This window comes from Puccinia triticina, chromosome 9A (assembly GCF_026914185.1).
Source record: "Puccinia triticina chromosome 9A, complete sequence".
NCBI classification, from domain to species: Eukaryota; Fungi; Basidiomycota; class Pucciniomycetes; order Pucciniales; family Pucciniaceae; genus Puccinia; species Puccinia triticina.
The window spans coordinates 571,317-633,285 of NC_070566.1; the positions used below are offsets into that span (position 1 = coordinate 571,317).

A 61,969-nucleotide genomic window follows, 5' to 3' on the forward strand; every position below is an offset into this window, starting at 1 on the left:
AATCCAATTGATCTCTACTTCAACCCAGCTCTTTGTCACACTTGAAAAATATAAGCTAGTCACTCCAACTCTTTCTCTCCAATACATAAATTGGATCTTTCCAATTTGGTGAGATAACACATCAAATCAAACCCAAATTCTTATCAAGACCAACCACTCATTCATGAACATTTGTCTGTTTTATTTTACAGTGTCTACTATTTATCTCTTTTTGATCTTGTCTTTTTTAGTTTGTCTGTTCTGCTTCCACACAAAATCTCTCCTTGCAGCATGCTATCCCCAACCTGATCCATTTCTCTTGTATTTATTCTAAAATCATCTAATCTGTTTTCTATTTCTTAGTTCTGGTTCCAGTTTCAGCAATAAATCCTGTTTTTCTACATATTTGCATCTTGACAGATTTCAGATAAGGCCCAAGGCTAAATCCACCCCTGGAGCCAACATCCTCCAGTAAGGGTCTACAAGTTGGGTTAGAGAAAAACCAAGTTCATATTTTGAGCAGAGTGCCTTCCCAGTTCCTTACTGTAAAAGCTGCTACCAATGACCATTTGCTGCTTCCCTCTGCCAGTATGGGGGCCAGGGAGGGGAAAACAGAGTGCTGGGTTCTCATCCCTGGCAGAAGTAAATCCAAAAGTTTCCTTTAAAGTTGGTGTTGATTTTTGTGTGCATGTGCTTAAAAAACCTTAAATGTAAGTTTTGCCTCAAGTTTTGTTAGAAGTTTAATTTTAAGTCAAGTGTATAATGAAACCAGAAACTTCACAAAAAATCTAAGCATTCTTCAACAGAGAATATATGGTCAGAGGTATTGGACCCTTGAGCTCTTGGAGATTTTTGTGGAAATACAGGGTAAAACCCCCATTGTTTTGCAAGTTAGAGATGCAGAAACTGAGGAGGGAAAAGCCCCTCCTTATATACTAAAATGTGAGGGAATTTTGCTGGTGGGGAAGTCAGTTGAGGTATTTATGCTGGTGTGACTTCTTCTGTGAGGGATTTTGCTGCACAGAAACTTCTGTTGAGGGATTTTAGCTAGTGGAGTCATGTAATTTGTACTTCTGTATATATGTATTGGGGAAGATCTTTCTGAGGCATTTTTTCTGATAGAAGCTGCTTCTTCTGCTGAGGGAATTTTGCTACCAAGCCATGTGATAAATGTGTGATCCAGAAATGTGACTGATGATGCCATGTGAACATGCAGGGGTACCTGTGTATGCCTGTATAAACTACAACCCAACTGTGTACTTGTACCTCATTCAATACTATGTACCACCAATATAACTCTATAGTATGTAATTATGTTCTATCAAAACACCGCAATCTAATAATGTTTAACTGAGTGGAGCTAGCCTAGTGGTTCAAGTGAGTGACTAGGGGCTAAATGGCCTGTAGATTTGTAGAATCTAGTCACACAATAATACATCTAAGAATGTGCCTGATTCTCATACAGTGAACCATTAATTTATGTAATTTGATACTTGAAACAGATATGGCACACCACAGCAGGCTCTTTTACAGGGCTTTGGCTTGGCAGTCCCATGCAGGACTCCACCTACCTCCCATCAAGTTAGTGGGTCAGCTACACTAAGGGTGTTCAAAGTTGAAATCATATTTTTTTCAAATCATAAAATCATAAAATCATAACACTTTTGAGTGATCATTTCTTATGTACCATTTTAGAATTGTTGCTCTTTTTTGAGTGATTGGGTGTTACACATTTTTTTCAGATTAAAATTTTATGAATTTATGGTGTTATAATTTTATGCAGTCAACTTTGAACACCCCTACTAACTTTAGTGTGATTTGAGTCATAAAATTAACTCCTCAGGCAATTTTGTCCAAGCAGTCATCATACAGATTTGTTAGTGTAGTACAGCAGAAAACCACTCAAAACCAGCTGTAAGTGGTTTTCTGCCAACACTAAAGGATTGTGCAGCAACAGTCATTATGCTGTGCAACACCCCCCACTCCCAGTGGTTTTTTTGGCTAGAAGCCCCGTAGCGCAGCATAGCAGTGTTAAAAGTTTACCAATGCTGAAGCATTAGTATTCCTACCTTGGGGCCACTACGCTTTGACTTCTTGTCCACTTAATGTAAGTCAGTGTTAGGAGCAGCCAGGCTCTCAAAACATTCAGCCAACCACTTTAGCGCTCAAAGGTCAAAAAGTATTTGAAGGGGAACGGGGTTACAAAGAGTGTTAGGGCATTGTATGCTTATGTTTATAGTACATCTCCCAAACTTTGAACAAACTTTTCGTAATCATCCTTTTCAGCCCCTGTCGATCCTGCAGGTCCTTTGAAAGCGGGAGTATCTGAAACCACACCATCTCGTTTCAGTGCTGCCAACAGACTGGTTGTAACTTGCTTGGGTTCCTTGGAATCAGATTGATCTTCGCTGGCCGGGTCGAGGGAGCTTGGAGCAGCCTGGATACGATTACCATCGCCTAGACCAGCTAGCCCAGCACGTCGATCGAGTTCTTTCCGCTTCTTACGAATCGCCGCTGGTACAAAGCTTGTAGCTTCCCGTTTCAGATCTCGCAGCTGGGGAAGAGCCGTCACAGTCGCACTGGCCTGGATGACTGGTTTAGGTGTAGAAGTTCCAGTGCCAGAGGTTGGCAGCCCTTTGGGACGACCGGTCGCAACCTCTGGCTTTGCTGGAAGATTTGCCGAAGTGGGTGGAAGCGGCAGGGAATGGAAATTAGAAATTGGCGGAGGCGGCAGAGGTAGTCCGTTGGGCCCTAATGGGAACGACCCCATGCTGATCCCAGCTATCATCGGCGGAGGAGGCAAACCCGGAACGAGGGTGATCGGAGGGGGGAAAAACGGTGGAGGCTGCACAAGACCAGAATGAGGATGACGTCCTTGAATCCGAGCATCCTCAGAAGATTTTGTAGGTCTGTTTATCAAATGATCCGAGCGTGGTTTTTGGACTGGTTTGGGTGGGGGTGGTCCGTCCGGTAACGGAATGTCGTCGTCCTCGTCGCCTTCTGACTCGGAAGCAGGAGGGGAACCTTCAGGGAGTGGGATGTCATCCTCATCATTCTCGCTGTCTTCATCACTCTCATCCTCTTCGCTTTCATCCTCGTCATCGCCTTCCTTCTCAGAAACGTCTTCCGCTTCGGCGACTTGAGTCGTTGGTAAATGGATTTGGCTAACTTCATCGATGCCATGATCAGAGGTGATCGGTTGAGGCTCATTCGACGAGGTACCGGTTGGAAGGTTCGAGCTGTCTTTCATGCGCATGGGCATGCCCGGAGGAGGAACGCCAAAGGGATTGAAAACCGGATGGTAGTAAAAGCTCTTTTCAGGTTCGAGTAATTTTCCATCAGGACCGAACCAATTCATTGTACGTGAGTTGGAAGCTGATTTCGTGGTAGGTGTGGATTTATGATCGTTATTTCCTCCATCGTTCCGGTTATCAGGGCGTGAGACTGTAGGTAGCCCGGTTGCGGGGTCGATGATGACTTTTGTGGCGGACCGAGTCTCATCAGTCAAAGTGGTAATTCCTTTCAGTTGTTTCGCTTTTAGGATCAGAGATAGCTCGTCCTTGGCTTCCTTGAGTCGGTTCTGTTCAGAGATGGTTGGATGTGATAGCCGCTCTAGCTGACTGATTTCTCCCTGAAGGGCTGGTCGTGAGATCAAGGGATGCCACGTTCAGAATAAGGAGAGAATTCCGGACAAGATGTGATTGTAACCCATGTGGAAATAGGAATAAAAAATACACAACGCGAATTTCAAGTCAATCGGGATGCTAATCAGATAAATGCTTTTCAAAATAATGTTAGAATGATGATAGTTTAGTAAAAGAATGATTAATGCGAACGTACCCGATGGGTCCTTTTTACTATGAGCATCTTCCCGCGCCTTCTTACGCTCGAGCTTGTTTCTCTTAATTTCTTTCTGCCGCTGAGCTTTCCCTGGATAGTCACAAATAAAATGATCAGTCAACCAATATCTGAAGAGATTCTATCCAGGTGGGAAGAAAAACATGCTCACGAAAGGCGTCGGCAGGGTTTACTGACTTTGCCTTCTTGGCCATCACGAGATACTGTCGATGGTCGGTTTGTCGATATGTTGTGGTACCGGCGAGTCGGATGACTATTGACTAGTGCTAACCCCCGATCCCCCGGGACGGTCCCCGGAATGCATAGCTGAGGATCCTGAAGTGCAGCTTCCAAGAAACCTCACCGTTCAACAACATCAACAAGCAGCCGTGTTTGATGACGCAATCATCATCCCTTCGTCCATTCAGCCTACCCGCCCTCCACGAATACAGATTCGAACTTGATCCAGGGGAGTCGATCACCATCAGATTGGTCTCAGGCACGGCTGAAATATCCGGGTTCGAGTTAACTAGCGGTCAAGAATATACCTTTGGCGACGAGATCCGGTCTGCCATCTTTAGTTGGCATGGCGCTGATCTCGAGATAAGTCGTGTTCTTTAATCCTGAATACTCGCAACTCGTCCTGATTTTGTCTTCTGGTTTTCAATTCTATTTCGTCCCTATCACACGTTATAGGCAAGGCCTCGACGGAATACGTTGCAGAGGAATCGACGGTACCGGCGTACATGGCTCTCCACCTCGCACTTGAACGGGCCAGGCTGGGATCGGTGGCGCCGAAGCATTTCGTTCCTCACGTCGAACCGCCTCCGAGGCTGCAGCATTTATCTGATGGGCAGGAGCCGGATGAGGAAAAACACGGCCCACATGTGATGGTCATCGGCTCACTTGCCAGTGGCAAATCTACGCTTATCAAAAGCCTTGCTAACTGGGCCGTCAAGAGTGGTCGAACAAAAGTCGAAGGTCCTGGTTTGCTTCTGGTTAACCTGAATCCAAACGATGTACGTGCGTACCAGCATTGCTTGCAGTCATGTACAAGCTAAAATTGTGGTTTGGTGCTTTTTCTTTCGTCTTAGGGCGCGTGGACGGTTCCAGGGACATTCTCAGTCGCGCCACTTAATGTATCTATTCCCACGACCACGCCAGTTCTGCCGTTCGGGTCCACGCCGACAACAGGCCCACCAGTGCTCCTACCCCTTCCAGCCCTCGATCCTAACCAGCCCTCGACACCGAACCCGGCACTGTTTGCACCCCCTCTCAACGCGCTTTCTTTTTTCTATGGCCATACACAATTCAGCCGGAATATTGGCCTAGCTGAAGTCCTGATCAAGGAGGTCGGAACCGCTTTGGAAACAAGGATCGAAAAGAGCGGCGAGACTGCTCTTTGGAGAGGTGGGCTCTTGATAGATACCCCTGCTGAATTCAGCGAGAAAGCCAAGGGCGGGCTGGTCAAATCGGTGGTGCGAGCCTTGGGTGGTACGTTCATTTCCGTAAATTCTACAGGCTAGAGGACGTTGGTGAGAAATTATTGTCCGGTTGAAAAAATGACTGATTTTGGACTTAGCTCGCACCTAAAATAGTGAATATACTGGTTGTCATAGGGAACGAGAAACTGCATCTGGAAATCAGCAAGCTGATGTCAACCAATAAAACAGTTCAGGTAGTCCGAGTACCCAAGAATGGAGGAGTAGGTCTTTTGCTTCTTGTTTAAACACTGCTCGGCCCAACTACTAAACAGATACAACGAACTCTTCCCTGACTAATTGGCTAACCCCAGGCGACTGATCTAGACATTACTTATCGAAGGCGTCTAGAGTCTAACCAAATCCGGTCTTATTTCTATGGTGGTCCGGCTTTATCCCAGGGGCAACTTTCCCCATTCACGATTGTTGTCAAATTTGAAGACTTGACGATCTATCGAATTGGTGATGGTCAGTCTACTTGTTGATTCTGAAAATCAGAGATAGTAGCGGAGTATTGAACCTTTATTTTTGTTCTTCCAGAGGCCATCGTTCCCTCATCAGCCCTGCCGATTGGTGCGACCCGCTCGGTCAAACCAACTACGCTAACCAAAGTTGACCCAGAGAATCCTCGGTCGATGTCGAACATCTTGAACCTGGTCCTATCAATCCCTCAAGCCGACTGGGATGGGGCAGATCCGGAGTCGGATGCTGCATTTGAAGCTTGTAGTGGACCCTCACTCGGATTTATTCATCTGTTAGTCTTTGGCTTTACTTGGTTGTTTAAAATGCTGCATTTCTCTCTTCCCTGACTGTTTCTCGCCTCTGCTCGCTCTTCTACCTAGTTCGGCAATTGATGTCAAGAATAAAAAGTATACCATCCTGTCACCTCTACCTGGCCGGTTACCACGCAAGACAGCTATTGGCGGATCACTTGAATGGATGGATTCATGATTTCCCTCTACATTACAGTACCCTAATCCTTGCCTGCCTCGATGTTCATCATTATATATGTGTATGTATATGTTTCCAAAACAAATGGATGATTTGTCATTTTTTCTGGCAAATATTAATTAACATGTAAAAGGGGACTCAAAGAGGGTGAAGCAATTCAAGAAAGAAAGATTGAAAGGAGAATAGATACTGAATGAAAATGGAACAAGTGTGATCAGTAGTACCAACAACCAAAAACAACAAGTGGAAAAAAGACTCAAAGAGCGACGCATCGAACTGGATGGAGACCGAAGAGATCAAGCAGGGTGTTAGGCTGGTCTGTCTGCGATGTTCAAAAGGCTCTTATGATAACTAACGCCGACGCAGTAAACGTCATGCTCTTGCTCATCTGAGCCTGGTTGGTGTACGTGGCGGATGTTGTTGTTTTTGACTGAGCAGGACCCCGTTTGGAAATACACAGAGTATGATGGATCCGGGTAGTCCCATAAGCGCTTCTCTGTTGATTGTGAATGGATGGTTCCTGAGTTCATGGATTCGGGTAGTTCCATAAGCGCTTCTCTGTCGATTGTGAATGGCTGGTTCCTGAGTTCGAGGTGGATGAGGTTGGCAGATGCGTTGGAGTGGTGGGCTTGGATGGAGAGGAGTGGAGAGTGTGTTTAGGGGTCTGGTAGTGAGGTGACGATTTATTCGGGCATGTTTGTTGGTTTATGGTGGGTTTTTTGATGCCGGCGTTCTGCTGGGAGAGGAGATATGTTGTATTTATTTATGTAGTGCTGCCACACAAAAGACGTGGGGGATCTCAGGAAGTGGATTTCAAACAAACAAAGAACCTGGCACCACACCGATTCAACAGGCTTGAGCAACAATACATGTATTTGAGCAAACAGATGCCTTGAGCTATAAATGAGATTCTTGCGTGTGGCCGGTCACTCTGGTTGGAAGAGGAGCAGTTCGGGAGCGGAGTGGGTGGTCAATCGATGGAGTGTCGAGTATCGCCATACCTCCTCTTCAGTTCACGATAGCGACTCAAGAAGATCAGGGCTTCGACCTCTTTCCGGATGAAGATGGCTTTCGCGATTGACTTGGCCATCTCTTCTTCCCGGGCCGGGCCGTCCTGGATCGCCTCCAATCGGCGCGTCGTTGCCCTAAAGCATTCGCGAGTCCGGCCAGCTAGGTCGTAGCTGGGGTCTGGGTACTTATCCGATAAGCTGAGCAGTTGCTTGTAAACCTTGGACGCTTGATGTCTCATGATCCGAGGTGCTGGCATTGTTCTATGTATAGCTGGAGAGCCGGATCGATCAGGACCTTCTAAAGCTGTTCAGGGATTTAGGGATACATACCATGGGCCAAGAATTGGAGAAGGAAAGCTGGAAATGTCCTTGTGCCTTCTGCCTTGAAGTGGAAGCCTGAAGGGAAATGTGCCACTGCCGAACTGGCGGTATGTACACTCTTGCCCGGGCACCCGAAGGAAGACCCTGCGGTGTTTGTTGAGGCTGGCCGAAGTTCGGGGGCAGCCACAGGTGTCTTGGCGGCGGCTTGTGTAGTGAAATACAGTGTACCAGTACCACCACCACACCACCGAGTCAAATACAATATTTGTATGAAAATCGACAGACTTTCGCAGATTCTTGGGAGCTTACATACTTCACCCTCGGATTAATTTAAATAAATAAGTAGCTTGGACTCAATGCAACCGATCACGACGATACTCTGAAACCTGGTATGTATTTAACCACCAAAGAGCACTCGTTAAGATCACTTGTAGCTAACTGTACATCTTGTCAAACTCGCAGGGTATTATCGTCAAAACAGATCGAGGTAAACGCTGGGTCGACAATTTATATCGAGCATGTCCTCGAAACCACCACTCGCGTCGGGAAATGCACATCAAACAAAAATGTCCGGCTCTTTTGGACCATCCAGACGCTCTCTCGCGATCACCTTCACCTTCATGCTCACCTTCGTCACCCTCTTCTATGTCTTCGCCCCCAAGTTGGTGCGTAAATACGCCAGAAAGTTCAAAATCGGTCAGATCGGATTTCTGAGCTTGAAAGACCTTGAATGGACAAGTAGTCCTCACATCCCAGGCTACGACCAGGGCGCATCGCATTCGGAGGAGGATGAAGCTGATCAGGAAGAAGGCGTCAGAATAACCGTCAAATCAATCGGCTTACGTTTCGGTAGCAATGAAGGCTCCAGGCGCCAATGGATTGCCCTAAGAGTAGATTCTCCACACATCAGAATACCCAAGCGACGCACACGGTCAGATTCTTTTGATTCTTCTTCAGATTCATCCGAACCTGAAGTCTCAAGTGCCGAAGCCAGCTATCGATATGGACGGTCACGTAAAATTTCCGGCGCCAGTTCCACATCACAGCTATCAGGTCTAGCAAGATTTGATGCGCCCGGGCTTGGATTCCTCAAAAGCTTATCCCACAAGTCCAAGCAGGCCAGATCCTCCATCCTCCGCCACCTGCCCCCTCAGCTACACCCAACGCTCCGGCTGCTACGCAAGCTCTTGCGTCTCGCTCGCCTCGAAATCGTCCGGCCACTTCTCAATAAGCTCAACCGATTTGGACGCCGACTTTCGTGGATTATCAGCGTCTTTGGCGTCGAAGTGAACAGTATCGAGGTCGATGTCAGTAATATCTGTCGGGCAACGTGTAGCATTAAAACCGGACTGCAGCTTTCTAGAGGCGATAATGGCAAGATTTGCTGCTGGATCGTGGTCAAAAAACTTCAAATCCACAAGCTAACTGCCGTCCCTGAAACCGGCCTTCCGAAAGACGATATACGACCGGATCAAGCCACCACCACAGCCGCCTTCAGCTTTCCAGGTTGCATCGAGATTTCCGCTAGCGCTGGATTGGACCCGGTGATTGGTTTGGCCAGCATATGGGCCGGCACAAAACCGAGGGGATACCAACGAATGCTACCTTCTAATTCCTACCAGAGTTACCCCTCAAGCACAGATGGATCTTGGAAGCGATACATACGGCCCCGCTCAGTCAACGTAACCCTCAAAATATCGGAAGATTTGCACGCAACTCGACGCACGTCCAAGAAAACAAGCTTCCCTCCCAATCTCAAAGCCTCCAGCGCCTTCATCTCAATCGAGAACGCTCTGGCAATCGTACGTGCCATGCCTCATCGTCCCAAAACAGGCAACTCGACTGGCCCTTCCATTTCCATCCTCAATGATGAGCCTCTATTCTCGTCGTCTAACTTTGCTCATTTAGAAGAGTCGCAAGATTCGCCAAGCAAAGTTTTCTCGATTCTTTCAATCATCCGGCAATTCCAAATCTCATTACCCCTCCTGCACTGCTATTACATCCTTGCCGGTCCTGTTCCATCGCCCATCTCGACATCCAACGCTCCGTCTGGCCCAACGCAGAACAAGAAAATGGCAATCGATTTACAAATCACGAGGTTTGTGATGAATTTGGATTTGAGTGCTGAAAAGACTGGAAACGAACCCAGTCGATCCGACCAAAATCTTACCACACACATGGAGTGGTTTGGTCGTGGTACTTCGATCCCCTTAAGACTCAATTCGCAGTGGAAGGATATCAGTATCAATGCCACCCTTCTCCCGGATTCCCCAAGATCTCAAGAGTCCATTCCCAGCGGACCCAGTTGAGTTTAAGCATATTCTAGCGTCTGGCGGACGATCTCGTCCTAATGATCATCCCTTTTTTCCTGACTTTGACAGCCCAACTGCTGCGAATGTCGGAAGTGTCTTTCGTTTTAAGCTCCTCATGGGCCCCACGGACGCTGCGCGAAAGGATTGAATCTGAACATTTTTCTTCGCATGCATCCCATATCAGCCTCAATGGGGATCACAACAGTCATATGATAGTTGCAGAATTTGACATTGGGAAAATTAGAGGACAAATGCCCGTCGATAACTTGCTGATCATGCATATGTTGTCACAAAAGCATCCATCAGGCTCTGCGAAGGTTAAAACTGCCCCGCCTTCGATGTCTCCAACCAACAACAGGTCTCGTGATAACCGACGAAAGGATACACCCAAATTCGTATTTGGATTGTCAATCCAGTCGATCTCATATGACTTCTATGGTCCCACGTGTCCGCCCACTCCGCCCTCGTCGTCGTCGTCTTCAGGCCCTACACTCAATCCTAACAGTAATATTGGTAATTCATCAAGAGCTACCAATATTTTATCCATTGGGTGTTCGTCTTTTCACCTCAATTCGGCTGGAGAATATGTCGATTTAGTTGTCAAGCGATCGGAGGTCGCCAGACGCGTTGCTAGAACCAGGGCTCGAAAGAATGAAGTATACGTGCCCACAGCACTCCGGGCCACTAGGATCAGTGAAGCACACGAGGAATCGATTTCGTCCGAGAAGCGGCCCGTTGACGCAGACTCTGCATCGACCTGCCGCGAGGCCGAGAGTACTTCCCTCAAACCTTCCGAAGAGACATACGACAATCAACGGGACGCCGGGCCGCATCCCCAAGCTTACCCTCTACCCAATCCTTCTCCTTCGTTCACCCCATGGAAGTCGAAAGTCGATATTTTTCGCGAAAAGAGCTCGGTGGATTTTTTCTATCGACTTTCTTTCACCTGGCAAACTCATTCCATCGATATCGTCTTTCAAGACGACAACATCAAATTAGAAAAATCCCGCAATCCCTTTGCGTCTTTTGATCTGCCTTCCCGAATGGCTTCGCCTGGTCCTTATGACTTTTTCAGCTTGAAGACGGTCGAAGTTACCTCCGAGTTCTGTTTGGCTGGGCGAAATATCAATTGGTTAGTTTCTTCCGAGCTTGGATCACTTCTTGTTTTAGACGCTTAATTATTTTACGTTCGCTATGTTACAGCTTTGATAATAAGCCAGTGCCTTCCATCGACCTTAGTCTCCGTGAAGGCACAGTACAGACATTTATAGAAGAGGTTTCTTTCGACCTATGGCGACCTAATGTTTTGGCGAGTCTCGTGGTTTTTACTCAGGCTTTCACCAATTTTCGTCGGCAGTCCCCTCCTCCCGAAGCAAAAAATGAGAGTGATCCAAGTCCTGCACCAGTACCCCGTACGGTTCCGATTCCCCGGGACATCGCCTTCTCATTCGCTGCATCAAAACTGAGCCTGCGTGTCGCCGGGTTTGACCCCAAACGTGACTCGACGATAGCACGCGGTACTCAGCTAGTCGTTTTCAATGCGCTCATCGAGTGTTTCCGTCAGTCAAGCGCCCAACCTGGCCTCTACGCCTCGCCCCATCGATTACGACTTGATCTTCAGGAAGACATCCGGGTCCAAGCCAACGCCCAACTTGTCCATAATCCTGAATTCGAAAGCTGCCTACTGAAATGCGCAATGAAGAAGATCGAATTGTTTGCATTGCCTGATCTGACTGGCTCCTTACACTCAAACCGCTTCTCTAGGATTGATTCGCCAAGCCATCTACGGATGTTTCATTATCGTTCGCCCTCCTTGTGGGACGAGAAAGCTAGGTTTGGCTTTCGAAACCATCGCGATCCTCAATCTCCCATCGATTCTACCCTCAACGAACCGCATGACATCCTTTCTGAAAATCAAGAGGTCTCGATCATCGAAGTGAATCGCTTCGCTTGTCGCACCACTTTGCAAATTTTGAAACAGGCTGATGCGGGGGAAGACGAACTGATCTTAGCAGTCGAAACAGGCCTCATAACTCTCCATATAGATGCTTTTCACATTTACTGCGCCTTGATCAGTATTTCCACGCTACTGAACCTCGCCAAAAAAATCTCAAGTCACAAACCTGAAAATAAGCGCTCTCCTCAAAGTTCAAGTGGACTACCTATCGGTATACGCGCTGAAATATCAAAAATACATTTCCACATGTTTTTGTCTCATCAGGTTCCGATATTCATCGAAATGCGAAGAGTGTCGTTTCAAAGATCCTCTAAACTGGGCTTCGATGCGCGCTGGGACATCTTATTATTAGCGGGTCGCAGCGTGACTTCCCCAGGAAGATGGGATGACCTTCTGAAAGTGAAGACGTGTAAGGTCAAATTAGTACAAATCAATCCATCCAATCCGGCTTCGGACCCGGCATTAGTCAATCGGGGCTGGCATCCATTCGTGGTATTAATTGAAGGCGATGCAGCCCGGCTCAGAATTCCTTTCAAGTTTGTTATTGCTGAAGTGATCGAAAACGTCTCCCTCCTCGTCAAGACCACTAAACAGTTGATCTACGAATTTGCTCGTGGTGGTACCGGATCTGTCTTGCAACCTGAAGTCGAAGCCCCGAAGAAATTGCCGGAAATCAGAATCAAGTTTCGAATAGTGTGCGTGCAAGCCGAAGACGACCCGTTTGAAAACAAGTTGAATGCCATCCGCCGGGCAGGTAAAGAAGAGGTGAAAGATCGCCTTGCACGAGATGAAAGCTTTCAACAAAGAGCTCAAGAGATGAAGGGACCCAAGACGTACCCGCCGAACGACAACAAACCTCGTCAAAGCTGGGAAAGCCATCGTCACTCTGACCGGAGTAGTACAGACTCTCCTCGAAACGATGACAGCTCTTCTTTTGACTCATCATATGTTGGTCGAGCTGAAGCCCAATCTCCTCGTGTTTCCGTGACACAAGCCGCGCAGCGTCTGGATGAATACAATGGGGCGGCCTGGATTAGGCGAATCAGGAATGCACTCGCGGAGCAAGAACGGCAGGAAGATGCAATCCAGAGGCAGTTGTATGGTCACACTGCAACCAAGCTTACTGACGTGATGCCCATTCCTATGCTTCCTGTCACGAAAGCAACGCCCCTGGTTCGTGTCGTGTTCAACTCTATCCGGATTGCTATTTACAAGGCGGATTTCGAAAAGGATGAGAACGGACTGATGGATTACTTGCACCAAGTTGGTAAAGGCCTGCCTAAAGACACCAAGTTCTCCTTGATCGTTCCGATGCACATCAGCTGGCAGATGGAAGGCGCGACGGTCCGGTTACGAGATTTCCCACTTTACCTCTTCTCTCTACCCCGACCTCAAGCCCAAAATGGCCACCAACAGGAGCGCGATCTCTCACAATATACTTGGCAGTTCGAAAGTGATTTTGTACTCGCCGAGGAGATGTGCGGAGTAGAGTCTGTCCGTGCAGTCCAGAGCGTAGTTATCCCGCCCCATCATTCCTGCGACGGCAATATCTACACCCTCGATATTCCAAAGTCCGTGATGCCCGTCAAAAGTTACGCCAACCCATTCATCAAGATCAAATCGACGGCGCCGGTCCAGCTTGGATGGGGAAATTCCATGCAGCCGACTGTACAAGATATGATGAGGGTCTTGGATACTATTTCTAAGCCACCAGTAGATCTGTCCGAACGAGTTGGGTTTTGGGATAAGGTTAGGTTGGTACTACACTGGAGAGTTGACGTCAGTTTCGCGGGTAGCAAGGCCGACGTAGTTTTGCATCTCAAGGGGTCTAGGGATCCATATGAACTGCTTGGTAGCGGAGCAGGTTTTGCCAAAGTTTGGCGGGGTAACGTCAAGATCTTGTTAGGCCATCAGAACGACGAGCAAGAATTTTTGCAGATCAAGAGTGACCAATTCATCCTTGGAATTCCCAACCTGAAAGATCACATCAATAACGCTGCAACGGGTTCAGCTCCACTAGCTACGGCTACACCAGCCGCTAACTACAAGCGGGTCTATCAACGCCTATCTCAAGAATCGGAATCGGATGAGAGTGACCCTGAAACATTGAGTTCAAGAGAAACTGAATTTATCAAGATCGTCGGTAAATTGACAAATGGCGTGAGGTGGGGGATGGGAATCGTTCTAGAAAGGGCGTGCTCGGATAGCTTGGATAAGGCCTGCAATTGTCATGGTCCTGCGTTCCACCGGAAGTGTCGAATCTTCTCCTTCAAGCCTCATTACCAGGTTGTCACTAAAACTCCCCAGTACGGCCGCGCGCCTGATGGTTCCGTAAGTCCTTCTCCCTCCTTAACTCCAGCATTTCGGTAAATTTGATGACTGATTTTGTTTTCATAACATGAACAGCCTACAGATTCTTATGAAGATTTCAGGTCTGATTTCATCCATTTCTCCATCTCCCTTACCTCGCCCACCGAAAGTGGAAATCGACAAAAACGGCCAACTGGTCAAAACTCGTTGTACTTTTCCGCCGAAAGCTTCACACATTTTTGGTGTTGGTGGAAGACTTTCGACAGTGCTCTAGCACTACCGATTCGACAAGGCAACCTTTTCCCCTCGGCCCAGGCTCCCTCGAAGAAATTCGGTCGCCACGTTGCAACGATCAAATACCGATTTGGGATCTCGCCTCTTTTCTTGGCGCACACTTACAGGTATGAAAGCGCTCCAGATTGGGTGCGTGGGAAAAATGTCGTCTTAGGTTTCAAAGCAAAAATCTCAACATTCAATGTTGATCTGCACTCGAGAGCGGTCGAGACCACGATCAGGAAACCCGAAATGAAGGAACCAAAGAAGCTCATCCGAAAAGCTTTCTACCAAGCTGAGATCGAATGTCAAGACGTCGAGATTCGAGCACTTTCAGCGGTCTTTCAAACCCCAAGGAAGTCCACATATGCTAATGACATCGGTCTTACCGCTGACCAGGATGAATCTGAAACGAACTCCATATGGGAAGATACTCTCGAAGACGAGAGCGAATTCTTAGTGAATCCATCCGGAGAAGAAGGATTTTCGATCTACTCCAGCAAATTGGGAAAGAAAGATATGGAATGGATTGATCTCAATGATTTCTCCGATATCTTCTTTTGGCCCAACTCCAGCGGCGCCCAGCAACCGAAAATCAAGATGTTCGATTGCTTGTCATGTCCTCGGATCTCTTTCCTCCGTAGACCTTCCTCAGCCGCAAGTTTCCAGGTCTCGACCGCTAATAACAATGCTTCCGATGGGGAAAGTATAGCCGATGGCCAGCCGATCGAGAGAACTAAATTTGGGAAAGAAGACACACACACTTGTTTTATAGGGAAAGCTGAGGGTACGTCTACTAGATCTCTATGTGTACCCTTTGTCTTATTTCTTGGGTTTTCCGAATTTATGGCGCTCTGCAGATCCTATGAAAGTTCAAGTCGGTTTGATCGATGCGCGTTTAAAGGAACTCAACGATAAAAAGTATCACTGTCTTGTAAATGCAGGGTCCTACCATCCCGTGAGTCGGAGATTCTTCACGTCAAACAATGCTTGTTAGATGTGGGTTTAGTCTCACTTTTATCGCATCCAATGTTCTATCCCTAGCAACGTCCCGAAGACACCATGATGCTGTTGCAAATCGAAGCGCGCATGCAAACCCTCCGCGAGTTAAAAGCGACCATGTTGAGGGATAAAGGGAATTATAACCGGGACAGCCAGACCGAAGATGCCGACAACCAAGCCGAGGGCCTAGACTGCTCTGATTCTTGGGCTGACGGAGAAAGGTTTTTGTACGAAATGGCAAAGCAAATCTCGGATGAAAATAGTGAATGGTCCAACAGGCTTCTGGTCCACAATCCCTCGATATTAATCTCGAACTCCATAAGGGATATACTGCTGAAGTATTATTACAGCTCTTCACAGCGTCGAGCGTTCATGTATCATGTCAGTAGTGTTTCGTTTATTCTATTCGTAGTTTCCACTATCTGATATGTGATTCAAATTAATTCATCTTAGATTTCTGCGAGAGCGGTCAAGTTCATTTTGGATCTAGCCGAGCAAGAATCATCCATTCCAGCGCAAAAACCCAAACAGGAGTTCAACAAAAGAAGGTCCCGCATGCGGAGCTTTGACTATCAAAAATTTGAAAGCCGAATGAATTCTGGGACGGGCTCTAAACCTCAACCGAAGTTTCCCAACGAAGATTGTTCAGCTTCGCCTTTCCGCTCATGTATCGAAGAGCAAGCTGAACAAGATGTCCCCGATGAGTTTATTCTCGATCCGGCGGACCTTGTTCTTTTGCTGCGACCCCAAATCGCCTTTCGGAGTGAAGTTGATGACATATCAACCGTCATTCTAACCGCGTTCCACGCGCAATTCAAGAGTTTCGAGGTCTTGGACCCTTCACACATCGATGATCCTGTTAATGCAACTGTGATGAAAAGAAATTTTGGCACGGTGAAGGGCTTCCAAATGTTCTATCCCTGTAACTCACCTGCCGCATCCTCATTGCACCCGGCTCCAGGTGACCAAAATTCCCAGGTTCCGATCGAAGTCTTGGTTGATCTCAGGCTTGAGCCTTGGGGGTTTGATCGGTTAATTGGACGATGCACCGTCAACATAGCCAATGACGCATTCAACCAGCTTCGTATTAAACGGCGATCGGCGGGCGCGGATGGAAGCTTTTCCTCGGCGACTCAGCCACACTTGCAAACTTCGACAGACTTGCTTCGGGTCGAAATGGCCGATGCGGTTTCAGTACATGCTACCGCGACACACTATCGCGCAATATATAATGTGATCACCGATTTGTGCTTGTATATTGATCCTGCCCAAAAAAAGCGGAATGCGGCATTGGAAACGATGCAATTTGCCTATGACGTCGACGATCTCGAGGGGATGGCCGACCAGATTCAGCAACAGCAAGCCCGAATCCGACTGTATAGAAACAAGCTTGACGAAGGATACGTGGACCTAAACGTTTATGACGAGGTTCGGATGGCAGCTCTCACTCAGTGCGAATATCAACTTTGGATCCATGCTTCAGACCTGAACCTGATGGTGGAAGCCATCCGCAGATCTCAAGCCAGTAGACTGGGTAGATCGAAGGCAGAAAAATTACCAGGTTCCCAGCTGTTAGGCCACGCCAAATCGATCACTTGGCACATGCTTGCCGACAGCGGCGAAGCAATAGCCAAGCTTTCAGTTACGGATACTCGATTCGAAAGCTACACTCTGCCAGATACATCCGTCAGTAATCGGCTATACGTTCAAGACATGCTAGCGTTGAACATCAGCGCGGATAGCGACCGACAGTTCGATGAAATTCTCTCTCGCTATGAGCCTTACAATCCTCTCGGCCCCGCAGTAAATTCGAAGCAGTTCTTAATGGTTCTCTGGAAAACACTGCCACCTATCGCTGGCATTTCTATAATAGAATCATTCCTTCTAGAAATCCACCCAATCAGGTTACAAGTCGAACATGCGATTGGAGTGAAGGTCCATGATTACCTCTTTGCGCACAAGTCGACAACTGCTGAAAGTGAACACGACTCGGATGAGCCAGGGAATGCTATCGAAGCTTTGAACGTGCCGGTAATCGAAGGCGACGTGAAAAAACTTCAAAAGAAGCGATCTATGTTACTGAACCTGCATCAACCCAAGAGTCGCGCGGTCACTCCCGATCTGCCAGATACCAAGCGCAAAACCGGTAACTTTTCGACCCTTCCGTCTCAAGAATCTCTGTATGATTTAGGTTCTGTGAGTGGGCGCTCGCGGCCCACCGAATCCTCAGGATTCTTGAATGCAGACTGGCGCTCATCCTTCGGAGTCAACTCATCCACAGCTGGCGGATCTCTTTCCAATCGAACGTCTCGCGCAGTATCCGTTCGCAGTAATTCCTCTGACGGCCGCCGCCAGGGTGCAAGTATGAGTACGACCCCCACGGTCTTGATGAATTGGAACAAGCAAAAAACTGAGGATGCGACTGAAATGAAGAAGCGAGCTCAGTTGTACAAATCATTCTTATTCATTGACGTTGCACCCACAATACTGTGTGTTTCCTATAGTGTAAGCTTCATTTTCTTTTACCCTGTTGGCTTTTTCATCTTGCTCATTAACCAACTTTCTGTTTCTCTTCAGGGTCCAAAATATCCGGATATCTTCGATCTCGTCGTTAAAGTTCCGCCATTTCACTTTGAATCCAGGACGTGGTCCTACAGCGAATTCTTCGATGAAATCCGCCGGACATGTGTTTCCTCGTTATTCAAGCAATCTCCTTCGATCCTAGGACAGATCATCACGACTGCGAGAAAGAATAAATCGGTACCGAAGCTGATGGGCCAGAAAATGGCCTCCGGTTTCAAATTCAAAAAGAGGAACTTGTTCGAGCGTGTCAACTCTACGCCTACTAACGCTCGTCATGCTTCCACGAGCAGCTTATCATCCACCCTCGCTGGGACGACTATCGATGAGGGAAGCTCTACCACCTCTCAAGATACACACATGCCGCAGAATGCGCGTTCGCCTTACTTGGCGACGGACGCGTCCAGCTCATTCGAAGGCTATCACGCACAGAACATCAAAGAGAGCACCCCTCGACCCGCTTTCTTCAACCAATCACCTCAACTTTCCGGCGCTTTTTCGTCCAATGGGAACAGTCCAACCCTCGGCTCCTTGGATCTCGAAAGCTGTGAAACAATCGTGAGTGGCTGATCATCAGTTCCGAACATGATGATTCAGCTGATCTCATTTTTTTTTTTTCAATTTCTTTGCAGAATGACAATTTCCCTACCTCGGATAACTCACCACCCACACTTGACCATCGGTCTCGATCCTACGAAGGAACAGGTTAGTTTTTTGTTTTTGTTCTTTTACCTTCACCAAAAAAAAGTCAACAAGCGTGTCTAACTCGCCCCTGCTACCCTCTGATCAAACAGATCACTCCTCGCCCTTTACGCCCATAGGCCGACGTCAAACGCATATGAGATTGTCAGCTTCAGATGCCAGCCACTTTCATCCGCACCAACCTGTCCGCCAACGTCGTCAGAGCGAAGGACCTCCCTCATCGTCACATCGTCTTCCCATTACTACTGAACCCATGCCTTTGAATTCCACCTTTTTCACAAATCCATCTTCTCACCCTTAACCCCGCAAAAAGCTGTACATCATTATTGTCGAAGGGGTCCGCTCTGTTCCATATTCTCACTAATGCCCCTTTAGAAGTTTTCATAGAGTTATCAGCATCACCTTTTTATTGGAGGGCAAGGTATTGTAAGAATATTCATTCGTATTTCTTTTCCATTCCTTTGGTTTTTTTGCTCCTGTTTGAGTCCTTCAAGAGTTCATAATTTGTATTTACACAAATTGTACAAAGATAAACTTCATGGGTATTTGTGATAGATACAGAACCAGGATGTGCTTGTCAGACAGATTAGAAGTGCTATATAAACACAAAGATTGGAACATATGTATATTTGGTAAGAAAGTCAATAAGATAATTTTGTGATTACGTGCATAAATTGTGGTGTTCAAAATTGATTTTCAAACCACTTTCTACATAAAATCATAAGATCTACATGTCCAAACTTTTGATGGGGTAAAAGTTGAGGGTTCTCTTCATTTCAAGCGCCTCTATTCAAAAATCAATTTTGAACACCCTAAATACATCTGTTGTACTGCTTAGAGACAAGTCATTCTTCAACTCCGCTGGCAAGAATCTATTTTTGAGGTATGTAACTTCACAAGCTATCACAGAATGAAAAAAACACAGGAAAATCTGGGCCTTGCTTTAAAGTTTGGGGGTTGAGAAATTGATTCCTATAAATTAAACAATCAACTCCCAAATGCAGTTTACGTTGCGCGGACTGGGTTGCAACGTCTCCCCCGGGTCTTCATGACTGAATTTTGACCCGGGGGCGTTTTGGGAGTCGGAATTGTAATTCTGCGATCCAAAACGGGAGTTGGGATTTTAATTTTACCAAAAACCCCAAAAAATGGATAAATATTCAAATCTCCTCACTGGAGAACCCAAACGCTCCCAAATTTTTACAGCCTTCTAGATACAATGTCTAGAAAATATGTTGAGATTTACAGCAGTAGAAACAATCAGGAAGGCCTTGCGGAACAGGGGGTTAATTTGGCGGATTTCCTACTAAGAAAATCCTACAAAACCTTATCTAAGGTGCTCCAAATGGCCCCAAATTCTTTCTGCCATAGGAATAGACTCTTCAAAACATATGTTGAGCTTCACGGAATTAGCGCACCTCAGGGACACCTTGTGTAGCCGGGGGCTGATTTGGCGGATTTCCTAGAAAGGCAATCTGCAGAATCCTTAGCTCCAATGCTCCAAACACCCCCAGATTTTTTCTGCCATATTAATAAAATTTCTAGGAAATATTTTGAGCACCAAGGAGTTATTACCCATCAGGAACGCCTTTTATAAGCGGGGGGCTAATTTGATTTCCTACTAAGGAACTGCACCAAATCCTTATCCACAGTGCTTTATAGAAGGTTTTCCTGATGTGTAATACCTCCTTGGGGCTCAACATATTTTCTAAAGAGTGTGTTAATATTGTAGAAAAAATCTGGGGGTGTTTGGAGCACCGCAGCTAAGGATTTGGCTGATTGCCTTTGTAGGAAATCAGCCAAATCAGCCCCCGGCTACACAAGGTATTACTGAGGTGTTCTAATGCCGTGAAGCTCAAAATATGTTTTAAAGAGTGTATTCCTATTGCAGGAAAGATTTGGGACCATTTGGAGCACCTTAGATAAGGTTTTGCGGGATTTCCTTAGTAGGAAATCCGCCAAGTCAGCCTGTAAGAGCCCTGAATGGGGGGGGGGCTCTTCACTGGTCAGGTCTGGGGGCACTGGGACAGAGTTCTAGAACCAAGGTGGGCTGAATTGCAGAGTGGAGCTAGCTCAGGAGAGATGAAGGGATCAATCTCTCTGTTAGTCTATGTACAATCTGAGAAGGAAAGGAAAGAAGAGAGGAGAGAGGAATATGAGCAGACTTACCTAGCTCAGGAGAGATGAAGGGATCAATCTCTACTGAGCTAGGAGGGGCGGGGAATGGCTGGACTAAGTACGGGTCCGTTTGGGATCCTGTGATCCATCTTGTGACACCCCGGAGGCAGGGGGTTACATTCTCCCCCCCTATAAAAAGGAAGAAGTAAGAGGGAAGAGGAAGAAAAAGGAGGAAGGAGAAATGGTGGCTGAGATAGACTGGGGAGAGAAGGGGCCTGGGCAAGGTTGGTACTGTTGAGGGAGGTTGGAAGTTGATGGAGTGATGCAAGTAGTGGGAGCTTCCCTGAGGCAGTTGGTGGGGAAAGGAAAAGGGGAGACGTGGAAACTGATGGTTGAAGAGTTAAGGGATTGACGAAAGGTGAAGGGAAAGGGTGAGAGGTGATAAGTGGCTGGAGGATTAGGATAAATTGGTAGGCAAATTGAATTTGAGCTGGGGGAGCAAGGTCCAAGTTTGGCTCTGGATAAAGGCAAGGTCAGATGGGGAAGGGGAAGAAGTTGAGACTGGGGATGAAGCGTCTGGTTGTTGGGGAAGGCGCTGCAAAGATAAGATTGGGCCGGAAAAGGAGGGGTTAGATGTGCGGGAAGGTGATGGCTGAGTTGGCAAGGGCAAGGCGAGTTTGGATGAGTGAGGACTGAAGAGGGGAGAGTTTGTTGGGGCGGGTGCTGTGCGGAAAGTAGCGTGGGGATCTTGGGCAGGGTACGCTATAGCCCAGGACAAGGTGGTTGATGACAATCAGTTGTGGTCCGGAGTGAACTCAGGTGTCTCAACTGGGGCCACTGTCAACTTGTCCAAATGTTGGCAGGCGGGGCACTCAAGCATAAAATTCCGCACCTCATTGGACAAGGACATCCAAATATAACTTCTACCAAGCCGAGAAACCGTCTCAATCCATCCCGGGTGGTCCAGTGATTCGTGGTCCGTGCAAATGATCATGAGGCGAATCTCTGGGTCTTTTGGGATAACCAAGAATCCGTTGCTGTAAAGGAGTCCATTGATTCTTGTGCACTTGTCCCCCAACGGTAGGACCTTCACAAGTCCTCGATGGAAATTGTCGGCCGCATACCCTGCTTGAAACCGGCGAATGAGCTGGTCAGGAAACAAGGCTGCAATATCCAACATTGCTGCTGGAGGAGGAGGTGGGGCTGAGTTGGATGCCGGCGTATTCGTCGGCGTGGTCTTAGGGGAGCAGGGCGTGGTAGGCGGGCATGGGCAGGGAGACAATGAGCAGGGTCCAGAAGAATGGCGGCAGAGGCAGCTCGAGGACGCCCAAGGCAAGATTGAGGGCGGCGTAGGGGACAATGGGGAGGAAGCGGGCAATGAGGAGTCGGGAGGCGAGTTCGGGGGTGTTGAATCTGTTAGGGAAGCCCTTGACTCTGAAGGGGTTGACGACGCGCTGGATGAGCAAGGGAGGGCGGGGGATGAGTCTGAGGATGAGCCGGCGGCTGGTGCGTGCAAGCAGGTAGGCGGCGTAGGAGTCAAGGGCGGTGAGCAGACAGCTGAGCGAGGCGGCAAACCAGGTCGGTTAGATGGCCCCGATGAGGATTTTGAGCAGGGCGGTGCCTGGGACAGAGAACGCCTCCTTGAATACAAACAGCAGGGAGAAGACAACGGCGAGGTGGAGGGCGTGGGCAGGCGAGGAGCGGGAGTATGCGCGCAGATGGCTGATCTGGCTTTGAATGAGCTTGAGCGAGTTGGGCAGGGCCAGCTGGCGGATGGAGTGGATGGCGGCGGAGAGGGTGAACTTGACGGCAATCCCAGAGAACCGGGTGGGGATTGGACTGGTGATCTTCTTAGCAGTGCTGCCGGTGATTTCTTGTCAGATAGCACAGGCTCAAGGCCTCGCTTGATCGGATAGCGGAACGAACCCGCCAGGGAAGTATCGGAGACGAGTTGGGATCGAGATGGCAGTCCAAAGAGCAGCTGGGATGGCTCTCTTCCCGCCAACAGGATGTGCACGGCCTCCTCCAGACGCCTGATCCGTTCTTCATAGTCATTGGCTGTCCAGTTAATTGGTCCCAAGTATTTTTTCTGATGCATCATGGGTCCAGGAAGAAAGCGCCGGAGAGGCCAAGGGTGTGATGTTGGACAGCCAGGGGCCAAGGTTAAAAAATCAGGCCAGGAGAGTCAGGGAGGCGACGATTTTGCGGAACAGCAGAGTTAACAATGGCGGGGGGCCTTTTGGCGGTGGCGGAGTTCAGAGGTCAAGGGGCCTTTTGGCAGTTGCGGAGCTCGGAGGTCGAGGGTGAGGGCTTGTGGGCCAGTTACAAGGTTTGAAGGGCAAGAGGTTCCGAGTGTCCTGAGGAGGATGTGAGGTTTGTTTGTGTGCAGGGCAGGTAGCAGGTTGGTTATCGTTAAGTCAAGCGATTCTTCAGGTCAGGTTGTAGACAAGGTCAATGTAGGTCAGGGCAGGTCAGGTTGAAGGGTGTTCAGGGCAGATGGGGTGCAGGGCAGGAGGATCGATGTCAGGTCAGGCGCAGGTTATTTGTTTGATTGGACAAGTATGCAGGTCAGGTTTCAGGATCAGATTCAGGTATTTAGGGTTCAGATTCAGATAGGTCAGGTTCAGATTCAGATAGTTCAGGTTCAGGTTCAGGTTAAGGGTCAGGGAAGGCAGTCGGACGTTCGGGTGGTGTTTGGTTTGAGAAAAAAAAAGTGTAAGAGCCCTGAATGGGGGGGGGGCTCTTCACTGGTCAGGTCTGGGGGCATTGGGACAGAGTTCCAGAACCAAGGTGGGCAGAATTGCAGAGTGGAGCTAGCTCAGGAGAGATGAAGGGATCAATCTCTCTGTTAGTCTATGTACAATCTGAGAGGGAAAGGAAAGAAGAGAGGAGAGAGGAATATGAGCAGACTTACCTAGCTCAGGAGAGATGAAGGGATCAATCTCTACTGAGTTAGGAGGGGCGGGGAATGGCTGGACTAAGTACGGGTCCGTTTGGGATCCTGTGATCCATCTTGTGACACCCTGGAGGCAGGGGGTTACACAGCCCCTGTCCCTCAAGTGATCTAATGCTGTGAAGCTCAAAATATGTTTTAAAGATTCTATTCTTATGGCAGAAAAATTTTTGGGCCATTTTGAGCACCTTAGATAAGGTTTCGCAGGATTTCCTTAGTAGGAAATCTGCCAAATCTGCCCCCCAGCTACACAGGGTCTCCCTGAGGAGGGCTAATTCCGTGAAACTCACAATATTATCTGAAGAGTGTATTTAAAATTAGGATGTTTGGGTACAACAGTGACAAGATATAAATTTGTTTTGTATACAGACCTACTTCGCGCAGCAGCAAAAAACTCTTTGCGCACAGAATCGACCGTCCCCCGACGTCAAGCCCGCTGTGCGCGCAAGCCAAAAATACTTCGCGCACAGTGACTTCCCCCAAAAGAAGGAGGTGATTTTTCCGGTTTTTTTTTTTTGATGGATCGAAAGAGGGGGTCTTACTTAATTGCCCCCTCCAAAAAATATTGGATTTTTTGAAGGTGTCCTTGTGATGCAAAAAAAAATCATAATGTTAATCCAAAAAAAGGCACCCGCTACCCCGATAGCCCACCCCGGGGCATTTGTACCTGCTCAAACTTAAGTGGTCGGGTACCCAGCCCCTCGAAAAGAAAGTTCGAGGGGCAGCAGCTCCGGGCCCGGCTATCCCCCAGCCGCCGTGCCGATGGCCGGCACAGGCCATCGAGCGGAGTTGCACACTCCCCCGATGACCGGCCAGCACATGCGTGCATGTGGCACAAATTACCGGTCATCGAGGGGATTATGTACTCCTCTTGATGGCCAATCTATCCCGGTCATCGAGTGGAGTACATACTTCCCTCGATGACCGGGTCCATGCCGGTCATCGAGAGGAGTACATCCTTCCCTCGATGACCGGCGCTCCGGTCATCGAGAGGAATGTTCACTCCTCTCGACGACCGGAGCTTGGTGACCTGGTTGCTCCGGTTGGCGAGAGGAGTGAACACTCCCCTCGATGACCGGAACGGACTCGGTCATCGAGGGAAGGATGTACTCCTCTCGATGGACGCCCTGTTCCGACCATCGAGAGGAGTACACTCCCCTCGGTGACCCGATTACTCCGGTCGTCGAGAGGAGTGAACATTCCTAGCGATGATCGGAACGGACCCGGTCATCGAGGGAAGGATGTACTCCACTCGATGACCGGCATGGACCCGGTCATCGAGGGAAGGATGTACTCCTCTCGATGACCGGCATGGACCCGGTCATCGAGGGAAGTATGTACTCCACTCGATGACCGGGATAGATTGGCCATCAAGAGGAGTACATAATCTGCTCGATGACCGGTAATTTGTGCCACATGCACGCATGTGCTGGCCGGTCATCGGGGGAGTGTGCAACTCCGCTCGATGGCCTGTGCCGGCCATCGGCACGGCGGCTGGGGGATAGCCGGGCCCGGAGCTGCTGCCCCTCGAACTTTCTTTTCGAGGGGCTGGGTACCCGACCACTTAAGTTTTACAGCAGGTACAAATGCCCCGGGGTGGGCTATCGGGGTAGCGGGTGCCTTTTTTTTGGATTAATATTATGATTTTTTTTTGCATCACAAGGACACCTTCAAAAAATCCAATATTTTTTGGAGGGGGCAAGTAAGACCCCCTCTTTTGATCCATCAAAAAAAAATCCGGAAAAATCACCTCCTTCTTTCGGGGGAAGTCACTGTGCGCAAAGTATTTTTTGGCTTGCGCGCACAGCGGGCTTGACGTCGGGGGACGGTCAATTCTGTGCGCGAAGAGTTTTCCGCTGCTGCGCAAAGTAGGTCTGTCTATAATTGAATTTTACAAAACTTTGCAGTTGAGTTGAAGGCCTTCATGGAAAATTTTAAAAAAGTGTGAAATTTTGGAATGTCCCCCAGGATTGAGTATTTCCAATGAATCTATGCAGCTTATTGATTTAAAAGAATGTTCATAAACAGCTCAAAATGGGTCCTAAATTTAATGGTGAACCTCTCAAATGGGCAAATGATAGATAATGAAATTTGTTGATGGTCAAGGTATTGGTTTTTGCACCACATACAAATCATCCATGATGATAACTATCTTGAAACCTTCTATAAATTCAGAATTGAAAAACATGAACACATGAACTACTGCCCCAGAGTAAAAGAGTTGAGCTGCACACCTGATTCCCGCAGCGGCGGAGCCGCTTTTTCCTCTAGTTCCTCTTTATGAATGCTCTTTCTGTTCATTGAAAGTGTTGCTTCCCCTTGATGACTGGTCTGTTCCCCTTGATGATTGGCCTGTCTGGTCATTGAGAGGGTTGTTTCCCCTCAATGACCATTCTTTCTGTACTGGTCATCAAGAGCAATAAACCCCCCCAGCGACCAACTGGTCTATGCCCGTCATTGGGAGGGTTTAATCCCCTCGCTTACTGGAATAGACCAGGCAAAATCCTCTTGATGACCGGTCTATTAAGGTCATCAAGAGGAACCAAACCTCCTGATGAACAGTACAGAGGTCATCAAGAGAAATCAAATCTTCCAATAGCCTGTACAGACCATTCATTGAGAGGGTTGCATCCCCTTGATGGCCAGTCTACTTGCCACCACTGACCAGCCTAATTATTCTGGGTGACTATGGTTAGACTACAAAGTGTTTTTTGGGGGAAGCTGGTGGCACACATGGAGGGGGGCTTGATTTCAAGGGACATCAAGTCCACAGAAATTCCCATGAGCAACAATTTTTCCTCTGTGCACAAAGTAAAGCCATTGACAGATGACTAAATCACAAATTCATAAAAAAATTGGCTGGGAAAGCCAAAATCACATAAGCAGATTGGTGAGGTCCCCTGAAAACCAATTTTCATTAATTTATGATTTATCCATGCATAAATTTCAACTCTGACCACCATAATTCTATATGTCAGATTGTACACACATCTGATCAGGAATATAATATCTTTCACTACAAGAAAAAATTGTGCAACTGCCATCAGTTGACATGTGCAAACTTGAAAGCAGAAGGTTGTGCTTAGCTGAACCATTTTCATCAGCTATTTTAGCAAATCTTGAATGCACAGTCAATTATGGTATTCAAAATTGCATAAGATTTTTTTACATAGAATTATGGTGTTCAAAGTTGGTTTGCATAATTTTATGCATGCATAAATCATAAAATCATAAAAATATTTTGGTGAGGAAATTTTGTATTACATAATCAGACAGTTGTATCCCATGCAAAAAAGATTTTATGATTTTATGATTTATGCATGCATAAAATTACGGACTTACTTCGCGCACTGCAAAAAACACTTCGCGCACTGTGGGCGACCAATCCGCGACGTCGCGACGCAGTGCCCGCCCTCCGTCAAACACTTCGCGCACTGTGAATTCCCCCGAAAAAAAAAACAGACTTTTGCCAGTTTTTATTTGATAAATTGATAGATAGGGCTCTCATTACCCCATAAAAAATTTCTGGGTGTGGCTTGGGCTAGCCTTGAGTCCCCGGGAAATCACAAAAATCAAATCATGTTTTAATCCCGGAGGGGTCCAAAATAAAGCTTACAGTGATCCAGTAGCTCTATAATTTTAGCAGTATCATTTCACACTTTAAAAAACATGTGATTTTTTTTTTCAGAATTTTCCCGCAGCCCTGAGTGTGAAAATTTTGTGGACTGTAGTTGCAAGCATTTCAAGGCCGTAATAGGTTCTGAAGATGACCACAAATCTCATTGGCTTGATTGAAACTGTTTATTATCATCTCCTTTTCAAAACATCTTATTGATAGTATTTCATTGTATTTTACTCAGCCAAGGCTCACTTTAATTCACTGAGCAGTCAAAGATAAAATGAAAAAGTCTTCTTAAATTAGACAGAACAGGAGTGGAAATAAAACATGTATTTTTTCTTGTAGAATCAAATAAATCAAGCATTTGGATATGTAAATAGACTACTCTAAATCTATAACAACTTGCGAGGCGGATGGGTCGTTAGGAAATCGGCGGTCCCATTCATCTCGATTTAATTGTATTATTGCCTCCCATTCTTTGGCGGTATCGCTTCTCCATTTAAACCAGTGGGGATGTATTTTGGGAGCAGGATAAATGCTTCCTTCAAACTGGAAAGCATTGAAGTGATACTTCCCTTCGAGATAGACAATAAAGATTGGTGGGTTGTTGGTCGGCGCATGTGACAAGGGCAGGAAAGTCGCAACGATTAAGTTTGAAAGGTAAATCACCGGGCGTTGATACGCATCTGCAAGAAGATCGCCATGTCGAGGGAAATTCATCCAAAACTGTGTTGATTGAGCCGGTGTACGGAAGTAGTTGAGATTCAATCGTAATCGTTTGAATGGGACAGAATCGGAGATTACTGAAGTGTATTTCTTGTTCTTGTAAACCGGTTGATTATCCATTTCCTTAACCATTGCCCGACGAACATCCTTCCAAGAACCTTCGTCTAGGCCAATGCTTACCGCTGCAGCTCTAAAACTGCAGTGCCCATCACCATCAACATCAAAGATTTTCGAAATGCTGGATCTGAATCGGCCAACCACCGCGGTATAATGAGGATGTGCCTTTCAACATGATTGCAATCAGAAAACGGGCATTATCGGTTTGAGTTTGATCAAGTGAATTCTTACTTGATTAAATTTTATCCATTCATTGGTATCTTCATCGTCATCGCTCTCTTCCGACACCGGAATCTCATCCTTTCCATTGTTGATGTCATTTTTGGCTTCTTCTTTTGACTTCGAACCTGTCTCGCAATTCTGATTGGTTGGTTGAACAACCCGACCCGACCTCTGTGATTTGATTTGAAAAAACAACAATCAGTCTTCATTGAGACTTGATCGATCATTCACGTTCACAGTCACTATCTTCAAGGGGTCAGCTGGGAGTTCATTGCTTTCGCTGTTGCTTCCGCTTCCGTCCGAAATCGAAGATGAGGCGCTCTCGCTTTCTGACTGCAAAACGGTTGACTGTTTGGATATTGAATGATGTACAATATGGCGAACTATGTGAGTAAAAAACAGGTTACAATCAAGCAAGCAATCCAAACATTCATACCTTTGCAGTTTTTGTTGTTTTGCGCTTTTTCACATCGGTTTCATCCTTGCGAGGTCGTCCTCGCCGTCGCTTCTGGGTAGGCTCAAGGGGTTTCTGCTTGGGAGGTCGTCCAACTTTTCTCTTGGGGACTTGATACTCCCATGCCGACGGATCTCGTTTGGTCGACTTCTGTGATTGGTCTTTAGGCTTGTCTTTGTGTGGTTGTTCAATAGGCTCCCCAAAAGGAGACAGGACATGAGTCTGGTCGAGTAACTGAGCGAACTCGCGAATGTACCTGGGCTTTTCATGAGTTGAGAGCTTCTGAAACCTCTCGAAGATCTCGGAAAGAAAGGTGTTTTCGTGCTCTTCGTCAGTCGGAAATGTCTCTTTCACTTCCTCGGGGATCACTTCCTGTGTAACACAAACAGGAAAAGGATAAGAAAACTTGTAATTCAAAGCAAACAAAAGGAGGAACTTGCAAGCTTTTCAGGAAGGTGCCATTGCGGGTGAAAATGATCAATCCCAACATAGAAACCATCCTCGTCTAGCTTTCGCATCTGGTGTGCACAGGGGATTCCCATTGGAGTTTCACACATAGCATCTTTGCACTCGGGCGATTTGTCCGAGACTAGTAGACAATGAGCTGCTCTGAGGGCATGGTGAGAGATCTTACCACCTAAGCGACCGAGAACTCGAGGAAGGTTATTGATGTGCACTTGCTGTTGTGTCGCACATTCAATCCTCATTTCGTGAAGCTGATGTTTGACCGCATCATCCATGTCGGAGATAGTAGTGTGCATCGAGGATTTTGCTCCTTTGAGGAAGCGCTTGACAGCAGCATGAAGGCTCTCGATTCGGGAGGTGGTGACGTTGTTGAAATGCGGAACATCTCCAATGAGATACTTGACAAATCGATCCTTCAAAGGGATCCAGTTTTCGGCGAGATATTCCATAACGTCGGGCGTACAAGTCGATGCGAGCTTAGCGTAGTTTTTCTGATAAATTTCTGGAGATTTAGAGACCACCAGGTAGTTCCACGCCTGTCGGAATGTTCCGTAGTCTTCATCACCAAGGATCGGACGGCATTGCGCGTATAAGTTTTTGCCCATGTGCCACTGACATAAGAGATTTCGAGCGCTCGGAAAGACAGTTTCAATAGCGTTCATCAACGCTTGCTCCTTGTCGGTGAGAATAACAGAAGGAATGTGAGGTTGAAGGGCCAGTTTCAGCTGTTGTAAAGCCCACGTAAAATCGCTGTCTTGCTCCTTTGAGATGAAGCAAAAAGCAAATGTGAAAGAGCGATTGCACGAGTTGACCCCACCAATGTGCAAGAGTGGCATCTTGTAGCGATTAGTCTTGTAGGTAGCGTCAATCTGAATGCAAAAGTGATGTTTCTTGGCGAGTTCTAACGATTCCGGAAGCGCAAAGAATAATGCAGATAAGCAATCCGAGCCAGTCTTGATGTCTACTGAAGATTTGATTTGGTATTTAAAACCTTTCGATCTGAGGGCTTCAATCACGCGGATCATCGGTGGCGATCGTTCAAGCTCCATTCTTCCTTCTTTATAGTTAAAGTTGTGAATGGCCTTCAATGGCGCAAGGAGAGGAGTCGGGCCCATTTTCATCAGTGTGTTTTTCACTTTGATCGGCATAACACTGGCAGAACGAAGCAATATCATTTGTTCCTTCTGATCGGCTGTGAATCTTTGGTGAACAACATGGGCAGAAGGGTGTTCGGATGGGGCGTGATTATGGTCAGGATTTTTGATATCCAAGTCCCAATTATTGGTGATTGGGTCGTGTGTTAAGACAAGTCGAAATGGGCAGTTTGTCTTGCGGGTCTTGTTGCTGCTGTCTTTCATTCTCGGAGCGCTAGGGTCTTCATTTCTTTTCTTTTTGATTTCTAGATTATCTTCGTTTCCTTTGGTGTTGTCCGGAGTGTCGGTCATGTCAGTCAAAGCTTTTCGATGAGGCCGATATTTACCAGATCGATCGCATTGATAAATCACCCGGTCTACGCCATTGACAGGATAGGATCGGGCTTTCACAATTGCATAGCCATGCTCCTTAGCCCAGCTCTGGATGCTCTCGAAGCAAGCGTCTTTTGAGGTATAGCTTTGTGCTGGGGGTGCTGGAATTGGCGGATGGTGTTCTTCTTTGACTGGAGTTTGCTCGGATCTAGATCTAGCGTCTTCGGGTAGAGAATCTTCTCTGTTGTTTGGTGGTACGGAATCCATTGACAAGTTGAGAGCATCAATAGGTGGAGGATCTTCCTTGGTGTTGGGTGCGGAAGCCATCGCGGCGGCGAGAGGATCCATGGTCTTAGGAGAAGCAACAAAGTTGGAGGTGCAATGAGCTTCTCAGGTTACGGGGGACAGTTTTTAGACCCCCGAAGGCCATGCATTCATTATTTTTTGGTTTAATTAATCAATAATTTCTTACATTAGACTAAGAGCCAGAAACACCTCCAGAAATTTTTTGTGGGGTAATGAGAACCCTATCTATTGATTCATCAAATAAAAACTGGCAAAAATCCGTTTATTTTTTTGGGGGAATTCACAGTGCGCGAAGTGTTTGACGGAGGGCGCGCACTGCGTCGCGACGTCGCGGATTGGTCGCCCACAGTACGCGAAGTGTTTTTCGCAGTGCGCGAAGTAAGTCTGTAAAATTATGCAAACCAACTTTGAACACCATAAATCATAAACTGAAATTTTGGCTGGGAGATGTCACTTAAAGTTTTATGCACGCTGACATCTCCCAGCCAAAATTGGCTTTATGATCTTATGTAAATAGTGACATATGCAATTTTGAATACCATAAATGTGCAAAGAAACATTGTTATGTGGTTTGGTGGAGTTTGAAATTGAATGACCATTATCCTGGAGCATCTCACATGTCAACTGACAGCAGTTGCACAACTTTTTCCTGTAGTTTTAGGCCCCATTTGGACACCATGTTATGTGTGATAAATGGGTATATGTATCACGTGCAACCCCTGGGTGTTCAAAAGATTTGGTGGAGACAGGGGCAAAAATTTTACATCTTCTCATTCTTTCAATTCATACAAATTGAATTTTTGTGCGTACACTCAGATGATTTCCCAAAACTTCACACATTTTTCATGCCTATGCATTTGCTGCCAAGGGGGGGCCCAGGGGAAAAAAACAAAGCTGGGCCCCGGACAGGGGGTTCCAAAAATGAGCCATGATGAGGGGGGGGGGGGGGTTGTGGATTTTTCTTGTGGACTCACGAATTTCCTAGATTTCAGTCACTACATTCCCATCCCCAGGATTTGTTTTTTATTTGAGGTGCGTACGTTTGACAATAAAGAAGGTCATTCATACACTTTTTGTGCGTAGAGTTTTGCCAAAAAACCCATACATTTTCATCACGGTCAGTTAGAAGGGGTTCCCTGGGCACTGAGCATGACCATGGGAGCAGGATTCTATCTCCAATAGATTTCAAGATCATGGGGTTGATGTGGTTCCTGCAGTGCAGGGTCTCGCCCAATTTGGTCCGCGGGTAGTTTTGTCTGGGTCCTTTTGGGGTTTTTCCCGGCTGAGTTTTCCCCGGGCTGCATATTTACAGTCAGCAGTCGACGCTGACAGTCTCTACTGCCCTTCTCCAAGAACAGGAATACATACTCCGAATCCCGATAGCCTGCCGGAGTGGTCAAGAAGACCCCGAACTTACTCGGACTCACAACTGTCCGTTTCATGTCCTCCAGCACACTGTCCAACATCTGCTCGTCTGGTTGTTTTGTAAGTAAAGCCTGGGTAATCTGATTGGATCCAGCAAAAGCTTGGGATAGATAACTAACGATTACTTGGCCTCAGGAAATCGGTATTTTGGACGACGAAAGCTTGAGTGGACACGAATTGGCACATTTGATCTCATCTAGCAAGTTAGCCTCTTAAATTAACCCTCCCAGCCAGATTCATGTCTATCTGCTTCTAATTTCCACCCCTCACACCTCGGTCTGATTTCTTACACATCCGTTAGGGATCAACTCGAAAATACAGCACCGTTCCTTGATCTCACATCCTCTTCAAGGTCAGCGGCTCTCCATTTCAACATCCGCTACACCATCCCGACTAACCTCATGGCCTCTCTCCCGCGCGGTGCCTCCACTTCAAAAAGCGATATGCATTTCCATCGGTCATCCAAAGGACCCGGAAACCCAATTAAGCCGGCAAATGCGCCACCAGAATCTCATCGCAAATGCTGGGATAACAATTTTGATGATGAACGGCCTTCGACATCCCGCGCTCCTTCGCCTAGTGGTTTTCGCCCCTTTGAACGTGTTCTTTCCACCCACCAGAACAGACCTTCTGGGATAGAAATTCATCGCCGCGATTCAAAACAAAACTCTGCCCGCCGCCCTGTCGTCGGTCATAAAATCATGCTTGATAATAATTCGATGATCGGCAAAGCTATAGCTGGTATCAGGGCCGAAGATCGTTCAAATAGTATGCAGCCTTCTACTTCAAAACAATCACACAGTATCAAAGGTGCCGCCGCAAAAGCCGAGCCGAAACTAGGAGACGGAAAAGGCAAGGCTAAAGCTATCTCTTCACACGAACCAATTGACTTGACTGGAGAATGCGAAGAAGACAAACCCGTCTCGCATGAGAAGCAACTCGAGGAAGCCTTCAAGCCAATCTTCGGAACTGTCCAGCTCGATGCGGAATCTGACGACGACGACGGTTTCTTACTCAAAGCCAAGAGGATCGAATCCATGCAAGGAAAGAATTCCAAGGTTGGCTGAGGTTTTTTTCTTTTCTATTGGCAATTGTCACGTGATGGTCGACTCATCCGTTTTATTCCTTCGTTTTTTGACATTCCAGAACAGTAGTAAATCAATCCTTCGCCAACCAAACAGATGTGATCCGGACAAAACCACAACCATCTCCCGGACGCCATGTGTAAAACTCAAGAAAATCAAGTTTCGAAGTTCTTTAGCCGTTTTTGACGGCCCCGCATTTTCGGTTAAACTGACTCTGTCATGTTGCCAGAAAAAGCTAATGTTTATTCAGGAAGGTCCGCCAAAAAGCAAACAGTACGCATGCGTGAAAATAAATGTCGAACACTTCAAACATTTCTTATTGGATCCTGGGGCGGGACAACCTTATCAGCTAATTATAAAATTTGACAAAGACGTTGATGGCCAGGATGAATTCAGAGAATTCATTAAGCTCCGAAACGTTGAACCGCGTAAGCTGAAGGTATCCAGGCCGTACGTATACTAACATTGCTGACCTCATATTCCAACAATCCGCAGTGCCGGGCCCGGATTTTAATGCATGTTTGGTAGAAGTCTTTGATGCGTCATGTAATGATACTATTAAAGAACTTCTCCACTTACTCCCCAAAGATAAGGCTGATACAGCTGAAAAGTATGTAGCCTGTCCCATATCCGTGTCATTAAAACTCAGACTGATGATCTTTTGTCAGAATATCCCACTTTCGTTTCCCTGAGGATCCCTGTTCAGACGGCGATTATCCTGAGTCCAGCGCGAAGCCTGAAACATCTTCCCCTCGACGCATCGCTACATGCCCCCGAACATCGCTACTTAAACCAGATCGCCCTTACCAGCCCCACTCGACTGCCACCCTTAAATTGCCTAGTCTGTACGCTTAAACAGTCTAGAGATCATCAGACATATTGACCCTCTGTGATTAACAATCTCGGCATCCTTTTCATTCACCACCAGACCCCCCTCAGTATACCAAAAGAACAGCACGAATCAAATATCCCGGCAAGAAGACTCACATGTCTCGAATCCAACCCTCGCGCAGTTTGACGACCTGGAGTGGCAAGGTGGCAAAGCCACTCTCGACGCCAGGGAGAAATTCCAGGATGGGAAGTTGGCCGTTCGATACAATACTAGGAATAAACAACCTCGGTCATCGATTCAACTGCCAGGTAATCCTCGCCCCGAACTTCCACTAGGATCATCTACCGCCGGCGTTGATTCAGACATGTCAGTCGTCAGCATGTTCTTTACTTGAATTCATACCCCTCTGACTGCCATTCAACCTCTTGTCCAGCGTCCTAGTCTGGCCTTTCGAAAGTGATCGTCACTCCCAATCCGTTGCAATCACCAGAGGAGATCTCAATCGCCTCAACGAGGGCGAGTTTCTGAATGATACTCTGATCGAATTCGGGCTTATGCAAGTTTTCCCATTTCCCTCCTTTGTTTTGATTCCCTTCTCGTGTGAGCTTGACGTGCGATGTCTTTTGGTAGATGGGAATTGAGTCAGATTCGCAAACGCAACCCGGAGCTGGTTACTTCAATACATTTATTCAACTCATTTTTCTTCCAGAAGTTAAGTGGCTGTAAGTCTAAGGAAAAGTCAGTCACTGTTGTACATTTGCTACGCATTCGAAGCTACTTCTTCAACTGACGCATAGTTTACACCCAGAACTGCAGCTGTTGAAGCGGCGGAAGCCTACGCTGGTGTCAGAAAATGGACAAAAGGAATAGACGTATTTAAAAAAGATTTTCTTGTGATACCGATCAATGAGCAGTGAGTCATCCAGACCCTTCCTTTGTTTTTTCAAGTAACCTGGTTCACTTAACCGGACTTAATGTTTATTGCTCTGCAGTATGCATTGGTATTTCATGATTGTTTCAAATCCGGGGAAGTTACTAGATCCCCAGATATATATACCCGAGACCAATCCTGCCGCCTTTTCTTCACCAAGGAAAACTCGCTTTTCGCACAAATCTGAAGATTCTGTCGCCAAGCAAACATCCCCGACTACGCCGCCGCAATCCGAATGTTTCAAGGCGTCCCGGTTCTTTTCATCACACCTTGACAGTGCTAACTCGGCACTAGTGAAACTGGATACTGCGGCAGAAGAAATGGTGGCTGATGATCCCAACATGAAGGTCGATGTCGAACACTCGGTTCAAGCACTTCGACACATGGAGCTCGACGATCAGAGAAGCTTTGCTCACGATGGTGCGACGAATGCCGAATCCATCACTGATGATTTCAAGGACGACATAAAATTGTGGGCCAAGATACGACCTATCCAACTAACGAGTTGAAAACTAACTAATTTTCTCAGGCCGTACGTTTTCACCCTGGACTCGCTGGGTACTGCTCACACACCTCAATCCAGAACAATTTTGAGGTACTTGATCAACGAGGCTAAGGATAAACTCGACAAATCGCTGCCCGAAAGCCTGGTGAAATCCATAACAATCAAGAAAGCACCAGTGCCCGAGCAACCAAACTTTTGTGATTGTGGTCTCTATTTAATCCATGCCTTCAAGACATTCTTCAAAGAGCCTGCGACAAAGCTGAGATGGATACTGGTTAGTCGGCCGCACCACAGTTAAAAACAGCTGTCTTCATATTGACCTGACGATCCGATTCTCACTTAGGATTACAACAGCAAGAAAGGAACAAAGGATCAACGGCAAACCGAAATCTGTGAGGTTTGGGATGCTGCGGGTGCTGCGCAAGCTCGGCAAACACTCAGAAAGCAAGTAAATGACCTTGTGCCCCAGTACGAAGAAATAGTCCGACAGCGCACTAAGGCTGCTGCTGAAAAGAAGGAGCTAGCCCGGACCCGTAAACTTTCCTCCACCGATGGGCCTCAGACCTCCAACCACGACTCGGCCAAAAAACAGCGTTTGGATCCTGAGCAGAAAGCTCAAGCCACCTATGTCTCTTCACGCAGCGTGGTTTCTCGTGTCGGCAGTCCGGTGCGACCCAAGTGTAATACCAATCGCTTGCTTGAAAAGAGCTCGAACTCTCACGCGGAAAGTTGGTGGCATGATCATTATTTGTTTTGATGATAAAAATGTTTCGAAGCTGACTTGCTTCGCTTCCGTTCACTATCAGAAGATGATCTGTACCAGCAATTTTGTAATCCGAATGCAGCCAAGCCTATCTCGCCCTCCCCCAGTGCCGATCAACACTCCGACATCATCGTGAAGACTCCACCTGAGGCTATTCCGGTGGAACACGCGACGTTCGAGGCAGTCGACACTCGATCGGTCACCCCGGACGAAGATTTAATAATCATGGGGCCGGTCTCCATGCGGAGTCCGCACACACCGGAAGACCCGCCCTCACTCGATCAGAAACTGAGTGAACCAAAGGTAAATGTGAATCCCGCGGAGAAAATATGTTTAGATCCCCAAAGCCCTGAGCCGACTACGCCTCCAGAGAACCCCCCGGATTATGATGGAGAAGCAATGCACCAGGACCCTAAGCCTCGTTCTAGCTCGCCTTTGAGTGAAGCAGAACCTTCCATCCAAGCTGCTTCCCCCCAGGCAGTTCCTTCATCTAGAAGAAACAGTCCAGAAGAGAACCATACGATCGGATCGCACAAGTCTTCGAACTCTCGCCAAGTCGCAAGGTCCCGTACGTCTCAACACCGCAAAAAGAAGTCCACCAAACGTCACCCGACTCCCTACAATTATCCCAACTATGAGTTGAACTCTTATCATTCAGACCACAACAATCCCAGACACAAAAATCGCCGTCAGAGCAACAATAACCAACCAAACCGCCACTATCCCAACAACATCCAAAAAACCCATCACACCCGGAGCATCCAAAACCACCGCTCAAACCACAACAGACATGACCCAAACGACAGCCACAATCACCACGACAGCCACAATCACAACGACAGCCACAATCACAACGACAGCCACAATCACAACGACAGCCACAATCACAACAACAGCCACAACGACAACGGCAACCACGAGCAAAACTATCACCACAACAACTCCGCTGCTACTGCTGATATCCAATCTAGTCAAACTCAAGGAACCTCGCTCTTCCCACTGGTGGTGGATGAATAAAAGTAAGGTAGCCAGGGCTGGCTTGCCGAGCCTTGATTTCTGGTCGCAGGTAGAAACACGAGGCTTCGACGTGATTATGATCGATTACAGCTTACCTTTCATTGGCTTTTTCTCGAGTTATTTCTTTGAGGGTCGATGTTTATCCAAATCAACCAAACCGTACATGATCGATGGAACACTATCTAAGCACATGCTTATTTATTTCTCTTTCTTAGTAATTCCGTCTTTTCATTCCGTTCTCAAGATTATTTTACCAATAATGACTGGCGGGTACACTACATGCCACCTGGACACCTCCCTTATCTCTTACACATTACAAACACTAGATGTAAAATTTCTCTTATCAAACCCAACCAATAACGAAGCCCTAATCAATCCGTTGAAGAGTCTGTTTCTTATCCCATAGCCCCTATACCTTACGCAGGTTTGTTTTTTCTCTTGATGACCAACATCAACCATTTTCTGAGGGCCTTGACTTTTCGAGTAAAATTCACAAATACAATTGAAATCGTATAACCGCATACATACCTGTCGGATCGGCGACTGTAGTATCTGTGACCTCCGCCAAGAGTTTGTAGGTCAGCTGCGCTTTAGCGTAACTCTGTACCGTGATAATAATTTCCCAAGTAGGGCTGTGCGCTTTAGATCCCTCCTCCAATAGAGGGATTTGGTTAAGCTGAACTCCACGTGGCCCGAACTTAACTGCGGGACTTAGTTAAGTTCGAGCTTGGCCCCATCGAGCCCCTCCATTTAAACTCCATTTCCTTTCTGAGTTGTCATAGAGTATCATCTCAAGCTAGAATTCCGACAGCGTAAGGCTGCAAATCATTCACCATTGCACAATCATAAATCATGTTGGTTTCTTGAGATATAATCATGAGCTGAGTCATGCTAGGATCAAGTGGGATTTGCTACGTCTTACATAGAATTATCTACAGCTTTTGATTTACTTGCTCAGACAAAGGTGTAAGCTTACAAAGAGAGGAGGTTAAACACGAATAGATGGCTACTGGACTCAGAGAGATCCATATGTATGCAATCTAACAGATTTCGAGATGATTCTACATAGTATTGATTACATGGCTTGACTTGTTCACATCAGGATGAAATGTTTCTTAATAAAACCAAAGCCGGAAATCAATTGACTCGAGCAATCCAGTTGCACTCTTTTTATGACTGATCTAGTGTCTCTTTGAACATAATGAAAATGCAAAAGTACAGAACTTGAACTGCCATCAAGCGGTACAGCAAAATAAGAGTAGAGGTTTGAAGAAGGGATTGAATGAGTTTTCAGTATTTGAGGAAGCCCTCATTGGTCTTGCGACCAAGCTTTCCATCCCTGACGAGTTGATCGAGGGCTTTGACGGGTTCAACCAAGGCCTTGTCGATTTCGCCTGACTGGACCCTGCTCTCTCTCCAGCCATCGGAGATGAACTTCATCGTATCCAGGCCGACGTAGTCTGAGAGCTCAATCGGTCCCATCGGATGACCTGCCCCCAGCTTCATTGCTGTGTCGATATCTTCTTTCGTCGCTTCCCCCCGCTCGAGCATCCTCATCGCTTCTAACAGATAAGGCACCAATAACCTATTGACGATGAATCTGAGATGTTTTGGAGATTTTAAGTATCTATCTAATATATATATATATATAGATATATATGTATATATTCCTTTGCAGCGGAAAGGAATAATGTGCCAACTCACCCTGGGGTATCAGTGCATGTGACTGGACTTTTGCCGAGTTGGTTGGCAAAGTTAATCAATCGCTGAGCAGTTTCGTCTGAAGTTTGATCGGTTTTAATCACTTCGACCAATTTCATTTGAGGAACCGGACTGTTTTGTGAACAGCATTAAAACAGCAGATGCGAAGATTGGTCAGTAATGGGCGATTAATTAAAGATAGATATCTAAACCCAACTTGAAGAAATGCAAGCCAGCAAATTGTTTCTTTCGGTGGGCTGAGACTGCCTGACTGATATCGGCGATCTTGAGGGATGAGGTGTTACTGGTGAAGATCGTGTTTGGGTTCTCGATGAGATGATCGAGTGCCTTGAACAATTCCTGTTTGATCTGTATCTTTTCGACGATGGCTTCGATGATCAAGTCGGTCTTTTGATGATCGACTGCGTTCTTGAGCTCGGTTGCAAACTTCAAGTTCTTGTTGACCGCCTCGATGAATGCGGTTGCTTGCTTGGCTTGATCTTCTGGGAACTTCTTCTTTGCAATTCGTTTTAAGGACTGGTTGATGATCGAGTTAGATTGTTTGCAGATCTCTTCGTTCATCCCATGTACTGTCACCGCTATCCCGGCCTGGGCTGCTACTTGGGCGATCCCACTTCCCATGAGCCCCGCACCGATGACGGTAAGATGTTTGACTTCATGTGCTGGTTGACGGCTTTTCGAGGTGGAGGAGAATGGCGAGATGGTGCCGAGGTGGAAGTTGGCGAGTGCTGGTGGGATGGCGCGACAGTCCCTGTGGATATTCCTGAGCGGTCTGATGAGAAGCATCTTGAGCTGTTTGCTGAATTGTTGCGGCGGTGGCGGCTGAGACAGGAACTTGAATAAGTGTGCCAGATTTTGTGTGGAGAATGTATGGGATGACGTCATGCATATATATACACATACATATGTATCGACACAAATATGTACATATTCCGGGCATCAACTGTTTTGACCCCCGGCTTTTTCTTTCAAGCTTACTAATAAAGTCTACCGTTTTCTGCAACTCCCAACTTCCACATTCTGTATACTTACCGAAGTCAGTATCTCCTCTCGCTGGGCCGTTCAGTCTCTGAAGCGAGCAGGAGCGAGCATCCCTCTCATCGAGTCTGTCGCCTCAGAGACTCAGCTCGGTTCGCTCGTACAACAGAATACAAATTAACGACTTGTGTGGTCACAACACCCCACCCTTCTCCCCCTGATCTCTCTCCTCCCAGTCCGAATCATCCAATTCGCTCGCAAAGACCAAGCACCCAGTGGAGCTGGCAGTACTACTTATTTACATATTTGGTTGCATGCTACATATCATCGCTTCCTGATCCTCAAACCCTTACCCAGCCATCCCCCCCACCTCTCTGAGTCTCATAGCCCTGTCTTTACCCCGCTCTCAGTAGCGAGCCTGCCATAGAGCCATACATACATCCCATTTTCCCCAGTTGGCTCGGTAACCACCCTCCCGACTCATCTCCGACCCTGCTGCTTCGGCCTCGGCTTCGGCTTCGGCTTCTTCCCCTCCTCCTCCTGCACCCCCTCATTCTTCTTCTTCTGACTCTCGTCCCCAGTCTCCCTCCTCGCCCCATCGGCTGCGGGCTGGTCGGGCCTGTAGCATCCTACAGGCAGCATGCCTAAAGTTTCTGCCCGATTCCGGAATCGGAAGATTAACTTCAGGACTCGGATCACCATCCATACCGGCCATCTTGATACTCCCTCTGATCTGGAAGAAGATGATTATACGTTTGAGGACGATCGCCGGCAATCCATCGGCAGTCCTGCTAAAGATCGCAGTCATATCGTCGAAACCGGGGTTGACAAGGAGGAGGAGTCCGAACTCCATCTCCAGAAGGTCATCAATGCCTCAACCGCCGCACTCTTGCGCTCGGCAGTCAACCCACGCAAACCCGTCAGCCCCGGTGTCATTGCCGAACTCGCTCACACCGCTGCCAACTCAACCCTTGCCGCACAGTCCTCTACCACTACCACCACCACCACCACCACCACTAATAATAATAATAACACCTCCGCCCCCAACGACTCAAACGTCCCCCACATCCCCATCCCAGATGCTGCTGGCCTCGTCGACCCTGCCACGTATGAGGCACTCTACGCACACTCCAAAATATTCTTGCCGAGTTCGTACATCAGATTCAGTGATACGGTCGAAGACACTCTCGGCGGTGTCCTATACACCATGGACGAGGAAGACGAGGCCTGGCTCAATCGTTTCAACTCGGAAAACGCGCCTGGCATTGAGCACACCTCAACCCCAGATGACAGCACCAAGAACCGGAAGACTAACTCGCGTAAGGGGAAAGAGAAAGAACGCGCTGGAGTCGAAAATGACGGGCCGGGCCGTCTTGCCGAGGATGATTTTGAAGCGATCATGGATCATTTCGAGAAAACCACCGAAGAGACCGTCCCCGGCTTGCATCTGGTGAGTTCCAACTTTCATCCCAGTATCACATCTCTGAACAACAATGGCGAGATCATCCTAATCTAAATGAAATATACAAAAAACTTGGACAGGACACCAACCGTCTACCGTCTCTGGCGGACTTGGAGCCCTCTTTGGAATCTCCGTTGATTCCGCAGCGGCTATCTTCCGTAAAGATATTCGCCAAGTTTGTATATTCCCATTGGAAAGAGCGCCGGCTAAAGCGCGGCGGCAAACCAATCATGCCCGCTGTTGACGTACGTTGTGATGAGTATATGAGAGTTTCGTCCTGTGAATTGTTATTAACTAGCGATGCGCGCTCACCCTGTAGTTTGACGAGACAAATGAAAGCAATCCTTACGTCTGTTTCCGCCGACGGGAAATAAAGATGGTTCGGAAGACGCGGCGAACAGATACCCAAAACATGGACCGTCTCGTGCGTCTCCGGAACGATCTGTACAAAGCCCAAGAGCTTTTAAATACAGTTCTTGCCCGGGAGCGCACGAAGAGGGAAGCTGTCGAGCTAGAGAAAGCCATCTTTGAGGGCCGTTGCCTGATCCGCGAAATGAAACGCAGCCTGAATGAAGCGGATGGTGATGAGGAGCTTCTAGTCAGTAAGAAGGAGAAGAGACGGAAGCGAGAGCAATCCGGCAACGGGTGAGTAATATCTTGGAGCCTCAACTGATCACTATACGCATGACTTGCCAATACTAATCAATTGGCCAACATCCAGCACACTTAAGAGTCCACTGCGAAATGCGGCTGGGCTTAGCCTCTCGGGTCCCGCCTCAGCTGGTACCAGCGTGTGGGAAGATGTACAATTCTATCGAGACCAAGCTAAAGCTTCAACCAAGCTCATGGAGCGAGATTACAACAGGTGTCGTGAAGAGCAGAATGGATGGGAAGATCTGACGGATTCCGCCCATCTTCCTATGCCACTCTCAGCTGCTGCGCTGAGGTGGCGTGGGGCCCTTCCCTCCGATCCACATCTTGCCTCCAAATCGCATCGGGAGGCTACAGTCAACTTTGAGCAAGGCCTTTCTACTGCCCCATCGGTAATGGAGCACAATCAGTTCCGGAAGCGAGTGGGAAGAGGTGGACGTCTTTTTCTCGATCGTATCGCTGCTCCACGGCAGAGGAGATGTACAAGAACCTGGTTAAAACCTGAGGTACCTAGTGAATCCGAAGATAATGCTCGCCATCGGAGATTGACTGATCGCTGGCGGTATGATGACGATCTGCGTCAAGACTTCCCGGCGGCCGATTATCCGCATGTCATTGACGATTATAGCATAACCTACTCGGCTAGGCGTAGTCAACTTCTAGACCAAGAAGATCTTCAGTGTCTAGATCCGCAGGGTGAAGTCTATTTGACCAAGGTCGCTGAATACTTTGATCGAGCGCCCCAGCCGGAGCCACCAGTCGTCAAGCTTGGCAAGCTGCCAAGCAAAGTAGTCACCAATCTATACGGGGCCGGTCTAGGCTGTCCAACCTTCCCTTCCTCCGGGCCGGCGGTGACGATGCCTGAGCAACTCTTGGCTGCCCACGCCTCCGCACAAGTCCCCAATCTCAGACTGAACTCCGCGGGAAAGAGAGCCCCATCCAACGGTGCCGGCTCGACCGTCAATAGGACTCCTACGTCTGCTCAAGCTGCCAATCGGACTCGAAAGAACCCGTCTGTCAATGGATCGCCAACGGCGAATGCCAATGTCAAGGCTCCTTCTCTTCAGGGCCAGCCCCCGATTCAACAGATGGTCTGGTATTAGTTCTTTTCTCCTCATCCTCCTTTCGAACTCGCCCCGACAGACTAGTAGTCGACGCTAGTGGTTTTTGTTCTCCATCGTTGCTTTTTCTTTCAAATAAGCCGATCTCATCTTCATATGCTCTTATACAATGAGGATATCCAGTCGCTTGTAAGAAATCAGTCGATGGCGTTCCTACTCTTCTTTCGTTATCCTATTTATTTACATGAATATATACAAATATATATTTGAAGTCGCAACAAGTCAATACTGTGTATACACTACCCTAGGTATTACCGCGGCTCTTTGAGTGGGGATTATTTTATGCTGGAGCATCACTGGGACCCTAGCTGACTATTGCTAGCTTTCGGGAGATCTCTTCGGGCCGGTATGCCCCCTCCGATTGTGGGAGGGACTTGTGATTGTTTGGATTACTGCTCATGTCCAGCGTAAATCTTGGATTCAGGTCAGATCAAACATGAATTGTTTCTGGAGTTTCCCCCTGGTCTTGCGACGTCTGAACAGTGCAAAACTATGAGTTCTTTCACGCTATACTGTTCGGAGCGAGATTCGACTGATTTGGCCTAATAATAAGAGCTGAGGGAGGTCAGTAGGGCTTAGCAGGTCCGTTCCATTCGTTATCCTTCGGTGTACTTTTGTGGATTGGGTCGAACTATGCATGATCCCATCCATAAAACTGGGGCCTCAGGGACGGCCAATGTTTGGGTTGTAGGAAAAATCTCTTTATTTGTCGGCGTGTCTGGTTACGGCTTTTCTTCAGTTGATGGCAACGAGTCTCTTTAGGAGCCTTTGTAACAGAGCATAGAAAGACAGTTTTCTCTGCAGTTTCGATATCATCAAAGATAAAGATGTTAAAGTTGTTTTCATCTTTATGCTTTAGTCGCGTAAAAAGTTCCTTTTGCAGGACCAAAATAAGGATGTAAGCCGTTTTCACCTGTTTTTTCTCCCTGCAGTCCTCATAGCCACGGCGCGCAGATCCCGTATTAGGCTGGGTGGGGTCTGGTGGTACATAATCTGGGAGGATTCGAGGAACCCTGAAATTAGTGCAGGGAAGAGTCCTCGCGAGTTGCTGATTGCCCATTTGCCAGAGAACTGCTGAGAACTGCCATGGTGGAGTTAAAAATACAGGGATCTGCATGGCTTGTGCTTGTCTTACAGAGTTTGTCAAGCACTGCTGAACTTTGTGCATACATGCTGGGCACTGTGAAGTTTGTGCATACTTGCTGGGATCAAGTTTATGTCTGTTTCTGCCAGCCCCGTCATAAGCCCATTCCGCCGGAGGCTCTCAAGTTCAAGTTTCCTATAAATGCTCTCTGGAAGACATTGATATCATCCACAAGATTCTATTTGTATACCTGCCACCAAGGGCGATGCACCTGCGAATGATGGCGAGCTCTTCCGGCTGGACCCATCGTTGCTTGGCTTCTCCCTCAAAATTGATGATCCCATCGACACCTCGGCTTCCAGTGAGGCTCCGCCATCATCTCGTCTCCCGTGGCTTCGCCAGCTTGAAAGCGGCCAGAAGCCCTTATAAGCCATCAGACTCTTACCTGGTAGGCCCCACCGAGCCCCCACTTTTCGAGCACAGCTTACCAGTCCATTGGGCGGAACACATCCTGCCAACCTATCATGACCAACCGGCCCTGATCTGCAGAGCCGAGCCTCCATCTCCGATTCATCAGTCCGGACAGAGTGGCTGCCTTCGACTGAGCTATGCCCAACTCGATCAGAGCATCAATTCGGTGGCTCTTGGTCTCCTCCAGCTTGGGATTCGGTGCGACTTTCTTGGCTCCTACCACGTATCCTAAGCGTTTTAGCATTCGCCAAAAGCCGCCAGAGTTTTTTACAGAAGCCGATTATTTGCTGGACTGACCTCAGCTCTTCGGGTCACTCCCATCCCCATTTCCATCCACTCCAGCAAAGGCGACAGGGTGGGCATCAATACCCCCACACATTCAATCTATCCAATTCTTCAATGGGCTACTTCCAAGATTGGAGCCATCCTGGCCACAGTCAATCCAGCGTATGCGACGTCTGAACTGGTCAACGTCCTTAAAGTGAGCATAGAGCACTAGATAATTATTTCACAGTCTCAATTCTCTCCATATAAAATACGGCGAGGTCCAGAAGCATTTGATTGACCCACATCTCTGGTGTTTACCTGCGTGTTATGTAATTCCCTAGAAAGTTGACTGCAAGATATTGTTTAGCACGCCATCATTCAAATCCAAGGACATGGTTCCAGTCCTGTCAAGCCTATTCCAGGAGATACCCTCACTCACAACCCTGGTCATCGTCGATAACGAATCGCACCTGCCTGGTAAAAGGTCGAAATCTGAAATACTGCAGAAAGTTAATTCTAACAGCTCATCGTCGTCTTCGGTGATCGACTTGGAGCAAGTTATCCGCCAGTCCCCTTATACCTCATCATCTGGACAACATTCCTTCCCGGAACTTGAAGCAGAAGACGTCATTAACCTCCAATTCAGTTGAGTCTCACATTGTCCCTATACTGCAAAGAGATTATGCACGTCACGTCACCAGCTTATGAAATTTCGACAAATTTGCATCCAAAAAAAGCCAGCGGAACGACTGGACTTCCGAAAGCTGGTAAGCCGCAATATGATTTTTGAAAATCACGCAGTAGAATATATAAATCATTTGAAGCTGATTTGAGCCACCGATTACTTCAAACGTAGTCTCGTTAACCCATCGGAATTTGTTAAACAACGCCCAACACATCGCTGATCGGACCAATCTGACCTCGAGAGATTTTCTATGCAATGTGCCGCCGCTGTTTCACTGCTTCGGTATGTCCTTGAACTTGGCTCGTCAATCAGCTTCTAAATCCCACTAGGCTCCATTGTGAAAAATTCATCTGGATGTCTCATATGATCGATCTGTTTTGAGACTGCCAGGATCTGTTATCGGGAATTTGGCAAGCTTCGTTAAGGGTGCTACGGTAGTTCTCCCATGCGAAACATTTGATCCGCATGCAGTCATTCGGGCTGTCTCTGAGGAACGTTGCACGGTCTTGTCAGTTCCAATCTTCATTTACTGCTTTGTTTAGGAAGCGTGGGATTACAGGTCCAATTTATTCCCTTTGGCCAAGATAAGAGTTATGACTTATGACTCACTTTTTTTTCTATCTTTTGTTGCTGGCTAGGAATGGTGTCGGGACAATGTTCTTGGCTGAGCTCAATGCTCTAGATCAAATGAAGGATGTGGACATGTCTTGTCTAAGGTCAATCCACACACAACTGTTTCGACTAATTGCTACATCCTACTTTCCCACTCCGCCCTCAAATTCTGGCATCTTTACTAACCTCCATCTATTTATTTTTTATTCGTGTCACGATGCACCTGCAGAACCGGTGTTGTAGCGGGCTCTTCAGTATCAGCAGAGTTAATGAATCGAATCGAAGATCGATTGGGCATCAAAGAGTTAACAATCCTCTATGGTTAGTATTTTGAACGTCACAACAAACAATTGAGAGCATCTATACGCTGATAGTCGATACATTGCTCTTGTTATGATGTTTGCAATGCCCATTTGACGATCAGGGATGACAGAAACTTCACCTGGTAGCTTTCAAACGCAAACGTCTGATGAGAAATCCAAGCGAATAGTTCAGTGCAAAAATAAAAAAACACTTGCTATTGATTGATGGGGCCCAGTGCCGCGCTGACTGGAAAATGTGCCATTATGAAATTCCGGTTTTCAGAACACAGTTGGGACTATTTATCCCCACACACAGGCGAAAGTGGTCGATTTGGCGACGCGCCAGATCGTGGAGAGAGGCCAGAGGGGGGAGCTCTTGGTTTCGGGATACTCGGTCCAAAAGGGATATTGGAACGATCAGCTCGAGACTTCAAAAGCCATGATAGCTGATCAGGAGGGTCGTGTTTGGATGCACACGGGTGACATCGCAAGCATTGATGATGATGGTTTGTCCTGCTCATTTTCTCTCTGAATCTTTGCCCTGGCAGCGTCCGTCTACAGACTCTCAATCATCGACATCTGCTACTCTACCAGGCTACTTGAAAATCGTTGGTCGTGCAAAGGAAGTCATCATTCGAGGCGGAGAAAATCTCTACCCGGTCGTGATTGAAAATTGTATCGTGGGTTCAGGACTATTCAAATTCAACGAGAATATAAACAACGCGCCAATGAATTCTTAAACATCTTGCATCCTCTCTTTCAGATCAAGTTGGATGGCGTAGTAAGTGTAGCAGTAGTTGCAGCCAAAGATGAATTTTATGGAGAAGTGAGTAGTGGCGGTTTAGAGGCCCATCAATTCCCTGGAGTGTGACCAGCCTGAAACGAGATTAGATGATCTTGGTGTTAATTAATCAAATTCAAAATCCTAGGTCGTCGCCGCATTCGTTAAAAGAAAGGCCACCAGTTCCAGAAGACATTCTTCGACCCCGGCATCGGGAACACTGACAACGGGTATTGATCAATCAGTCACTGAAGATGACATTCGAGCGATCGTGAAAACGAACATGGCTGGGGCAAATATTCCAAAATACATATGGTCAGCACATATATTCATTCATTAGATAACCCTGCCTCGTAGCAATCTAGCATGAGCACATTCGCCACAATCATGATCACATTCTCCGTAAAACTTATCATTTGGAAATCTGATTCTGGTGTGGATCTGCTGATGTGACGGTAAATAGGTTCTTAGATTCGATTGGTCAAGGCGACTTTCCAATGACCGGCAGTGGGAAGATCAAAAAGACTGAATTAGCTGCTTGGGCCCAGGAGTTATTGAATCACCAGGAATGATCAACCTTGTATATAACTCCAATGCAAGACATGCGTAAAAAAATAAGGCTATGATTCCAACTGAAGCCCCGGGGAGTGACCCAGGGAGTGCGGGGTGGTGACATCAGCCAAAGTCCAATGAGCTACTCACAACAGTGGGCCCCTACGCTACATTTAGTCAGTATTTCAGCGCAGCGTAGCGGATCTAAATTACAAATGACGGGGTTTTCCGTTAGCGGGCAGTTATTGCCCACTACTGCTAACAGGCACCCCTTGAAACTACAGGGCCTCTATTGCTGCTATCAGCGCTAGCAGTGCTATTCAACTGCTAAAAAAGCTGATAGCGCTGTTAGCACCCATTAGTGTAGTGTAGCGGCCCGTAGCAGGCGCTACAGCAAACGGCACTGTGTCAGGAACTACACAATGCTAAACTAGTGGATAGTGCACGCTACGGATAGTTTAGCATAGCGGCCCACCGTTGCTAGTACTCACCAGTCGCACAGTTGGTTGCATGGGCAGCCCCCTGTAGGAAACAACAGGGCAATTGGATGACTTCCCTGCCCCTTGAGTCTGGGAGCCTCCCAGATCTCAATTTACACAACCAAACTCTTGATTTTCAGGATCAAGGAAAATGTTTTTCTAAGCCTGTAGTTTGTTGCTCTCATGTGTGCTGTTTGTGGTTTTGGTAGGTGTCTTAATTTAGGATTCAGAGGGGCATCTAGAGCTCTCTAAATGCCGGCAGGAAGTCCTTCCTCCATTGTAGCCTAGTTGCAGTAGCACAAGAGCTGGAAAAAAGTGTGGGGCACAGGGTGTGCTTTATTGTTGTAGCAAGATTGCTTGACATGTTGCAAGCATCAATGGGTAGTTACAAATTACAATACGGTACAATAACCACTGTTATCCGTGTAGTGTACTACTTGCTGTTAATACACATAAGGCATTATTTTATTAGTAACAACCAATTTTTAGCCCGGGACTGTATTGTAACAGGGCACATTTTCTCAAGTGTTACTTGTGTTATGCTACTAGTAAACACTCAGTAACACAATAAAGAGGGGTAAATGACACCCTCTGGCCAATATATTTTCTGAGATCTGCCCCTCTGTGCCGCCAGATGTTGTAACTAATGGAGGACTTCCCGTCATTTTTGAATAAATCTGGAATTTCAGATTTTGCAGGGAAATCTGGAATTTGGGACTCTGGATTGCTTTGGGGATCTTCGGGGACCTAGATTTCCCTGCGAAATCTGAAATCTGGCGGCTCAGATCTGACTTTCCAGATTGACAGGAAGTCCTCCAATGCAAAAAATAAAAATCCCTAAGGTGAAATATTGCAACACACTTCTGTTACTGTTAACGGTAACTGTAATGAGAAAAAAATTGGTATGATATTGGTATGTTATCAATAACAATACCATACCTACCCACTATAGTTGTCAGGGTACGTCTCTAAGGTGATGTTACTCTGAATGAAATTGATACTGGGTATCAATGAGGACAGCGCTGGCAAAGCAGGAAAACAACTAAAACACTTAGACCGTAGTCTATCTCTACTCAATCGTTGATGCAGGAGGAGAAGCCAAACCTCTTGGGTAAGAGGGGCCTAGTGGAGAAAGATACTTGCTGGGATCTAGAGGATTCAGACGCCGGACAAAGGAGAGCCTCTCAAACTTACCTGGTCAGAGACTTACTAGTATCCGGGAGGTGAAGTTGAAGGCCAAGGGGAGTCACACGTGAAGGTTGGTGGAGAGGGAGGGAAGGTCAAAGAGTTTGAATCAAAGAAGTTGAATAAATGAAGAGATGGGAGCTTAATAGGTAAAGGCCCCAATCATTGATGTCTCAACAATGTAAGCAGGCTTGGTACCAAAAAACTCTGGGTCAGGTTGTGAATGGTTTGGGCCAACCCAAAACCGACCCAAGACCTTTGGGTTGGGTTTGGGCACATTCTTAAAGAAAATGACATGACCCAAACCCAACCCAACCCAACTTGTAAAATTTTCAGGTTGGGTTCGGGCAGCCTATTTCCTAATTGGGTCACCCTGCGACCCAACTATGATGCCTCCAACAGTCAAGTTGGGGGTTTTTGGCGCCTAAGAGATTGGTTTGACCTGAGACCCAAACCAACCCAACCCGGACCCAACCCAAAATAGTATGACATCCGGTTGGGTTTGGGCAGCATATTTTAAAATCTGCCCCAACCCAACCCAAACCACGCTAAATTTTGGGTCAGGTTTGGGCGCTGTTTTTTGACCCAAACCCAACCCGTTTACACCCTGAACTCTGAGGGAAAACTCTCTTAAACTGGGAGCCCCCTTACTATATGGGAGGAATGAAGCCTTGACTCTTTTCCCTCCCATTCTTCCATCTTCTTGCCCGCTTAACAGCGGGCATACAACTTGCTATACATAGACAGATACCCTGCCAGGTACGCCACGGCAGCGGTCTCAACTCTACATACTGACTTCAATGTAATCAGCGCTCTCACTAGCACACTTCAGGACAAGGGAGACACTTTTGTGGCTCCTTGTTGGCTGCCTGCACTTTCTGGACTAGCAGGTAGCTGACAATTGTTGCAAGCGTGTCCAATTTCAGTAGGGGTGTGCAAGGTCATTGGATCAGCACAAGAAAAGGTGTTGGTGCTGGGGCTTGGTGAGTAGGGGTTGGCACTGAGATCCAATGAAGGCCAAGCTGATGTTCTAGAGAAAAAATTTGAAGCAGAGAGGATCTTAAGGGTAAAAAAATACAGATGGGGCTCTTTTGGACTAGAAAAAAAAGTGTAAGGACTTGGTTGAGTGCTTCACTGAACATTGTCAAAGAGGAACAGGGAGTGGCACAAGGGCTGTGAAACATTCTAGTTCCAACATCAGGGGGCTTTGTTGCAAGTGTCTATAACAGAGAGAGGGAAGCTCTCTGCTGGACTAGGAGTAGGAAGGATGGGGAGGAGTCAAGTCTAAGTACTTGTGGGAAGTCTGGGCTGATGTAAGCAGGTGATGTCAAACTCCATAAAATATTATGTGTCCTATGGCAGTTGAACCCATGTCTCTTATATCCATCTCAAGTGTGCTAACCACTGTACCCAGGACGCTTGGATATGAATTGGGTGAATGAGCATCCACTGGTATCACATGAAGATCCCTAATTGAGGGTAAGACCTGTAAATGACAGGTAATGAATGAGTAGAACCACAACCTGACAGGTGACAGAACTTGTGAAACTCCACAAGGGGTGGGGTTTTACAGGTGGTTGTTCCAGAGAATATAGAATGGTGGGATGTACCAGGAATGGTTCATCAATCTAATCAGCTGCAGCAACATGAAGATGCCAAGTAGTATGATAGCCAAGTGAAGAAGTTTGTTGTTGAACATGTAAACCATCAACATGATAGACAAGGGTGATATGCGGCCAACAAAAGACCATTACCATGATAGAGAAGAATGATATCCAGCCCACAAAGGAGCATTATCTAAAAGATAGATTCTGGCGGAGAAGCAAGACTGTAAGTTAAATAGATGAGTGAAAGAGTCAAAGAGGCAAAAAATCAACACTACAAGAAAAACTCTAGAAACTGCCAGCAGTTCATGACATGTGGCATAATCCAGTGTAACTGCCATTGTAACTCCACATAATTACATTATGCCCTTTCATGCACAGTCACTGTGCAATGTGCACAGTGACTGTGCATTCACGCTTGGTTGAAATAGAATTTGAGAAAGGCTTGAGTATCACCTCAAGCTTCTTTTTAGCTTCTGAATCTCAACTGCTAGCAGTTTCCAGAGTTTTTCTTGTAGTGCAATGAGTTTTTATTTCTGGATCAACAAACTCAAACTATAAATAGAAGAACAAATCTGATGGAAAACAATATAAAGCTATTCTATTATTGACTAGAAATGTATGCTAATGATGAACAAATGAAAAAACAGAGAGCTGAAATGCATGAATACTAACATTCAAGGTATAGCTGCAAAATTCCGTGCAGGCCCTCTGCTGCAGAATTGCAAAAGGCGGTGTGACAATTTTCACCCTGATGGTTGTGCGAAAATTTAACTTAACAAAGTCCCTCTCTATGTGGAGGGGGGGGAACTGTCCTGCAGGGACCCTCCAAAGGAGGTACTTATGCACTAAGTCAACCCCACAGCCCAAGAGAATTTCAAAATGGCAGTTTTCAACTTGTTCTAGCAGCACCATTTCTCATTGGGTGAATAGGGAATAGAGTAACAAAAGATTCCCAATATCATGGAGAATCTGATGAGCTGAGTACAGCGGGCACAATGTGGGCGTTGTTTGAGGGTCGTGGAAGGATGATAATTTCATCAGACTGAGAAGAAAAACAAACAGAGAAAGAAAGGTAGGAAAGAGAAAGAAAAGAGAGAATAGAAGAAGAAACAGACCTGAGGACAGCGGGCATGATGTGGGCGGTGTTTGAGGGTCGTAGAAGGATGATAATTTCATCAGACTGAGAAGAAAAACAAACAGAGAAAGAAAGAGAGGAAAGAGAAAGAAGAAGAAACAGACCTGAGGACAGCGGGCATGATGTGGGCGGTGTTTGAGGGTTGTGGAAGGATGATGAAAGGGTCCTTCCACACCCGCTGCCTCAGATGAACTACATACAACTTGTGACATGTGTGTGAAAGATGAAAGACATGTGAGAAGCAGAAACCAGAAACAAAACCTGAGTAATATACTCAACAGAATCTTGCTACATATTTTGTTAAATCTTTTTGGGGCTTTTTGGGGCTTTTTGGGGCCTTGAGTTGCACTCAACTTCCTTTGTTATGAAAAGATTGGTTGTGCTTCATCTTGTATTAAAAATCTTGCACAGTGCACTGCACACAATCCAAAACTAATGATATTCCCAAGGATATTTCAGATTGAGCAGAATTTCTGGGGGTAGATTAGGATAGTACATAGGTGAGGACAGCTTGGGAGGTTCTAGAAATGAAAACTAGAGGAAAAATTATTTGCTGGAATTCTGGCTTGCTCTACTCTCCGCGCCGTTGTAAGACTCAAAAGGTGTCGTGAGACCCTTTTGCTGAATGGCGAAAGGTATGGGCGAGGTGCAAGCTCTGCCTTTCTGTATATCAGAAAACAAGACCACCAAGGTAAGCTTGGCAATTTATTTTGTGATAGGATATGTTCGAAGATGAGATATATAAGAGGATTGTTGTCGATGTCCGAGGTTGATGGGGTTACTGATGTATGTGATAGGTGACGGCGACTTGATGTCTCGAGTGGGGCTTGAACCTAGGTCCTTGGCCTGGGGGTATATAAGTTCAGAAAGGGAGGAGTGATGAGGGTGAGAGGGAGCTAAGCTCAACCAGGAGTGGAACCGGGGACTGGTTACTGGTGAAAGGTGTGTGACTGAGCGGTGATATGAATTTCAAATAAAGTGTGAAAGGTATGTGAAACTGAGTGGTGATGTGAGCTGATAACTGTGATATGGATAGATAATATGAGTGATAAGTGAGTAGAGAATATAGACCGCTGGATGGCATGAGGAGGGAACAACTGGCAGGCAGAGGCCTCCTTATATAGACAATGATGAGGGAATTTAGCTCCAGGGGAGCAGCTATGAGGGAATTTGGCTGGTGAGAAAGTACAACTGAGGGAATTTAGCTAGACCATCTACAATGCGTCCCTTTGATATGCAAACAGGATCATATATATTCATACAAGGATTTTCCAAGATCAAAGATATGCAAATGGGAAACAAACATATGCAAGGAAAAATAGGAGGTGACGACTGATAAAAGGAAGGAAGAAAAGTAATTCATGTGCCGTATGCATTATGCCAAGTACGGTAGCCAAGAGTTGAGTCTGTGTGTGAACCCATTCGGACTGGTGCGTGAAAGGGGTGATTTGCGTATCTTCTGATCCGGTAGAGATATGAGAGTGGTTTCAGTGGGTGACTAGGGGTTATTTTGGTCCTAGATTCCATTTCTGATGTCCATTTGGCCGTATCTGGAGGCGTTTTGTGAGTACACATAAAAGTTTGAATTTTTCCTCCTACAAACACAGGAATAATGACCACACCATGTTTCAACATGCTCTTCTCCTTTGCTGTGTGTCAATACCCTCTTCTCTTGGTTCTAACAACAGTGGGTAGTTACTTTACTTTACGATATCTGCGGGATTTTTGTAAAGTAACTACCTGCCGTTACTTTTTGCGCCGTTATCGTTAGCAGTAACGCGCGAACAGCGGCATCGCGCGTAACGTAGCGGGCCTCTTTTTTTGAGGCCGTTACCAGTAAAGTAACGCGTTATCCAGCAGATAACGCGTTATTGAGCAATAAAAGGCCCAATTGGCCCTATTTTGGCCTTTTATTGCTCGTTATCTTGCCCGATATCTTTCGCTACGCGCTCAGATATAGTAACGGCCGTCGCGAAAAAAAAACTCTTGGTGTGATATTGATATCGCACTGCCGTTACTGGTAACAATAACGATAACGGCCAAAAAACGTTACGTTATCCTTACGTTATGCGTTACTGTAGTGATAACTACCCACCGTTGGTTCTAAATGCATTGATGTCATGCATGACATCATTCAGTCATGTGATGTTAGTCAGTTTGTAGACATCACTTCCTTTCCACCTTCTCTTCTCCCTCCAGATCCGCATTGATTGATACTACACTCAAAATCACATTCTCCTCAAAATTATTCTCCAAACCAAAATCCCTGTTGATCCTAAATAGGCTTCAATGTCATTCTCAAGCCTATTCTAACTTTACTAATAACATTATTGTTATTCTCCAACTCATCTCTACACCATCATTTCAACTACTCCCCTTATTCCACTGTCTCTTTCTCACCTTTTTGTATTTCACATCTTCTCTCCTCAAAAATTAACAACATCAAATTTCTCTCCTCCTCAAATTTAACAACATCAAATTTGCCTCCAACCTATAGTTGAATTGTTGGCTCACTTCTACCGTGTCAATTATTGGCACTCTTCTAATTGATCTTTCTCCAATACCGTTGTGAGAACTCCTTTTGGGACGGGTGGCAGTTCTGCAAGGGGGAAATAGCAGTTATAATATTTCAAGTATGTATGAAGCTTTTACAACTGTTACGGGTGGTTTGAAATACCTGCCCCTCTATGATACTACACAAGAGTTATCACTACAAATTTATTTTATTGTTGTGGCAAACTAATGATAGAGAGAACTATGTGTAGCAGTCTCTAATCAAACTTGAATTCAGTGGAAATGCTGAGTGGATATTAAAAGAATAATTGAATTGAGATTTATTGCCTAAATGAAACCAACACGCTGAAAGAAAACAATTAGAAATTGAAGAGCACATGACAACTGGAGGAAGAAGAAGAAGAGAACAAGAACCAACATAGAGACAAGCAAGGGTATATGAGAGATGAGGCTGTTGAGGTTGTGAGGACTAGGAAGGAAGATTGAGAAGAGCAGAAGCTGAGGTCAAGATGTTAGTTGATAAGCTGAAGTGGGATTGAGCGGATTGGGGTAAGGTTTCACCAGACAAACATGGAAGAAGCGAGTTGTAAGAAGAAAGAAAAGGAAGAAGGAATTGAAGTGGATGAGGAGGATTGAGTGATGTGATTGATTGTTGTTGAGTTGAGTTGATATTGAGTATGGCTGAGTTGAAGAGATGATGGACAGGTGTAAAGAAAAGAAGGAGGAAAGGGGAAGAAGGAGAGACAATGAAGAGATGTCACAAGTGTGAAATGGCTGTGATTTTTACAGATATGGGAAATGGAGTTGGTAGTGGAAATCAGTAGGAACGTAAGATATGTTTTGTATGTTTTATATGTCTTTTAGGGTGAGAGGCGTAGATGCCAAGGCATAGAATGTTTAGAGAAAACTGATGGTAGATGTGAACTATTCAAAGTGTCTTTGCCCTCCTCCTTAACCTTCAGTTAAGAATACAATGGGTTAAGATCACTTTGACTTGTTAAGGACACAAGTGCTGATGCTTTGCTACTTGACTACTTATATAATTCTGAGGTATTAAAGATGTTTGATGGGCAACTTAATTGAGATCACACTAGTGGATTTATGTGGATTTTGCTTGTAACTCTGAGTGAGATGTGTGTTCTAGTTAGGATTGCCTGAGTGACATGCTGAAATTGAGGAGGGAAAACATGCTCCTTATATATAGCAAAATGTGAGGGATTTTTGCTGGTGGGGAATTCAGTTGAGGGATTTATGCTGGTGTGACTTCTCCTTTGAGGGATTTTTTGCTTCATGGAAGCTTCTGTTGAGGGATTTTAGCTAGTGAGCCAAGTGATAAATGTGTGATCCAACATGTGACTGATGATGTCATGTGACCATACAGGGATACATGTGTGTGCCTGTATAAACTACTCCCTAAATATGTACTTGTAAATGATTCTATACTCTGTATTACCAAATATAATTCTATAGTGTTTGATTATGTTCTATCAAAAACAGTTTAATCCCAAATAACTTTTGACTGAGTGGAGCTAGCCTAGTGGTTCAAGTGAGTGACTAGGGGTTAAATGACATGTAGAATCTAACTATGCAATAATACATCCAAGAATATGCATCCTTCTCATACAGTGAATCAAGACTTTATGCAATTTGATACTTGAAACAGATTTGGCACACCACACCATCAATTACAAATCATTTCCATCCAGCATTCAATTCAATTTGGTGAGAAAAGAACTCAACATTTCTTCCAACTCTGTCATTTTTTATTATGTACTGAACTGTTCTCATGGTTAGCTTCTACGGTCCTATCCTCTTACTTCATTGTCTGGCCTCACCTCATTTTTAATCTTGAAAATATATCAGAACAGTATAATCTCTCACTGCAAAAAAAACTGTGTCAACTGTGAGCAGTTGACATGCGGCAACTCTGAGGAAGCTTGTGGTGTTACACCAGCCTTACTCAAGGTTTGACTCAACCCAAGCTTCAATGCACAGTCACTGTGCACCTTGCACAGTGACTGTGCCAACAAAGGCACTTCTGCATTCATGTGGAGTTACAATGGCAGCTTGGCTTGAGTATCCTGCATGTCAACTGCAAGCAGTTGACCAAGTTATTTTTGCAGTGTCTATTCTTTAAAACAATGTATTTTATCTTTCAAACTTCTAACTCGTGTATTTTTAGTTTGAGTTTTTTCTTTGGTAATCTAAAAAATATGTAGTTCTAATAACATTCAAGGACAAATAAGTGAAGGCAAGACTGGAAAAGTGCCCACCAAAATCCTCATTCTCTCAGGCCGCGGGGTCCACATCTAGTCTAACTAAGCCTCTCAAACAGAGGGGTGGCACATCCCAAAGGGACTCTGCATACGCAGCATAGGAGAGGCTTATGAATTGTGTCATACTTTTTACCTGAGAGGTTGGGGCTTTTCTGGCTTTTTATGCCCTTTTTTCCTTTCACCCTCCACACAGCAAAAACTGGCAAACCTCTGCTGAAGCCCTGAAGGTCCAATATAGCTGACCATCTTGGCTTCAGATCTCTGTCCTCATAATGAGGATTGGATGCATGAGCTGGATTGGCTGAGGCATATTAACCAGAGCCTGGAGAGCTTGCATCCTATGGAATTGAATTTAATGAGCATACTGTTTTCCGAGGTCAGTTCAATCTCCACATGTTATATAGCCCAGAATACCCCAAAAACCATAAGTTTGGAGGGTCATGGGAGGAGAACGCTTGGACTTCCAGATGTGTGTAGCGGCAAAAGACAGGGAAGAGTGAGACAAGTCTCATGGTCAAAAGGCCCTTTGGGAACACAGCAAAATTGGAAAGGCAAAAAGTCTACAGCAAAATGTATTGGAAGATTGGAATCCCTCAGGCCAAAATGTGGACATTAGTCCCAAGTCCCTCCTTTGGAGGTTGCGCTTTGCGCAAGGGCGCTTTGCGCAAGGGCGCTTTGCGCCAAACTTAACACAAGTCCCTTGCCTACGCTTGGGGGGCCCAAAGGGAGGGACTTGCTAAAGTCGGCTTACAAGGAGGAGAGCTACCAGCCAAATGGCTGGGAGGTGATCTCACCCCCTCAATTCACCACTAGCACTTCAAAAAACATCCCGCTGCCGGCACCATTAGAAGTGCAAGATTCCAAGCACATTTATTCCAGCTTGAAATTCCCAAGTAGCTTCATCCCTTTCAATGAATCATTGTGTGAATAAAATGCCACTGTAAACAATCTGACTTCTTCAAGCCCGGATATCCCAACAAATGTATCTGGTGTTATATACATAACCAAGTATCACACAGCAGACAAAACAAATACATATTATTTATGTATTCAACATCAGCACCTGGCTGCAGCAAGTCAAAATCCCGTGAGAGGTTTCATGGTCCAATGATCCAAACAGTTCCCCACCTGTCAAGGTTGACTTCACAAAATGAAAGAACACAGTGTGGAACTCCAACCGGTGCTGGGCCATCGGCAGTTACTGGAAGGGAGAGTGCGCTGTGCGCTGCCTTTGCCGTGGTCCGGAAAAGAAATGTAGGGGAATTGAGATAGCGGAAGTTGGAGGGGGGATTTGTTGAGAGACGACAAGGTTTAGATTCCCGTCGGCGGTAGTTTGTTGTTGAGGATCTGAAGAGGAAAGGAGTCTGGCAAAGAGGGCCGGAAGATGTGATCTAAAGAAGGGATTTGGGAAAAATGGGACTCAAGGTGCTGAGAGTTTGAACTCAGAAGACACGTGGATCAGAGAGGGATCAATAAGATTAAGATTCTGGATGGATGATCTGAAAAGCCAAAATAAAAGGGTTCAGACAAAGTCCATGCCGCCCCATCATCTGAGTTTGAGCTGAACTCAGACTCTGGGGACTGTGACATGTTGTGGACAGGTCATCATACACCTGCGCGCCTCTGCATGCACAACAACAAAACAAGACAAAACAACAAAACAGGAAAAGAACCAGAATGAACCAACCCTCCTCATGCAAACCCATCCAACGCGCACAGTAAGAAATTTAAAGTCAAAAATTAGACACAAAACCAGAAAAGAAAACACAAGGAAACAAAACAAATCAATGGAAAAGGAGGAAACATCTTGAAACACCTTGAGGATCTTGAGGACTGAGTTCTTGAGACTGGGGGATGAAAGCTGAATATCTTGAGGACTGGATACACTCCGCACTGAATCACCGCCTGTACCATTTGGCGCACCACAACAGCCAACTGCAAATTGCAAGCAACCGGCTATTTTGCACCATTTTTTTCCAAAAAACAAGGAAAAGATGCCTGAGAAGCAAGGCTACAACTTTGCCAATTCAGAATTGTTCTGAAGGGCTTGGTTTTTGCTCAAATGACTCTTGAGCTTAAAAATGGTGAAAAGTTCACCATTTTCTCAAAGTGCTCAGGCCACGCGGGTGACTTTGGAGGTAAGCCCCTCCTACGGAGAGTCCGAGAGGCTTTGTTAAGCTCGGCTTCGCGCCAGCCCAGGCTGCACCAGGGCTCTCCCAAGTGGGGGACTTGTGTGAAGTTAGGGTCCACATAGCCCGCAAGTCCCTCCTTCAGACTCCAGAGGTCGCTTTGCTCCGTCAGCTAAGTTAGCGCAAACATCAGAGTGGACATCAGACATTGCCCGGCGGTGTTTCACCCGCCTCACTCGGAAACAAGGGGCTCGTCTCAAGCTAGGGTGTACTCCAGTATGAGATGAACCTGCCTCTCACTCTGAAGCGAGGGGCTTCTATTATGCTAACAACTTGCTACACGTTTGGAAGTTCAGCCCCAAGCAAGGTTTTGACTTGCAAGGCTCCACAAGCAGGAGGCCGAATGGGGTGGTGGATGTGTACGCGGAAATGATGAAACAGAGGGAAGCCTTTGTCGGAGACAAGTTCAGAGGAACTGGGGAGAAACCCCCGCTTCGCATCAACATGAAGGCACTCGGCTTTTCCGTTCGTCGATAACAGGCTTCTGCTTCGCTAGGCTCACGCTTCCCCTCCCCCCGATTAACCCACACCATGTTTTCAAGCCGCCAACGAATACTCTCTCTTGTTTTATGCTCTTTTCACGCGGCTCGCTGCATAGCCAAGCCTGTCTTCAAAATCAGTCATGGGGCAGATCAAGGCTCAACCGGTATTTTTCTCTGCCACCGATTCTCCTACATGAAATACTCGAAATACAAAAGTTATATGATTCACTGATATTGTCCTTTTAACTTTAGCTAACATGGTACGTGATGTGGATGGTCATCAACTTTCGAGCTCTGGAACAATGTTCCGAGACTTGAAAGAAAGTTCAGATCCTCAACCAGCCGCGATTCCAGTCGCCCAAAAACGTCAGTCACATTTCTCACCGCGTAGTCACCTAAGCTCAAAAAGCGAAAGAAACTGATTGTTTGTGATTAAATCTGTCAGAGATGATGATCGCGGACTCGCCGGAATCAAAACAAAGCATTAACTTCTATGGTATTAATCTATTTTTGACATTTGTACGATTGGGGAAGCTGACGTTAAAACACTCGAATAAACATCAGGGCTGGAAGCAAGGGGTGATGAATTTAGAATTTTGCGTGAAAGCCTCTCAATGGCCAAGAAAAACCTTATAAAATCAGCCTATAAAATCAGGAAATATGAGATAGCACATAGGGACTACAAGTTGAAGTTGGGCCCGGAAAAAGAAAAAAATCAGAAGTTACAGCAAAACCTTGAAGAACTCGAGAACATTTGCAAGGAAATACAACTTTACATGCCAGGACAAGAATCTTCACATGGTACTTTAAAGCAATTGGCCCAAAGAATTCACAAAGTAATGAGGTGCGTATTCTATTCAGGTTAATATAACCATTGATTTTCAAAAATTGAGATTTTAAAATGATTGTGACCTCTTTCCAGCTCAAATAAGGTTATCAGTCCCACAATTCCATTCAAGGAACTAACCATGGACGAGAAAAAAAGGTACGCTAGATCAATTAAATTTTGCCTAGGGAGTTCAATTGACCCAACATGACTGACAGGGCATGTTCTGGATGCATCCATGGATAGTCTGACACAGGTATGGCTTGAAGATTTAAATTCTCTGTTGCACAAAATTGTGTCGGTTGAAGATCTGCACAAGAGCCTAAGCGACAGCCACAGAGTGCTTCTTAAAGATGAGATTTTCCTTTCCCTCCAGCAATTGGTGTTCAGAACCGTTGAAATCCTCTACAAAGAAGACAAGATCTCTCTCAAGGATCTCCAGGATTTCATGGCATTTAAAAACACAAAGGAATTGGCTCAGATAAATTCCAAAGTCACTGAAGCTCAGGCCCGCTCCCTCATACCAATATTTGCTTCTTTTTTCTACTATCCTGGCTTGTTTACCCTTGTGAATATTAGTTTCCCATTTTTTGACTCAGCTACAAAATGATGTCCCTGATTTTTGCTCTGAAGCGGTCATGCAGTCACATATATGTGATGAATTTTACTTTTTCAGGCTTTCCAATCTCACTATTATCCGTACTTTTTGATTTGAAACCAAAATTTATGGACTGGATTCAGAACATTGGTTATCAGTTCTCCAAAAGTACCTACTTGGTGACTGTGGCAAAGATTCCTCTCCGGAGAGCCAGACACAAGTGACCAACAATCCAGCAATCCCCTGGGTGATGTTGAGTGGATGCAGCCAG

At 46.4% G+C, this 61,969-nt stretch overlaps 9 protein-coding genes across 9 annotated transcripts; 6 read left to right on the top strand and 3 right to left on the bottom strand.

Annotated features, from left to right (window-relative positions):
* Positions 1-2,212: 2,212 nt before the first annotated feature.
* Positions 2,213-4,031, bottom strand: PtA15_9A45 (uncharacterized protein; the record flags this gene model as incomplete). The annotated part of the gene is made up of 3 exons (XM_053172670.1): positions 2,213-3,618; positions 3,820-3,909; positions 3,989-4,031. The coding sequence occupies 3 exons, from the start codon at positions 4,029-4,031 to the stop codon at positions 2,213-2,215; spliced, it is 1,539 nt and encodes a 512-aa protein (XP_053023476.1).
* A 181-nt stretch (positions 4,032-4,212) lies between these two features.
* PtA15_9A46 (uncharacterized protein) lies at positions 4,213-6,248 on the top strand (the record flags this gene model as incomplete). Its single annotated transcript, XM_053172681.1, has 7 exons — positions 4,213-4,396; positions 4,513-4,835; positions 4,911-5,310; positions 5,415-5,521; positions 5,612-5,765; positions 5,838-6,051; positions 6,140-6,248. 7 exons carry the CDS (start codon positions 4,213-4,215, stop codon positions 6,246-6,248), a joined length of 1,491 nt encoding a protein of 496 aa, XP_053023477.1.
* A 970-nt stretch (positions 6,249-7,218) lies between these two features.
* On the bottom strand, positions 7,219-7,515 carry PtA15_9A47 (uncharacterized protein; the record flags this gene model as incomplete). Its single annotated transcript, XM_053172692.1, has 1 exon — positions 7,219-7,515. The coding sequence occupies one exon, from the start codon at positions 7,513-7,515 to the stop codon at positions 7,219-7,221; it is 297 nt and encodes a 98-aa protein (XP_053023478.1).
* A 582-nt stretch (positions 7,516-8,097) lies between these two features.
* On the top strand, positions 8,098-19,016 carry PtA15_9A48 (uncharacterized protein; the record flags this gene model as incomplete). Its single annotated transcript, XM_053172703.1, has 10 exons — positions 8,098-9,883; positions 9,961-11,023; positions 11,095-14,179; positions 14,255-15,218; positions 15,292-15,389; positions 15,476-15,814; positions 15,887-17,938; positions 18,011-18,571; positions 18,646-18,718; positions 18,808-19,016. 10 exons carry the CDS (start codon positions 8,098-8,100, stop codon positions 19,014-19,016), a joined length of 10,230 nt encoding a protein of 3,409 aa, XP_053023479.1.
* Positions 19,017-32,601: 13,585 nt separating this feature from the next.
* PtA15_9A49 (uncharacterized protein) lies at positions 32,602-37,719 on the top strand (the record flags this gene model as incomplete). Its single annotated transcript, XM_053172714.1, has 15 exons — positions 32,602-32,646; positions 32,722-32,789; positions 32,888-32,938; positions 33,026-33,644; positions 33,733-34,099; positions 34,167-34,281; positions 34,340-34,516; positions 34,600-34,869; positions 34,937-35,059; positions 35,134-35,241; positions 35,312-35,416; positions 35,496-35,906; positions 35,964-36,213; positions 36,283-36,667; positions 36,746-37,719. The coding sequence occupies 15 exons, from the start codon at positions 32,602-32,604 to the stop codon at positions 37,717-37,719; spliced, it is 4,068 nt and encodes a 1,355-aa protein (XP_053023480.1).
* A 1,290-nt stretch (positions 37,720-39,009) lies between these two features.
* PtA15_9A50 (uncharacterized protein) lies at positions 39,010-40,227 on the bottom strand (the record flags this gene model as incomplete). Its single annotated transcript, XM_053172726.1, has 3 exons — positions 39,010-39,319; positions 39,424-39,552; positions 39,638-40,227. 3 exons carry the CDS (start codon positions 40,225-40,227, stop codon positions 39,010-39,012), a joined length of 1,029 nt encoding a protein of 342 aa, XP_053023481.1.
* An 832-nt stretch (positions 40,228-41,059) lies between these two features.
* PtA15_9A51 (uncharacterized protein) lies at positions 41,060-43,635 on the top strand (the record flags this gene model as incomplete). The annotated part of the gene is made up of 4 exons (XM_053172737.1): positions 41,060-41,869; positions 41,962-42,126; positions 42,201-42,526; positions 42,603-43,635. 4 exons carry the CDS (start codon positions 41,060-41,062, stop codon positions 43,633-43,635), a joined length of 2,334 nt encoding a protein of 777 aa, XP_053023482.1.
* A 1,367-nt stretch (positions 43,636-45,002) lies between these two features.
* PtA15_9A52 (uncharacterized protein) lies at positions 45,003-48,427 on the top strand (the record flags this gene model as incomplete). Its single annotated transcript, XM_053172748.1, has 14 exons — positions 45,003-45,406; positions 45,551-45,689; positions 45,817-46,120; positions 46,213-46,242; positions 46,332-46,442; positions 46,551-46,668; positions 46,799-46,876; positions 47,002-47,093; positions 47,197-47,261; positions 47,358-47,580; positions 47,669-47,754; positions 47,838-47,900; positions 48,004-48,170; positions 48,319-48,427. 14 exons carry the CDS (start codon positions 45,003-45,005, stop codon positions 48,425-48,427), a joined length of 1,989 nt encoding a protein of 662 aa, XP_053023483.1.
* An 8,686-nt stretch (positions 48,428-57,113) lies between these two features.
* On the top strand, positions 57,114-60,269 carry PtA15_9A53 (uncharacterized protein; the record flags this gene model as incomplete). Its single annotated transcript, XM_053172759.1, has 2 exons — positions 57,114-57,116; positions 60,084-60,269. The coding sequence occupies 2 exons, from the start codon at positions 57,114-57,116 to the stop codon at positions 60,267-60,269; spliced, it is 189 nt and encodes a 62-aa protein (XP_053023484.1).
* Between the last annotated feature and the right edge of the window lie 1,700 nt (positions 60,270-61,969).